At 43.5% G+C, this 72,089-nt stretch overlaps 1 long non-coding RNA gene across 2 annotated transcripts; it reads right to left on the reverse strand.

The window, feature by feature from the left end:
* Positions 1-11,648: 11,648 nt before the first annotated feature.
* LOC148773586 (uncharacterized) lies at positions 11,649-30,283 on the reverse strand. 2 transcript variants are annotated; one of them, XR_016036668.1, is made up of 4 exons: positions 30,195-30,283; positions 29,054-29,327; positions 16,059-16,202; positions 11,649-11,890 (listed from the first exon to the last, which is right to left on the reverse strand). It is a non-coding gene; the product is annotated as an uncharacterized LOC148773586 (long non-coding RNA). The 2 variants fall into 2 exon arrangements; XR_016036667.1 differs by having other exon boundaries at positions 30,191-30,229.
* Positions 30,284-72,089: the final 41,806 nt, after the last annotated feature.

Here is a 72,089-nt window from a genome sequence, read left to right on the forward strand (position 1 = left end):
TGATTGTGTAAAATGTTAGCATTAGGGGAAACTGAAGGACGGGTGTATGGGAAGTCTCTGTAACATACTTACAACTCCTTTTAAAATCTAAAATTATTTCCAAATTTAAAAACAGTTTTGGGAAATCTAAAGAGAATTCAAGGATAATAATAAGTAATTATTATAATAATAGGTAAGCACTTTGCGTGGATCACAACAAAATGGAGAAAATTCTTTTTTTAAATTTTTATTTATTCATTTATTTTGGCTGTGTTGGGTCTTTGTAGCTGTGCAGGGTTTTTTTGTTGTGGAGAGTATGGGCTACTCTCTAGTTGCAATGCACAGGCTTCCCACGGGGTAGCTTCCCTTGTTGTGGAGTATGGACTTTAGAGGACGTGGATTTCAATAGTTGCAGCCCCCAAGCTCTAGAGCACAGACTCAATAGTTGTTGCACATGGGCTTTGTTGCTCCGTGGCGTGTGGGATCTTCCCTGATCAGGGATCGAATCTGTGTCTCCCGCATTGGCAGGTAGATTCTTTACCACTGAACCACCAGGGAAGCCCCCAAACTGTAGAATATTCTTTAAGAAATGGGATTACCAGACCATCTTACCTGCCTCCTGAGAAACCTACTGTATGCAGGTCAAGAAGCAATGGTTAGAACCAGACATGGATTAACAAGCCGGTCTAAAATTGCGAAAGGAGTACGTCAAGGCTATATATTGTTATCCTGCTTATTTAACTTATATATATAATATATCACGTGAAATGCTGGGCTGGATGAAGCACAAGTTGGAATGAAGACTGCTGGGAGAAATATCAACAACCTCAGATATGCAGATGATATACTCTAATGGCAGCAAGTGAAGAGGAACTAAAGAGCCTGTTGATGAGGGTGAAAGAGGAGAGTGAAAAATCTGGCTTAAAACTCAACATTCAAAGAACTAAGATCATGGCATCTGATCCCATCACTTCATGACAAATAGATGGGGAAAACGTGGAAACGGTGACAGATTTTATTTTCTTGGGCTCCAAAATCACTGCAGATGGTGACTGCAGCCATGAAATTAAAAGACACTTGGCCCTTGGAAGAAAAGCTATGACCAACCTAGGCAGCGTATTAAAAAGTAGAGATATCACTTTGCTAACAAAAGTCCATACAGTAAAAGCTTTGGTTTTTCCAATAGTCATGTATGGATGTGAGAGTCGAACCATAGAGAAGGCTGAGTGCTGAAGAATTGATAATTTCAAATGGTGGAGAAGACTCTTTTTTTTTTTTGTATTTCATTATTTATTTATTTTAATTGGAGGTTAATTACTTTACATTATTGTATTGGTTGTGCCATACATTGACACGAATCTGCCCCAGGTGTACATGTGTTCCCCATCTTGAACCCCCCTCCCACCTCCCTCCCCATCCCATCCCTCTGGTTCATCCCAGTGCACCAGCCCCAAGCATCCTGTATCGTGCATCAAACTTGGACTGGTGATTCGTTTCACATATGATAATATACATGTTTCAATGCCATTCTCCCAAATCATCCCACCCTCGCCCTCTCCCACAGAGTCCAAAAGACTGTTATATACATCTGTGTTTCTTTTGCTGTCTCGGATACAGGGTTATTGTTATCATCTTTCTAAATTCCATATATATGCGTTAGTATGCTGTATTGGTGTTTTTCTTTCTGGCTTATTTCATTCTGTATAATAGGCTCCAGTTTCATCCACCTCATTAGAACTGATTCAAGTGTATTATTTTTAATTGCTGGCTGTATATTGTCACCTTGCTTATTTAACTTATATGCAGAGTACATCATGAGGAACGCTGGGCTGGAAGAAGCACAAGCTGGAATCAAGATTGCCGGGAGAAATATCAATAACCTCAGATATGCTGATGACACCACCCTTATGGCAGAAAGTGAAGAGGAACTCAAAGGCCTCTTGATGAAAGTGAAAGAGGAGAGTGAAAAGGTTGGCTTGAAGCTCAACATTCAGAAAACAAAGATCATGGCATCTGGTCCCATCACTTCATGGGAAATAGATGGAAAAACAGTGGAAACAGTGTCAGACTTTGTTTTTTTGGGCTCCAAAATCACTGCAGATGCTGATTGCAGCCATGAAATTAAAGGACGCTTGCTCCTTGGAAGGAAAGTTATGACCAACCTTGATAGTATATTAAAAAGCAGAGACATTACTTTGCCAACCAAGGTCCGTCTAGTCAAGGCAATGGTTTTTCCCGTGGTCATGTATGGATGTGAGAGTTGGACTGTGAAGGAAGCTGATCGCCGAAGAATCGATGCTTTTGAACTGTGGTGTTGGAGAAGACTCTTGAGAGTCCCTTATACTGCAAGGACATCCAACCAGTCCATTCTAGAGGAGATCAATCCTGGATGTTCATTGGAGGGACTGATGCTAAAGCTGAAACTCCAATACTTTGGCCACCTCATGCGACGAGTTGACTCACTGGAAAAGACTCTGATGCTGGGAAAGGTTGGGGGCGGGAGGAGAAGGGGACGACGGAGAATGAGATGGCTGGATGGCATCACCGCCTCTGTGGACATGAGTTTGAGTGTACTCCAGGATTTGGTGATGGACAGGGAGGCCTGGCGTGCTGTGATTCATGGGGTCGCGGAGAGTCGGACAAGACTGAGCGACTGAACTGAACTGAACTGAATACTCCATTGTGTATATGTACCAAAGCTTTCTTATCCATTCGTCTGCAGATGGACATCTAGGTTGCTTCCATGACCTGGCTATTATAAACAGTGCTGCGATGAACATTGGAATACATGTGTCTCTTTCAGTTCTGGTTTCCTCAGTGTGTATGCCCAGGAGTGCGATTGCTGGGTCATATGGCAGTTCTATTTCCAGTTTTTTAAGGAATCTCCACACTGTTCTCCATAGTGGCTGTACTAGCTTGCATTCCCACCAACAGTGTAAGAGGGTTCCCTTTTCTAGAGAAGACTCTTGAGAGTCCCTTGAACAAAAGGGAGATCAAACCAGTCAATCCTAAAGGAAATCAACCTTGAAGATTTATTGGAAGGACTGATGCTGAAGCTGAAACTCCAATACTTTCACCACCTGATGCAGAGAACTGACTCATTGGAAAAGATCCTGATGTTGGGAAAGATTGAAAGCAGGAGGAGAAGGGGACGACAGAGGATGAGATGGTTGGATGGCATCACCGACTCAAGGGACATGAGTTTGAGCAAATTTCAGGAGATAGCAAAGGACAGGGAAGCCTGGCATTGCAAAGAGTCAGACACAAATTAGTGACTGAACAACAAGGACTTTTCATAGATTAACTCCCTAATTTACGCAATGATTTCCTACAAGGAAGTGATCTCTATGGTACCCATTGTATTGTAACTGATAAAACTGATGCATAAAGAAGTGAACTAGTCTTACAAGACCCGTTCTAAGTAGTGAGGCTAGGCTCAAAATCCAGCTCCAGTTTCTGTGGTCCTAGCCATGTTACCTTGCTGGTCAAGACCTCTGTGGTTCTTAAAAAGTTGTTGCTTTTTCCTTAGTGCCCCAAAATCTAGAGTAGAGGCTATCGATTACAATCACTGAGAATCTGCTTTGTTCCAAGCGCATATTCAGTTCCGTTCAGTTCAGTCGCTCAGTCGTGACCGACTCTTTGCGACCCCATGAATCACAGCACGCCAGGCCTCCCTGTCCATTACCAACTCCCGGAGTTCACTCAAACTCATGTTCATCGAGTCGGTGACGCCATCCAGCCATCTCATTCTCTGTCGTCCCCTTCTCCTCCCACCCCCAATCCTTCCCAGCATCAGAGTCTTTTCCAGTGAGTCAACTCTTCGCATGAGGTGGCCAAAGTATTGGAGTTTCAGCTTTAGCATCAGTCCTTCCAATGAACACCCAGGACTGATCTCCTTTAGGATGGACTGGTTGGACCTTCTTGCAGTCCAAGGGACTCTCAAGAGTCTTCTCCAACACCACAGTTCAAAAGCATCAATTCTTCAGCGATCAGCTTTCTTCACAGTCCAACTCTCACATCCATACATGACCACTGGAAAAACCATAGCCTTGACTAGATGGGCCTTTGTTGGCAAAGTAATGTCTCTGCTTTTTAATATACTATCTAGGTTGGTCATAACTTTCCTTCCAAGGAGTAAAGCGCATATTAAACCTCTGCAAATATTGATCACCTCACTAGTCTCATCCTTGCTCTACAACTGGAGCAAGTGAGACCCAGAGAGGGTCTGGTGTGTTTGATAGTCTGGTCTTTACTTTTCTAGGCCAACCCCCAGGAGCCGGGTTCACAAAGTCTGAAAACTCAATTTTCCAGAATTCTGGGCCAGCAAGTTGCTGGTTGGATTCCACCCAGGAGAAGCACCACTGCAGGTTTAGAAGGTAGAAGAGAAGCAGAAACCAGTGTCCTCCAGCCCCTTTCTAACTACAGCCAAGCAGAGGCACCAGCTATGGGCTGTCAATGGAAGGTTTCCCCTGTGACTTCTAGGTGGCTTCTAAAGAATCATCGCCTTCAGCTGTCAGCTGAACTCAACTTCCCCAGAAACCTTGTATTTCCAGACGTTCTAATATTCTCTTTTCTAGCCTCTTTTCCCTGAATGGAACCTTTTCTAAATACCTAAGGTGAACTTTGTTTTCCTTGACCAAATACTGACCAAGACTTTCAGGAACTTTCCCACGATCACATGGTTAGCTGGTAAGTGGCCGGGCTAGATTTATCAGCCCACGCTTGTAACAAATGTATACTGAATGGACCTAAAGTTTGCATTTCTACACTTGGACTGGAGCCTTTTCCTGGCCCCCAAGACCATTTGGTTGGAGTCTGACCGCCTTCCTAGGTTTCTGAGTCCGTCTACCTCAGTCCCCTGTGGATTCCTGTTTCAAACCAAATGGACATTTCCTCATGGAGGATGCTAAGTTCCATTTGCCTATAAGCATCATCATAGCTGAAACCCATCAACCACCTTTGACAACATTTATCACCTCACCCTGGATTCAGCTTAATTTTGCTACCCACCCCCTCACAGGACACTGTGATTATCCTGCCCACTTCAAGGGACAGTATTATAATCAGATCACTCCACAGTCCCACCCCCCACTCCCTTTGGTCACTGCTGAGGTTCCAACACACAGCATTGTCAAAGCCAAGTTGATAACGCATAATCCTCATGTCAAGGAACTTTGCAAACTGTGAGTGCTAATAAAAATTCATTCTTTTCTTTTATTGCATCAACCACTATCCAATTCTGTCACTAGAGACCTGGCTCACAAAGTGTAGTTTAAAAGGAAATGTTTACTATTAATTAGGGTTCAGAAAGCGTCAACCACAAGCTCAAAGTATTTATAGGCGTGGGTCTCTTGTGATGCTAATTAAGCAATACTAATGTTTCAGATTTCTGTTGATTCTGCCAAATTTGACAAAGGCAGCCCTTTCTGGCTAACGTTACTAATACTCACTTAATGCAAACGTTTACCGGTTTTTCTTTCCATCAAGAATAGTGTTAGAAGGAATTTGATAGTTACAAAGCTATGTGGAAAATAATGTGAAGGCAGGGAAGGGGAAGTAGACAAAAATCACCCCCTGCTATTCTTGAGGATTCTGTCCCTGACCAGAGTTTTGCAGTGTCTAGAGAAAAACACACGAGATGGGGCCATGGCAGGATGCACTATCCAAAGCAGCGGCTTCTGCTAAACCTCAGCCAGAAGTGACTGGTGTGCCAGATGCTCCAATTTTCTTCAGAAAAGTTGGAATGGGAAATCCAGTTTTTAAATTATATAATCTCACTCTTTTAAAAATGAAAGTGACAGTATTAGTCACTCAGTCATGTCCATCTCTTGGCAACCCCTTGGACAAGGCCTGCCAGTCTTCTCTGTCCGTGGGATTCTCCAGGCAAGAACACTGGACTGGGTTGCCATTCCCTTCTCCAGCGGAGCTTCCCCACCCAGGGATTGAACCCAGGTCTCCTGCAGGTGGAGTCTTTACCATCTGAGCCACCAGAGAATTGAATTCCATTACACAAATAAAATTAAGACTACAACCTCTGATTTTATGAGTATCTTGAGGCTTCAGTTCAGTTCAGTTCAGTCGCTCAGTCGTGTCTGACTCTCTGCGACCCCATGAACCACAGCACGCCAGGCCTCCATGTCCATCACCAACTCCCGGAGTTCACTCAAACTCATGTCCACAGAGTTGGTGGTGCCATCCAGCCATCTCGTTCTCTGTCGTCCCCTTCTCCTCCTGCCCCCAACCTTTCCCAGCATAAGTCTTTTCCAGTGAGTCAACTCATCGCATGAGGTGGCCAAAGTATTGCAGTTTCAGCTTCAGCATCAGTCCTTCCAATGAACATATTTCCAAAGATATTATAAAAGGACCATTAAGGGACATATTCAACATAGTCAAAGCTATGGTTTTTCCAGTAGTCATGTATGGATGTGAGAGTTGGACTATAAAGAAAGCTGGGTGCCGAAGAATTGCTTTTGAACTGTGGTGTTGGAGAAGACCCTTGAGAGTCCCTTGGACTGCAAGAAGATACATCCTGAAGGAAATCAGTCCTGAATATTCATTGAAAGGACTGATGCTGAAGCTGAAACTCCAATACTTTGGCTACCTGATGTGAAGAACTGACTCATTTGAAAAGACCCAATGCTGGGAAAGATTGAAAGCAGGAGGAGAAGGGGATGACAGAGGATGAGATGGTTGGATGGCATCACTAACTCAATGGACATGAGTTGAAGTAAGCTCTGGGAGTTGGCAATGGACAGGGAAACCTGGCGTACTGCAGTCCATGGGGTCGCAAAGAGTTGGACACAACTGAGCAACTGAACTGAACTGAGCTGAAGGGACAGAAAACTGAACGAAAAGAATGATCATTGCTTACGTTATCTATTCACTAAACATCGCGTTAGTATTAAGACATGCATTATCCCATTTGTAGGAAGAAGCTATTAAGAATTGGAGTGGAAAAGAAAAGAGGGAAGAGAGGAAGAAAGTAAGGGGCTTTGACACAGAATATGGATTGTCTTGTTCTTCATCGCAAGGGTCAGCCTATCAGAGAATCGAAGGCTTTATTTACCGAGGAAGCAAGATTTCTCAGGCAGGAAAACAGCAGTCTTCACATGAAAACTTGGCTATTTTGTTAATTTATTTCCTTCACATGTCTACATTTATTTTTAGAATAACTGGTATACTTGGAATCCAAGTATATCATCCCATAGGGAATTAAAACCTTCAGCTTCCTGTCTTCAGTTCTCCGGTGACACTTACAGAGAGTCGGTCGTCTCGTCTCGTCTGTGTGTATGTGACCTGGAGGTTTTGCTCTCTTGGTCTCTCTGCCATCGTTGCTATCCTGCAGGGCTGAGACAGCATGCTGGATGAAGCGGGTGCTTGGAAGGAACAGTCCAGGGCAGTGGTGGGGTCATGTCCACGGAGAGTCAGACACATGCCAGCTTCTCAAGCCTTCCCATCACAGCCCAACTGTCGAACCCTGCGCCCAAGATCTGCTTCACTGCCCGCCAGCCCACTCTCAGCCCTTGTCTGATTTCATGCTTAATAAGGAGGCCTGCACTGATATCCTAGGCTGCTGGAACAAGCACCACAAACCATGTGGCTTGAGCCAGGGAGTGATCCTCTCACAGTTCTAGAAGCAAGAAGTCCAAAGGCAAGGTGTCAGCTTGATTTCTGAACTTGAATATCTACTAAGGGCTGTGAGGGAGGTCTTCCATCTCTCTCGTGGTTTCCAGTGATGTGCTGGCAATCACTGGTGTTTCTTGATGTATAGAATCATCACTCAATTTCTGCAGCTTCATCTATACAGGGACTCCTCCCTCTGTACATGTCTCTGTGTCCAAATGTTCCGTCTTTATTAAGACATCTTTTGGCTCAGACGGTAAAGAATCTGCCTGCAATGCAGGAGACCCGGGTTGGATCCCCGGGTTGGGAAGATCCCCTGGAGAAGGGAATGGTACCCCACTCCAGTGTTCTTGTCTGGAGAATTCCATGGACAGAGAGCCTGGCCGGCTAAAGTCTTTCGTGGTTGCAAAGAGTCAGACACAACTGAGTCACTATTACTTTCCCTTTCACACACCGGATTTTGGCTCACCTTAATGACTTCATCTAAATCTAACTAAACATATCACAACAACCCTATTTCCAAACAATACCATTTTCTGAAGTATTGAGGCCTCAACATACAAATTTTAGGGGAAGCATTCAACCCTTGGTAGAGAAGGAGTCTCTTTCAGAGACAAAATAGAAATCACCAACCCAAGAAGAGTAAGGGCTTCCCTGGTGGCTCAGTGGTAAAGAATATGCCTGCCAAGTAGGAGATGCAGGTTCGATTCCTGGGTCAGAAGGATCCCCTGAAGTAGGACATGGCAACCCACCCCAGATTTTGCCCCGGAAATCCCATAGACAGAGAAACTTGGCAGGTTACAGCCCATGGGGTTGCAAAAAAATCAGCAAGTGACCAAACAACAACAACACGACAGCAGGAAGAGTGAATAAGGATGAGGTCCAATCCTGTTCCATGTGGCTGCACAAGAAAAATACCAATGCCTAGGATTTGGAAACCATCCAGAAGCCCGCCAGAGCCCCAGACAACCCCAGAGCACAGTCAGAAGCTCTGAGGCTGAGCACTGCCTGACCATGCGATGCCAAAACCGTCTCTGTTAATGAAATGTCCTGGCCTCTCCGACTTGCCCTTGGACATGGACAGCTCTTGCATTCAGCATAAATGCAGGGAGGGAGTGTGCGCTCTTCTTTTGGGAATTGATGTGGCAATTTCTCCACTCCCCACACTAGTCAGCTGGAAGGAGGCAGAGCCAGCAACCTGCTTTCTGTTTATTTTGTCAACTCTGTTACAGGCCCATCTCTGACTTTGGGCTGTGAGTCTTAAGGGAAGGGATACGATCTTCCACATCCGGTTGCAAAAGACAGGCCTCTAGTCAGTACGTATTTATTTTCGCCATTTTGGAGTGAACTCTGTCCCTCATGAGACACCCCCTGATTAGTCGGAAATTGTCTGAGTCCCCACCTGCATGCTGTGAAATCCTTCCGGAGCGTTCCTCTTGGCTGCTTTCAAGCAGAGCTGGGGGAGGTGCTTGAACAGTAAGAAAAATAAACTTGGATGGGCTCCAAGCCCCCTGGCAAGGCTCCCCATCCTCCCCTGCTTTCTGAGCATCACAATAGGCTTCCAAGATCCTCCCCAGCCTGCTGTCACAACACAAACACGGCTCACTACTCCCTCAAAAGTACAGCATCTTCATGTTTCATGAAGCCCAGAGGTTCTGTGGCTGCCAGGAGGACCAGAAGGGATGTTCCCACATTTTACTTTTGTCTTTGGGCCAGAAAGTGCATATATTACTATTTCTACTGCTGTGTGCCTTTATTTTACTACACATCTACAGCTATACCCCAGACAGGGAGGGTTGGACCTGTTCCTCTAATTTATGGGTTATCATTGACATTGAAGGCAGGAGGAGAAGGGGACGACAGAGGATGAGATGGTTGGATGGCATCACCGACGCGATGGACATGAGTTTGAGTGAACTCTGAGAGTTGGTGATGGACAGGGTGGCCTGGCGTGCTGCAGTCCATGGGGTTGCAAAGAGCCAGACACGACTGAGTGACTGAACTGGACCGATTGACATCTGTGGGCTTCCCAGATGGCGCTAGTGGTAAAGAACCCGCCTGTCAATGCAAGAGATGTAAGAGACTCGGGTTAGATCCCTGGGTTGGGGAAGATCCTCTAGAGGAGGTCACGGCAACCCACTCCAGTATTCTTGCCTGGAGAATCCCATGGACAGAGGAGCCTGGAGAGCTATAGTCCATGGGGTCACACAGAGTCAGACACGACTGAAGTGACTTAGCATGCACACATGTTGGCATTTGTAAACCAGACTCTCTTAATTTTGTATTTGGGACCACTCAATAGAGAACAGGACCAAAGTTTATCTTTAGAGTCTACCTAAAAAGTGTTCATTACGCAAATGGATAATGGTCAAGATTTCCAAGGAGAACTCTGAGACTGTATTCATTTCCCAGGGCTGCCATGAACAAAGGAACACAAACTTACTAGCGGAAAGCAATAGAAATTCCTCCTCTCACACTTCTGGAGGCTGGAAGTCTGAAATCAAGGTGCTGGTCCTGCTCCCTCTTCGACCGGCAGTGGAGACCCCTCCCTTGTCTCTTCCCTGCCCTGATGGTCGCCCTCCGGCCTCAGCATCCCTTGGCTTGCAGCTCCCTCACCCCAACCTCTGCCTCTGTGGCCACGAGGCTTTCACAACCCTCCCACCCCCCATCTCTGTGTCCAAATGTCCCTCTTTATATAAGACCATCAGTCAGCCATATTGGGTTGGGGTCAACCTTAATTATCTCATCTTGAGTGGATTTCATCTGCAAGGACCTCATTTCCAAATAAGTCCATGTTTAAAGTATCCGTGGATTAAGACATAATTCTATCTTCCGTGGGGGTGATACCATTTAACCTGTAATGTCACTTAACGTTAATTGAAATTCTGTTCCTGCGTGTGTGCGTGCTAAGTCGCCTCAGTCGTGGCTGACTCTTTGTGACCCAGTGGACTGTAGCCCACCAGGCTCCTCTGTCCATGGAATTCTCCAGGCAAGAATACTGGAGTGGGTTGCCATTTCCTTCTCCAGGAGATCTTCCTGACCCAGAGATTGAACCTGAATCTCTTACGTCTCCTGCATTGGCAGGCGGGTTCTTTACCACTGTGCCACCTGGGACTGCACTGAGCCCATTAGTGACAGACGTATTATGTCCGTTATCTTGCCTGATCCTCACATGCAGACTGTGGATGGCATTTTTAACCCCATTTTGCAGAATAAAAAACTGAAGCTAACAGAGGGTCAGTATTTGGTCTAGTTATGTCATCAGCAGATGAAGTGTAATTAGGACATGGTCACATATGCACCTCATTCCAATATCCTTGCTGTTACTGTTAAAAATGTTGAGACTTCCCTGGTGATCCAGTGGCTAAGACTGCACAGTCCCAATACAGGAGGCCCAGGTTCAATCCCTGGTCAGAGAACTAAATCCTACATGCCACAACTAAAAAAGAAAAAAAAAAGTCCATCATATGGTGTAACAAAAGCTGAAGATCCCTCAAACTTCAAGGAAGATGGAAGATCCCTCTTGCCTCATCTAAGGCATGATGCAACCAAATGAATACATTTTTTCATTTTAAATGTTTGAAGCTGAATGATGGCAATGCGGGGTGTTTTTATAGTTCTTTCTCTAATAATGCATATGCTTGAAAATGTCCATGCAAAAAGCCCATAATAAAACTCTTTCTGAAACAAAGAATGAAATCCTTGCTAGGAACCACTGCATGGTATGCCTGGGGTCACATGAGCAGGGCCTTGCGTGTCTGCAGCCAGGATCGTCCCTTCTGAATTCGCATTGCTCTGGTTTGGACCATTCATGATGTTTATATGTGTGTTATACTGACCAACAATATCCACCTCCAACACGAGTGCACACACACATACACACAGTCAAATTTAGAAAGGATAGAGAAATTTTAAATTTATTGTACAATAAATATAATGAATATTAAAATATTTATTTAGCATGGTGATTTGCATATATTACCTGGGAATAAATACCAATTAAATAAACAAGCAAGAAATCAATGAAATTACTTGGAATTCTTGTCTTATCTTTTTATTGTTTTTCAGTAGCTCAGTCATGTCCAACTCTTTGCGACCCCATGGACTGCAGCGCACCAGGCTTCCCTGTCCTTCACCATCTCCCGGTGCTTGCTCAAACTCACATCCTTTGAGTCGCTGATGCCATCCAACCATCTCATCCTCTGTCATCCCCTTCTCCTCCTTCCTTCAATCTTTCCCAGCATCAGGATCTTTTCCAGTGAGCTGGCTCTTCACATCTTTTTAAGCCCTTGAAAATAGAAAAACTGTTTCGTTTACAAATGTATGATTTAGACCTTTCGTTTTATTACTGTATTATTTTATTACATATATAGCTCATTTTATATTATCTTATATATCTTTAACTAACTCAATGTGAATTAATATATGCTTACCCATTCCTGACACATAAGTATGTATTTATTGCCCTCATGAGTGTAATCTAAGCCTCACAAGGGGTGATTTTTGTCTGCTTTTACTCACAAAAGAGTCCCAAGCATCTGTAATGGTACCACGCACACGTAGGTGTTTAACAACTATCTGTTAAGTGAATTGATGATTGAACCAATACATGTAAGTCGTATTGACTACCTTATAAAAGAGAGAGGAAAATGATTCAGTAATTTTGTATCAGTCTCTTAAAAATGTCCACATAATTTCAGTGATCATATATTCCGAGTTGTGTTGAAACAGTATTTCGGCTTCAGTGATCTGCTTTGTTTGTCTGTTTGTTTTTTAACAATTATCCAAATACCACTAACAGGGTCCTCCTAACTCCCTAGAGCACAGCTCAGAACAAAATGCAAGAAAGAAGACCACTGACTCACCACAACAAGCGTTGCAACAGCTCTATCCCTACGAGCTATTCTGATAAGTTTGGCTCTCTGTTTCTCTGTCTCTCAACAGAATAAAGAAATATAGAAAATTAAGAGAGCCATGGTGATATTAGGACAAATGGACATCCATATGCAGAAAAAAATCTCAAACTACAACCTCACAACTTACACAAAACTCAAATCATCATCTTAAAGGTAAATGGGCTTCCCAGGTGGCTCAGACGGTAAAGAATCTGCCTGTCATTGCGGACCTGGGTTTGATCCCTGGGTTGGGAAGATCCTGCAGAAGGGAATGGCAATCCATTCCAGTATTCTAGTCTTGCCTGGAGAATCCCTCAGATAGAGGAGTCTGGTGGACTACAGTCCATGGGGTCACAAGGTGTCGGGCATGACTGAGTAACACTTCAACAGAGGTAAAATACAAAACAGTAAACATCTGAGGACGTCCCTGGCAGTACAGTGGATAAGAATCTGTCTGCCAGTGCAGGGGACACGGGTTCGATCTCTGCTTTGGAAAGATGCTGCAGAGCAGCTAAGCCCATGAGCCACCACACTGAGGCCTGAGTGCTGCAATTACACTCCTGAAGCCCACACACCTGGAGGCTGTGCTCCGCAACAGGAGAAGCCACCTCAGGAAGAAGCCCACACACCGAAACTAGAGAGGAGCCCCTGCTTGCCAAAACTAGAAGACTCAGGGCAGCCAAAGATAAATAGCTAGAAATAAATTAGCTGCTTTTTTTAAAAAAAATAAACATTTTAGTAGAAAACAAAAAAGATTTTTTAATGACATTGGGTTAGTCAAACATTTCTCAGATACAACATCAAAAGTATAATCTAAAAGGAAGAAAGCTATAAATCGGAATAGCACAAAATTAAAAACTTTTGCTCTTTGAAGGACATTGTAAACAGAATGAAAAAACAAGCCCCAGACTGAGAGAAAATATTTGCCTATCACATATCCACAAAGGACTTGTATCCAGAATATATAAGGAAACTTAAAACTCAGCAGTAACTAAAGATGCAACACTGTTTTTGAAACGGAAGAATGATTTAAAGGGACACTTCACCAAAGATGGCATAAGGGTGGCAAATAAACACTTGAAAAGATATTCAGCATCATTAGTCATATGGGAAATGCAAGGTAAAACCACAATGGGATGCCATGCCACACTCATCAAAAAGGCTAAAACTTAAAAATATCAACAATATCAAGTGATGGTGAGGATGCAGAGGAACTAGATCTCTCCTGCAGTATGGGTGGAAATGTAAAATGGGACTGACCCTCTGGAAAACAAGCCATTCTTTAAAAAGTTAAAGCATACAGACATTTTTCATATGACCAAGCAATCCCAGGAGAACTGCAAATTTACTACACATACCTATTTCCAGGGCAGGAGGAGAGATGCCGATGCAGAAAACGGACATGCGGACGGACACAGGGGAGGAAAGGGAGAGTGGAACAAATTGGGAGACGAGGATTAGCATATATACGCGACCATGTGTGGAATGCGTAGCTAATGGGAGCCTGCTGCAAAGCCCAGGAAGCTTATCCAGGTGCCCTGTGATGATCTACATCGGTGAGAGGGAGGGGACATCTGTGTACATGTAGCTGATTCACTTCATTGTACAGCAGAAACGAACACAACATTGTAAAGCAATTATGCTCCAGTAAACACATTTCCACAGATGTTTCTAGCAGCTCTATTCATTGGAGAAGGAAATGGCAACCCCCTCCAGTGTTCTTGCCCGGAGAATCCCAGGGACAGGGGAGCCTGGTGGGCGGCTGTCTATGGGGTCACGCAGAGTCGGACACGACTGAAGAGATCATAATCACTGCAAACAGGGAAAAAACTCAGATGTCCTTCAACGGAGGAATGAGGAAACAAGCGGATGTCCGTCCTATCGCGGAATCCAATTCAGCAATAGGAAAGAACAGCTTCCGGGTGCACGTGACAACTTTCCAAGATATCAAGCTTGGGAAAGGAGAAGACCCTAAAAGGTACCTGATTGTTTGACACCACTTATACACCAGTTTCAAAAAGATAAAACTATGGGGAGAGAGAACACATCTGGGAGTGTCAGACTTCAGGGGTAGGAAGATACCAATCAGGGGTACAGGAAGCCTTGAGTCAAAGAAAGCTCTGGTTCAGCGACAATAGACTCTCAGGCAACCCAATGAGCCAAGATGGATCACCTAGACACAGGAGTACAGCACAGACTAGGCTGCAAGTAAAGAGGGGTCCCCAACCAGAGCACATGTGGATAAGGTGGGGCATGCCAGGAGCCAGCCAATTCCAGAGCAATTCTTTTCTTCTTTGCTTAACCTTCTGGTTTCCTCTCATCAGTCTGAGAATGGGATTTTAAGTGGCAGTCTCCTGTTAGACTAGCTTGGAAGTAGACAGTGATTTTTTTTTTAGTAGATTTCTATGCCAAATGATTAATGCTAATATTTTTAACTCATAATAGGATACACTTCATTTCTTGACAAAACCACTTACAAGGAAGAGCTCACTTACTGACAAAGTCGGATAATCGATGTGCTACTATCTCTGCCTTATGATTTCTCTAATGGTGAAATAATGAAGTATTATTTCATTTAATACAATCACTGAAGCTTCTCGGTGATCTTGGAAGGAAGAGACATAAGCTAGGAACCTTTGAAAGGTATAATCAATTTCTTATACAAGACTTTATATAAATAAAAAGTAGAATTAATTTAAAAGACAAGTGGTTTATTGTAGATCTTTATTATGTCCTAGGATTAGTGGTACCAGGGAAATTAGTCAACCAAGACCATTTTGTGATTATAGAGACCACAAGAATCTAGATCTGCATTAAACAACCTCTTAAATAAGATTAGGGTTAAAGTGCATTACGAATTTTTATGTTTCATAAGACAGCAAAATTCAGTTAAGTGGAAGAAAAAAAATAAAAGTAAACAACATTTAAAGGAACAAGAATACCAGGTCAAAATGGACTTTTCATGGACTCATATTAGGTCTCTACCCAACTCCACCATCTGGCATTTTGCACTTGTCTGTCAGCAACATAATTTCTAAACAAACTGACTGATTTTTAACCAAATTCAATACCATAACAAAGAGTAAGAAGATATGACTTAAATCCCTTTTGCAGCCTAGTTCTTTTCTTGCAACAGCTGATAGAAGTCTGTAAAACAATCCTACCAAGAAACTGTATCAACTTGTTTTGCAAATAATTGCTTAATATTAACAAAAACACGTGTGGAAAAAAAATACATGTATGACCATGGCTTATTTGTGAATCAGGTTTCCTTCTATATCCCTGAACTAGGCATCTCCTTTGGGATAAACACATGCCATAGCTCACAGCTTTTCCTACATGAAATCTGTTGAAAACAGAGATACAACAACTTGAACACTTGCCACAAAATTAAAGGGCTGTAGATTTGAGCTGTGGCACAGGAGTCCCCCAAAGTTAGTGATTTCTCCATAACCCGATGATTCATTATAACCACTGTACTGATTGGGAAAACCAATGGAAACTGAAGCTAAAAACTCGAGTTGCACAAATTGAAAAGTTCCAGAAGGTAAGTCAACTAACCTGTTTCAATGACAATGAAGCACTTGATAATAAATATTTTCGAGTCTTCGTGGTCAAGTTCTCAGATACAGTTTTCATCCAGGAGGTCACTAAGGATGGGGTCTTCTGTTGTTCAGTGGAATTCCTGAGTAGGAGCTCTACCCTCTATGGGAGACAGAAAGTAATTATGCTCTTCCACCAGTTCAGTGACTACTCTGGTTTCAATAGAAACTTGGAGAAGGCAATGGCAACCCACTCCAGTACTCTCGCCTGCAAAATCCCATGGACGGAGGAATCTGGTGGGCTGCAGTCCACAGGGTCGCGAAGAGTAGGACACAACTGAGCAATTTCACTTTCACTTTTCACTTTCATGCATTGGAGAAGGAAGTGGCAATCCACTCCAGTGTTCTTGCCTGGAGAATCCCAGGAGCCTGGTGAGCTGCTTTCTATGGGGTCGCACAGAGTCGGACACGACTGAAGCGACTTAGCAGCAGCAGCAGTAGTTCAGGGTCATAGCAAAGGAAAGATATTCATCCAACATGCCTTTGAAATAGACGTAAATTCCAGGAACGTGTAGACTACAAATTGTGGGGCTTGGAACCGCAGAGAAAATATAAGAATTAAGGAGGAAAGGTGTCAATTGTTGAAGACTGTAACTGTGGGGCAGTCATATTAATTAAGGAGTCCCACTAAATTTTCCGGGACTTTCCTGGTAGCTCAGCTGGTAAAGAATCCACATGCAGTGCAGAAGACCCAGGTTTGATCCCTGGGTGGGGAAGATTCCACTGGAGAAGGGAACAGCTACCCACTCCAGTATTTTGGCCTGGAGAATTCCATGGACTAAATTTTCTGAGTTATTTTCGAAATGTGTAAATGTGACATGGTATACCAGTTGGATCTTTTAAACTGAATCCCAGAATTAGAATAGGAAGCTTGATGAACACAATGCATCTGAATTTAATAAAACACCCAAAACTAAAGGGTTTTCCTAAAGTGTAGTTTGAAGAATTGGATTGAACTAGGTCAGATGGAGGCCAGCCACAGAAGCAGAAAGTTGGCCGGCAGTCCACACACACAATGGGGAACATCATCTACCAACTGTGGGGATGGGGACTGAGGAAAAGGGGGCAAAGCCCTACTGATGCCAAAAATCTCATGCGGGTTTCACAAGGCTCTGAGAGTATACATGTGAAATAATTAACCTAAGAATATAGAGTGGAAAAAGAAAACTGTTAGTTCCTTAGAGATGGCAGCAAATTCACACATTGGTTTTGGACAAGGCTGTGGAAAAAACACAGATTTTACATCTCAGCTTAATCCACCCTCAACTGCATAACCCCATTCTGTGTTCTTTGAACACCTCTGATCTCCAATTTTAACATGTACACTTTGAACCACACCAACTTTTCATATTATTACATCATATGTATTGAAAGCTTTCACATACCGGGCATTTAGAACTTGTTTAATTATCATGGCCCTATAAGGTAGAGATTGTTGAACTTTTTTTTTAATAGATGAGAAGCAGAGGCTTCAAGAAATGAATTGTCCATGGTCACAAAACAGGTACTCCCCAGATCCCAGCTGTCAGTCTGCAGAGCCCAAGGTCCTAAACCCCAAACTACCCCTTATTTAATTGTCTCTTTTATTATTCCAAGCATTTAATAAGTCTTTTTGAAAGTCTCCATAGGAATAAACACTTTATCTACTTTGTCCTGATTCTCTTTCATGTTGGGCAAGCCATAGATTTTTCAAAAGAACCCAGAACTGACAGGGAGCCCTCAGGCAAAATGAGAAATACATTCTCTTAATGGAAGGTGGGAAGCTGCAGGCTTGTAACCATGGTTCTTGCGGGGGAGAAAGCAGGCTTGGAGAAGCACCTAATGCCTTCCTAAGAACTGCTGGACTCATTTCTGAAGGGCAAATACCTTCCAGGGATGTTGGAAATCCTGTGAGACTGAAGAGCCAAACAAGCAAAAGAAAGGGTTAGGGCTTAAAAGAGCCTTTGGAGTAAACCTCCTCTCGCAATAAAATCAACATGACATAAATTGGGTCTTTGGATCAAACTTCAAAATGGAGCATTCAGCAATGTCTCTGATCTTTGTAACATGTTTTAGTTTTCAGCTGTCACTCTGTGCTCAGCTGCTGAGGTCTCCAAATGTGACTGGTTCTTTGCCAGAAAATAATTGTACAGGTCCATTCTTAGCTTCTTTCCGAGTAAGATCTGTGTTCACAGGAAGGCATGTTGTTTCTAAATAAAGGCTCCATCTTATTAAATTCTTCAGCCTATATTTTTTTCTGAGTGAAAAGATTTTCAAGAGTCTTATTTTTCCTAGGACGGGGGTGGGGGGGAACCTCCTCACTCCTGTCCTGGCTATTCGTGGCTCTGTGCCCAAGTATTTTTGGTTTAGGACATGAAGGGGAGTTGAGAGCACCCAGATCAGGCTGTTCTGTAACTGCATTGAGCAACTGATTAGCTTCCATTTCCTTCTGGGACCTCCCCTCCATTTCACTTTCCAAGAATAGGTTGGCCTATATTTCCAGAGCTAAAGAATATGATATTTCACCCAATTTTAAACAAGGATCCCATAAAAGTCAACATGGCAATAGGCTCTCCAAATGGTTTCCTGACCTCTGTGGCCTTGAAAGCAGTCAAGAGCTCCAGGAGGCAGTTCAGTGCTGAGTAGAGAAGAATAAAGTGACAAGATTCAAGGGACAATGGAAACTGCCTCCACATCCTCAAGGGATTTCCTTTATACGTCAGTCTCCTATGCCTGGGGTTTTATATCTTTGCAGAAAACAATTTCGTAAGTGCAACCTTTTTCAGTTGTTAGTAACTTAATGTGAATTAATTGAGGACGTTGGAGACATTTAGGCATCAGAAAGATAAGATTACCCACAAGCCACTGCCCCAGCAATGGCGGGGAGCAGACTGTTGGTCGCATACAGTCTGCATCGAAATGGTGTTTGGGGGAGGGATAGAACGAGACACCTACAACAGGAGAAGCACAAGTCAGGACAAAGTAAGGGGGACTTCCCTGGCGGTCCAGTGGTTAGGGCTCCTGGCTTCCACTACTCGGGACATGGGTTCAATTCCTGGTCAGGGAATTGGATCCTCCATGCCACGTGGCATGGCCAAGGAAAAAAGTAGGCAATTTGCCTATTGCACAATTTTAGGTCACCCCTGAATAAGACCATTGATGTCATCCATTTAATTCCCAGGAAACCTGCATAAGCCTGTGATTCCGATGATGATCATGACTGAGCAGTTTGAAAGCAACCAAAGACCTTAGTCTTTGTTTGCTGGCTCATCTGCAATACTTGAGTGACTCCAAAATACAGATTCCAAACACAGGTCAGAGGCCCCAAAGTCAAAGCCCGAAGTAGCCTTCCAGCTGCCTGGGCAGCACTAACCTGGAGTTCGTCTTCTGAGCAAGGAAGCTGAACAGGGAGCAGGTACACCAGCACTTGGCCAGGTTAGAAGCACGTATACTCCCTACCTCGTGGAAAACCTTACTGAATTCATGAGGGACAAGCAGAGGAATTACCAGGAATATCTTCCCTTCCTTACAAATCCATCATTAATCTCCAATTCTATTTGCAGGGAGGGGTGGAGTTCCTGGGTCAAGGGTAAAGAATGCAATTACAGAAGGGTTCCAGGTTCTGAAGCATCCAGGAGGAAAAAAAAAAATCTCAAATGTCATTTGTTGATGATGTATTTTCTATTTCAATCTTTCTCACATCTCCTGCTGCTAGCTCACTCCCTGCCGCTTTAGTGTGGTTATCAAAAGCAGAGTTTGCAGGATTTAAGCTCAGCCAAAGCAAACAGACCCAAAATTGGGGGAAATGATTTATCTCAATCCAAGGGTAGTAATCCAATTTATTTGACTCGAATGCTTTAAGTTTCATCAGCTAAACTAGCAGTGTTAAGGTTTGGCCAAATGACGTCTAGCAAAAGCATTCCCTGTGGTGTTGACCGCTTATGAGCAGAATGATTCTCCTCTTAGAAACGCACGTGTTCTAGCTTTTCATGTTTGCGGCTGGCTGATGCAGTTGGTAATAGGTTGAAACCACCTGGGAGAGCTGTCTTTGACTGTGAGGTCCGGTATCCCCAGCCTGACCAGTCATGGCATAAAGTTAGTTATTTGATGACAAGAGAGTGAGGAACAGTGGGTGCATTAATGTGTGTCTGTCTTCACAAGTGGAGAATTCCTGGGCCAGCGTGCAATCTACTTTTCACGAAACTAGTGTAATATTTGAATGGAAGAAAAGGTTGCTTGGTCAATGTCCCAGATATTAAGCAAGACTGAATCTCTCCTACTTCTTATCCACAATACAGAAGGAATGGAGAATGCATCCAGATCTTATGGGATCATTGATCTTTTTTGCATTTAATTAAAAATATTTTCAAGACTTTGAAAAGTAGCAACATAAATTGACTAGCATCAAATGGGATAAAAGAATTCTAACTTAGGAAGCTCTTGACCTGAGTTCCAATAATGCTCTATCTCTAATTATAAATAATTTCTGTGATTAAAACTAGGTCTCCAGTGTTATGAAATAGATTCCTCAAGTCTTTATAATGACAATTTTAGAGTTAATTGAATTAACTTATGGTGACCATTTTAAATTGCTAGATTCCTATTATTATCATGTTTAAAGCCTGTATATGTGTATGGGCTCAGTTGTGTCTGACCCTTTGCAACCCCATGGACTGTAGCCCATCAGACACCTCTCTCCATGAGATTTTCCAGACAAGAATACTGGAATGGGTTGCTATTTCCTTCTCCAGAGGATCTTCCTGATCCAGAGATCAAACTTTTGCTTCTTGTGTCTCCTGCATTGGCAAGTGGTTTCTTGACCAGTGCACCACCAGAGAAGCCCATCATGTTTAGAAAGTCATTCCCAGTTTCGTTCAAATCAATTTCCATGGTAGTCAAAAATACAGAACATAGCACGCCCTAGCCCAACAATGGTGGGGAGTCAATTATCGGTCTCTCAGAAGATGCATGTGAGTGGTACTTAGAATGGGAGTCAGTGGGAAGTGCCCACTAAGAAAGAGCACAAATAAGGAGAAAGTAGACAGTTTGCTTGTTGCATAATCTTAGGTCATCCCTGAACAAGATCATTGACATCATTCACTTAACACTAAAGATCCTGTATAAGGATATGATTTCAATGAAAACCACAGAGTTTGGGGGCCATTATATCACGTCATGGCCAAAAGTGCTAGAACTTTGGTGAATCAATTTGGCTTGATTATTTCCTTCCTTGTTCTTTTATGCCTTTGGTCTGTGGGCCAAATCAGTCTGATTCCTGTTTTCATCAATAAAGTTTTATTGGAACACAGCCACACTATCTCTTTATGAATTGTCTATGGCTGCTTTCCTGCAACCATAAGAGAGTTGAAGGGTTGTGATTGGGACTATATGGCCTGCAAAGCCAAAAATACTTACCATCTGGTCCTTTGCAGAAAAAGTTTGCCAGCCCTGCTCGACACATTTAAATCTATATTCACTGTCTTTTCATTGCAATATATACGGGCTTTTCTTATTTTTCCCTGGACTTTTGATTTCACATCTAACCAACTTCTTCAACCTCATTAATGTCTCCACTTTTCCTAGTATTTTTATACCTGTTCATTCTAGGGTCATGCTTTGTTTATGCAATCTTTTATTTCCCTCTAGATTCTTTTGCAAGCTTAATATCAGCTAACAGTCTTCTCTTTAAAACCCTTTTGGAAAATTGGTCCCAGAGGAGGATTTCAGTGACAGTGCCTGATAGTAATGTCCCCTTAGTCTTTTGTTTTGCGTTCTTTCGGCATTTATAGAGATAAACTACAAACTAAAAATTGCTCAGGTCTGAGACTAGGTCCATTGTTTGTTAATTACATATACAGAACTGCCTAGAGTCACCAATGTTTACAGTGGTATGCAAATTACTTTTATTTTCTATTCTTCTCTTACTGATCCCCAAAGCTGGCTTACCCAGAAGCATTTCCATTTCTAAACAAACACAGTCCTAATATATACTTGAATTTGTGGCCTCAAAAACTTGCTAGGTATATTTCTCTTGATGGTTGTACATAAGACCATAGAGCCTTGTTTCCGTTTGACAAACAAGGAAATTCAAGCTTGGGAGCTAGCTTGTAGTCCTCATGAGAAAACCTGATAACATTTATTACCATATGTAATTGCATAATAAAGCATGACTCATAGTAGCTTTAAATATGGTAAAAGGAAAACAACCAAAATTTGTTTAAAACAGTGTCGAAGAGTACAAATGTAGTGTGCAATGTAATTTGCCATTATTTTGTTTACCACTGTTAGCCTGGTCTGACTGTCTTGATGTCAAAGATAAATACATAAGAAACTATTTGCTTTACCCCCAAATACTGAATTTTGTCCTTATAAAATTAGCTCTGATGCTGGAGACACTTGAAATTTCACAAATATTAGTAAAAATATATATACACACACAAATACCATTGACTCACCATCTAGTTGGAGTCTCGTTTCCCTTTTCAAAGGTACCTACTTTCTCATCTAGTAAGAAAAAGGCAGCTTAGAATGCAAGAGGTGATAATTCTCTTTGGGAACATAACTGATCGATATGAGGACAGACTAACTTTGACCACTGTGCCAGAAAGAGCTTAAACAAATGGCATGACCAGCCTGACACTTAAGTTTAATGATCAAAAATAAGAAATGTCTGGTATTTTTAGTTTTCTCTCACAGAGGTTCTTAAAAGGACAAGTAATAGTAAATAGTAAACAAATTAATTTTTTTATTTTTTGAATGTTTATTTATTTATTTTTGGTTGTGTTAGGTCTTCATTGCTGCATGCTGGCTTTCTCTAGTTACGACAAGCTAGGGGCTATTCTGTAGTTGCGGTGTGCGGGCTTCTCTTGTTGCTGAGCAAGGTCTCTAGGGGCTCGAACTTCAGTAATTGCAGCAAGCAGGCTCAGTGGTTGTGGTGCACAGGCTTAGTTGACCCACAGCAGATGGAATCTTCCTAGACCAGAGATCGAACCCATGTCCCCTGCATTGGCAGGTGGATTTTTAACCACTGGACCACCAGGGAAGTCCCATAGGTGTATTTTTAAAATATGGAAAAGAGTATGTGGTGACAAAAAGGACAGGGACAGCTGGTGCTGAGATCATGTCACAGATTCTATTATTTGTGACGTAATTTTACTGTATCTTATCCACCAAGGGATCGCTATATAGGTTTAGGTATAAGAAATTTAAGATAGCATTCAATCCCAATGCAGATTCTCACTTTATGGGAGGTAACTCAACTCTGTTTGAACACTTCCAGAGACAGCATGAGAAGTCTGTTATAAAGTTTTTTTATTTTCTCCTTGGTCCTAGTTCTATCATTTGTAACTAAACAGAAAAATAAAATAAGCCCTTTCAGTATGTGTGAGTCAAGATTTCTGGTAAACCATTAACTTTGTATTTAGGATAATCATGAAGCGTTGTGTCAGTTCATTCTCTGAGCTAGGGATTTTGGTAGCTGTTGAGGATATGAAGCAGGATGTAGCATAATACTAGACTTCCAAGAGTTCACAGCTAATTGTAGAGAAGGCAAATAACTAATTGCAATCAATGTAATTATGTGAGAGGTACTGTGGGGGCCACAGGGAGTAGAGAAGATTTCTTGGAAGAAGAATCAGATAAGCTGCATCTTGAAAGACAGTTAGGAATTTGCGGGTAAAGATTTAGGGGAAGGTATTTTTGAACCTAATAAACATCAGGGGAAAGAATGTGGAGATCTAAAAAGAATAGACTGTAGGGTGAAGGAGGGGGCGGGGTGAACTGGGAGAGTAGGACTGACATATACACACTACCAGGTGTAAAATAGCCGGTGGGGACCTACTGTATAGCACAGGTCACTCGGCTCTGTCACGACCTAGATGGCTGGAATGGGGGAGCAGGCAGAGTGAAGGAGGAAACAAAACAGGCTCCATCTTGAAAGCAGGACTCCATCTTGAAAGCAGGACTCCATCTTGGGCTGGACTGTGGAATTTGAGCTCTATGCCCAGTATCTATGGAAACGACATACCAACTGGGAAACCAGGCCCCTGGAAGGAAGGAAAAGTCCCAGGGCTTGTACCTAGACTCTCCCATCGCCTAAAATACCCTAATTATCTGTGTAACCGAATAGAATCATGCATCCTATTTTGCTTACTGGGGTATGACCACAGCCTATTGATAACTGTCCACTGTTAACTACCTAGGCTTAAGGCATATGAATCACGGCTTAACTTTGTATCTTTCTTTTCCTTTGTTCAGACTAGTTTCTGGGAATTTGGGGAGGTGGGTTTGGGCACGTACACTTAGAGTATATAAGGTTTTGGCAAAAAACTGGTCAGGGTCCTTAGCTAAGAGAAGACTCTTGCTTGGGCCCGTCAGTGTAATAAACTGCACTCCATTATCTGCATTGTCCTTCTGAGTGAGTTTGTCTCCCAGAATGCATGGCTACAATAGTGGAAGGCAGTTTCAAGAGGGAGGGAATGTATATATACTTAGAGCTGTTCACTGTGTTGATAGCAGAAACTAATACGACATTGTATGGCAATCATACTCCAATTAAAAAAATTAAATAAAAGAGGGCAACACAGCCAAGGAAAGGGCAGCAGTTTGGAGTTGCTTGACCTAAGGTGTGTGATTAGGAAGACTGGAGGAGGAAGAGTAATCTCAGATCAACTGGGATCAAACAGAAAAACAAAAATATTTATTTTTATTAATTTTTACTGGAATATAGTTGCTTTACAGTGTTGTGGTAGTTCCTGCTGGAAAGTGAATCAGCGATACTTTTACATATATTCCCCCTATTTTGGATTTCCTTCCCATTTAGGTCACCACAGAACTTTGAGTCGAGTTCCCTGTGCTATATAGTAGGTTTCCATATGACGAGACCAACTGTGTCGATTTTATATCTAGTATCAGTATGGTGCATATGTCAGTCCCAGCCTCCCATTTCACCCCGCTCTCTGTGCCCTCCCCTCAGCACCCATACATTTGCTGTCTACATCCATGTCCCTATTTCTGCTTTGCGAGTAAGATCACCTACGCCATTCCTCTGGATTCCACACACATGCATTAATACACAGCACCTCTTAAAAAAACAAAAATCTTTGTTGTCCATTTCCAAATAAGTTTTAACTTTAGACAATAGGCCTGCCTAAGAAGGGCTGTACCTTGAACAACCTTACAACTTGGAAAAACATTTTTCAGGTATGTATTGAATATAACTAGAAGGTAGAAAACCTGGAGACAGAATCCAATGCAAAGATAGAATAGTACATATAGAGAGAGACTAGTTTGGTGATGGGCATGAAATATAGTGAAAATTGAAAGGAAGGGATGGATTCAAGAGATATTTGGAGGTTAAGATGAATGGATGTTGGGGAAGCATTGGGTAATGAGCAGTGAGACAAAGAGTGAAGTTAAAGATCATTAAGGATTCTAGCTGAGATTCCTAAATGATACTGCAATAAAAGAGGGTAATAGAAGAAAGGAATGAGGGAAATATGAATTGGTCTGAGATGTGTTGAGGATGTGGTTCCTTAAGAATGTCCAGACACAGCTGCCTAGATATGCACTGGTCTAAATCAGCAGAGAAGAGGGTAAAAGTATTTATTTCAGAGTTGGCTTTATTTGGGCTTCCCTTGTAGCTCAGCTGGTAAAGAATCCGCTTGCAATGCAGCAGACCTGGGTTCGATCCTTGGGTTGGAAAGATCCTCTGGAGAAGGGAAAGGCTACCCACTCCAGTATTCTGGCCTAGAGCATTCCATGGACTGCATAGTTCATGGGGTCACAAAGAGTCAGACATGACTGAGCAACTTACACTTCACTTGGAATTATTTGGTGATGGTTGAAACCTTCATAGAGAGTGAAATTCTCAAGAAATATGTGCAGAGAAAGAATTGAACCAGGATGAGGAAATAGAGACAGAGGTTCAAATGCTCTTAGACAATTTCCAGGAAGCTCGTGTTTTAAATCATAAATGCAAACACTAAGAAGACTGCCATGAAACAGTAAAGCAATAAGAATTGAGTGAAAGGGAAAAGATCACATGGAATCTGAGAGCCAAAGGGCAAACTCTGTGGGTCCAGAAGCCATTCATTATCACATGACTTTTACAGGGCCAACCTCATAGGCATGAAACTTGTGCCATGGTAAGGAGCCATCCAGTTAGAAGGCCCCACATTGCATTTATTGCATGGGAACCTGGAAAGCTAGGTCCACGAATCAAGGTCAGTCGGACTTGACACTCAACGGACATGAATTTGAGCAAACGCCAGGAGAAAATGAAGGGCAGGGGAGCCTAGCACGCTGCAGTCCCTGGGGTCGCAAACAGTCGAACATGACTTAGCTACTGAACAACACCACTCCACTTAGTGTTCTGCTTCTGCTGTCTGAGATGCTTAACGATTTTTGAACAGTACAGCCACATCTTTATTTGGCATGGGATCGCACCATGTGCTCTTGAGCATGCCATTCAACTGTCCTCCTTTCCTGGGTTCACAGTCATGATTTTTCTTACCTTTGTCCTCATTTAACACAGCCTGCCACCAAACGCTGCAGGCATGCTGCAGGAGGAAAAGATTCTCCTCTCCACGTGAAGCATCAAAGATCCACTGTGGGTGAGTTTCAGTATCCATAAGCCACTGAAAGCCATGAACTGGTGTATATCTCTCTCTCACGTGGGAAATGATAAGACCATGGAGATCGGGACAAGGGAGGGACTGTGGCCTCCATCCTATGATCTTTGTGGCTTCCTCTCCACCCTCCCCTCCGCTCACGCACCTGACGTCACCAGAACTTTGGGCTCTCATCTAGCAAAGTTGAAATTTGGGTTTAGCCCATCCCCTCCACAAGCATCGGGCTTCCCTTGTGGTTCAGCCTGCAATACAGGAGACCTGGGTTTGGTCCCTGGGTTGGGAAGATCCCCTGGAGAAGGGAAAGGCTACCCACTCCAGTATTCTGGCCTGGAGAATTCCGTGGACTGTATAGTCCATGGGGTCGCAAAGAGACACAACTGAGTGACTTTCACTGCACAAGAATCAGATTGAGCAGTTGGTCTCCACTCACAGAGTTTTCCTGTTACTTTTCTCTCCCAACACTCTCATTTTCTCGGAGGGTTAAAGTAAGGGAGATCACATGTTACTTGTGGAATATAAATTAGTCAAACTCGTACAGGCAGAGAGTAGAATGCTGGTTCCCTGGAGCTGGGGGGGAGCGGGAAAGAGAGGACGTTTGTCGAGGGATACAAACTTCAACTCTGCCAGATTCCTCAGCTCCAGAGATCTAATGTGATGATCGGTAACAATACTGTGCTCTGGATTTGAAATTTGTTAAGAAGGTGGATCCTAAGTGCGCCTGTCCCATCAAACAAACAAACCAAAAAGTAACTGTGTGAAGTAATGAATACATTAATTAGTTCATTGTAGTGATTATTTCGGGCTTCCCCAATGGCTCAGCAGGTAAAGAATCCACCTGCAATGCAAGAGACACAGGAAACACAGGTTTGATTCCTGGTCAGGAAGATCCCCTGGAGAACATGGCAACCCACTTCAGTACTCTTGCCTGAAAAATCCCAAGGACAGAGGAGCATGGCAGGCTACAGTCCATGGGGTCACAAAGAGTTGGACACTGCTGAGCGACTGAGCACGCCAACATATATCAAATCACCTAGACCTGCACCTTAACTATCTTACCATGTTTGTAAAGCATGCAAACAGGTCAAGACTCTTTTTGAAGGCAGTTTGGTAAATGCCTATTAAAAATGTTTAAAAGCGCACACACAGAATAAGAGAGGTCACTAACAAAAACATTTGCAGAATGAGATCAGCTAAGAGAATCCTTCAGCCTTTGTGGGGGAAAACAAACCCAACACTGCAGAGATGAAGGAACATGGATGGTGAAATGGACTTGAAACATGTCACTGAATGCTTATGAGGAGATGAATCTCTGGAAAAGCACCAACAGCTTTACAGGCAGAAAGCAGTATTTTCGCCATGCAAATTTATTACTTCAAAGCTTTATGATTATAACCCTGGCTCCTTATTAAGCCATGAGAGGATTTCTAAAAATGCAAATATTTTCAGTTTTTTAGTGAAATTTCTGTATGGCAATTTAAGATTTAGTTTGGCCTCAGCATCCGTGGGTTTCTAACACAGTATTTTTTAAGGTTTGGAAGTGAAACCTCCATTTTTTTAACTTAAAAAAATTTTTTATTTCATTGAAGTATAGTTGATTTTCCACATCATGTTGATTTCTGCTGGACTGGAAAGTGATTAAGTTTTCCATATATACACATTTTATATATCCACTTACATATATATATATATACGTATTCTTTTTCCTATTCGTTTCCACTAGGGTTTATCACAGAGTATTGACTATAGTTCCCTTGTGTTGGAGAGTAGGATGTTATTCATACATTCTACATATAATACATTGCAACTGCTAATCCCAAACTCCCAATCCAAAGCTCCCCATCACCTCTATTTTCAAAAAACATGGACTTAGACTATAACAAAAGATCTCAAGTCAATGCTGAGGAGAAAAACTACAACTGTTCCATGCTTGTGGCTGCCTTTCCAGGAAAGGTAAGAGAACCGAAATGTATTGGACTTGACAAAGTGTTAGGTAAAGAGAGCCCTGAGTATTAAATTCAGGCTCTAGTGATTAAGAGGGAAGTACAGGATAATAATCCCAGCAGGGTGTCCCTCAAGGTACTTTAGACTCCAACTGTGTTTATTATCCAGTATCAGTATGGAAATATATGCCTGACTACATTTATGGTGCCGTTTAGAACTTTAAAATAGGCTCTTACACTGAGAAAGAGGTTACTAAATTACTCACCCTGTAAGGTTTGCCTTGATTAGCATAATTCCACCCATTCCATGGCTTATCAAGAATACGTTTCCATGGTGGGCACGTGTTTGGAAGAGACATCCGGGGTGTATTTTCACGGTATCATGTCACTTCTGAGATACCCACCTTTCACTAACCTGAACAGCAACCTTTGGGATCGAACGCCTTTGCATAATTGGCAAAGGAAACTTTTCGAAGTTCACACCTTCCCTGTTGACGAGCAAGAGAAGGTTGATGGCAAGTGACAATCTCTTTCTTCTTCCTCTGGCTTTCCAGTGGACGTGCTTCCCTTTTTATCACCTTTGATTTCAAAGCTCTGTTCTTCCCAGGGAGCGTGTGGATGCCAATGGCTGGTGTCCCAGAGCCGGAGTCTTCTCCGTGTGGAATTCAGGAATCTGTCCTAAGAGGTGAGAAGGCTAGTGAGAGAACGCAGGTGTCCGTAACTAGGAGTGGGGTTTCCCAAGGAGGAAGGAGGCTCCGGGAGTCCCACCGCTTGGAGGAATGACGCCTCTGTCGGGGAGCCTTTGGGAACCTCTGCCTTCCTGTCTCTGCTCCTCGGCGTCTCAGGAGCGCACCGAGTTGCTGAGCCCACACTAGGTGGCAGCATGGTACCCCGGTCATGCGGGATCGCCACGGCCCCGGCAGGCAGAGCCCCCAGGCTCAATCACAGGGCACACCGACACACACACACAGCACACTGACACGCACGCGCGACTGAAGGGTCCCAGCCTCTCAAGGGTCGTCCGTGACCGCACCTGACCTGGCAACGAGGGTCTCAGTGTTGGAAACGTCACCCCAGGACTGCAGCAGTCCTTTCTGCTGCCCCGCGGCTTTCCTCAAACGTGGTAAAAGGACTTTTACTCCGTGCAGGCCTGTTCCTGCTCTTGTTGTTGCCGGAGTATAACTGCTTTACCACGTGTGTCAGCTTCTGCTGCATGACCACGCGAATCAGCTATACACATACACACATCCCCTCTCTCATAAGCCTCTCTCCATCCCGTCCAGGTCAAAACAGAGCCCTGAGCTGAGCTCCCTGTGCTGTACAGCAGGTTCCCGTTTTTTTGTTAACTCTACACATGGCAGTGTATAGATGTCACTCCTAATCTCCTAATTCGTTCCACGCTTTCCCAACCCCCCACGTCCGCGTGTCCATTCTCTGCATCTGCGTCTCTATCCGTGCCCTGGAAAGAGGCTCATCTGCACCGCTTTTCTAGATTCCACACACATGCATTAATATACGAGATTTTTTTTTCTCTTTCTGACCTACTTCACTCTCTCTGACGGGCTCCACGTCCATTTCCGTCTCTGCTAATGACCTGTTTCGTGTGCACCCCTCTTCTTGATCTTACCCTCCCATCCCCGTGGTTTTGCAACATGGACGACTTCTGCAGTTGCTTTCCGCTCACTCTGTGAGCACCCACAATTCAATTCCTGCAACCTCGCACATTTGGGTGTGTTCGAATCTGAACACTTCCCTTGCAGAACTGACTATTTCATTTAAAAGTGCCTTCCGGTCACAGCTGGGTTCAATATTTCCGTCTCAAGAAGAAAAGTCAGATTTGAATGGGACCTCTGCTCAGAGCAGGAGTTTCCCCTACAAGCTCCAAGGCTTGGGGAGAGGAATCTGATCACAGCATTTCAGAGCTGAGGGTCCATCAGAGCCAGTCAACCTCATTTGACAGATAAGGAAACTGAAACCCAGAAATCTGGATCTGCCCAAGGCCACACAGTGTGTTAGAAGCCTCTCCACGGCTGGAGAACTGGTTTCCTGACACCCTGTCCGGGGTGTTTGCATCACTCCCTGGGTGACTTACAGAGAGTCATAAATACACTGCAGATGGAACCTCAGAGCCCCTCCCCATGGCTGCGCCCCCTGCCCCGACACCTCTGGACCCCACGCTAGCCCAGCCTGGGTACCCCATCCCTCTGTCCTCTTCATCAGCAAGAGGTTGGGGGGAACAGAGAGAAAGCCAAGAATCAATGTTCACCGGGAACTTGGTTGACAGATACAGAAGTATACTGAAATACTGCGTTTCTTCTTTGGCATTTCCTTTTGAACAGAAGAAGGAAATACCAGAAATCTCATAAGTCAGCCCCTTTGGGCAATTTTTTTTTATGCTCAGTATTCATATATTTCACATTTTTCTCCAGACCTTTGAGTACTAATTGAAACCGTCCAGCCTCCAGATCCCCTAGGGGTTCACCTATCACTAAATAGTGTTGATTTGCAAAACACACAGATCCTTTTCATGGAACAGGCTCTTCTTTCACAGTTTTCTTCAGACGCTGCGCCTTTTCCCAATTAAACGATGGCCCAGCTTCTCTCTGGTTAGGATTACAAACAAACACCACCACTCTTTGCCTCTGCTCCAGCCACCCCTCCCTCCACTTTGACACATGGTTCTTTTGATCTCAACCCCAGACCATAGCAACAGGCTCCTAATTATTCACCAGCCATAAATCATGGCAGTAATGTGGTCCTTGCTAAGGAAAAGGAGTACTGTAGGGCCATCAGAGTCTGGAAAACTGGGTGTGTTTCGTGTTTCCAAAAGCGAAGCAGCAGGGGGAAGGAAAGCAGGAAGAGAAAAGATGTTTTAAATGTTTGTCAAAATAGTTGCTTTGATCTTAAACCCTCTCCCAGAGGAAGTCAAGAGTCTGAAAACGCAGGCTATATTTTTTCATATTTGGAAGGGTAATGAAATCCACAAACCTCCACAAGACACAGGTGTAAGTCAGGCCTCCTAGGCTGAAGACCAAGTAGGTTTCCAAGTCATCAGGGCAAACAGAATAAACATTTCTCCTGTCCACTTCTTAATTTTGCTAATTTAATTTTAGATACTCACTTACGGGAAATCTTTTTAATTCCTCTGTGACCTTATTAAGTGGTATCTAATCTAGTTAAATTTGGCATTTTCGCCAGGAAAGTCTCTGCCAATCACAAGTTATTTTCTTTTTTAATTCAACCTGGGCCAGTCTGTGCTTCCTGAGTCCCGAAAAAAATCCTAGCAATATCAGTAAAACTGATCAGCATCAGTCTATGTGTGGCCAGACTGTCTGACTATAATATCATCTTGTAAGTGAGGTTTGTGGGCTTAATTGAACTAAAAACCATTCCTTTTTAATTTCAGGATGACAAATGTGACACAAAGGCTGAGAATAAGCCAAAGACAAACTTCCATCAATAAATTCCTCCTCAGAAACAAAGAGAAAATACAACAGATTTTTTTTTTCATTCCCTTGTGGCTCAGCTGGTAAAGAAGCCACCTGCAATGCAGAAGACCTGGGTTCGATCCCTGGGTTGGGAAGATCCCCTGGAGAAAGGAAAGGCTACTCACTCCAGTATTCTGGCCTGGAGAATTCCAGTCCATGGGTTTGCCAAGAGTTGAACAGGACTGAGCAACTTTCACTTTTTTTCATTTAATTTTGTTATGTTAGTCACTCTACTTGACTTAACGTGTGGATAAGATGGGGCTGGACCAAAACTGTGAGGTCTGCCTTTGTTCAACAAATAGTTACTTTGGGCCAGATCCTGAGTTCAAGAGCAGGCAAGATTAATGCAGTTATTTATCAAGGTGCATTAAAACAGGGGCTCTAGACTAAAGCATAATGTAGAGCTGTGCTCATGCACTCTGATCCGATTCTTTGTGACCCCATGAACTGTAGTCTCCCAGGCCTCTTCTGTCCATGGAATTTTCCAGGCAAGAATAACTGGAGCAGGTTACCATTTTCTACTCCAGGAAATCTTCCCAACCCAGGAATCAAACCTGTGTCTCTTGCATCTCCTGCCTTGGCAGGCAGATTCTTTACCACTAGCACCACCTGGAAAGTCCCCAGTCTAGAGCAGAGGTTGACAAACTTTTTCTGCAAATGGCCAACTAGTAGGTATTTCAGGCTTTGCAGGCTGTACAGTGTCTCTCTTCTAGATTCTGTCTTGTAGCATGGAAGCAGTCATTCATGATACATAAAGAAAAGAGCATAGCTGTGATCCAATTCAACTTTATTTAAAAACACAGGAGGGGGCCCAAATTCTAACTCTTAGTCTAGACAGAGACAACTTTAAGTTTAGAGAAAATTACAAATCAGAGTGATAACTGCAAGGAAGAGCAAGTACAGAGGGCTGTAGGAGCTCAGAGGAGGGCAACCTGCCCCCTGGAGAATTCATGGAACTCTGGGCAAGTAGCAACTAAGTGAAGACCTGTTGGGTTGGTAAGAGTGAACACAGAGAAGGGACTTGAGGAAGACGTTTCAAGCCAAGAAAACGGCACACGTCACAACTGAGAGAACAGGAACTGAAAAGATCTTCCGGACCATGGATGGGAGAGAGCCAGGGTGGAAAAGACGAAGGGAGGCTGTAGTCACAAAGCAGAGAGAGGCCTAACCGGAGGAAATGAAAAGCCTGTGAAAGATTTGAGCCAAAGGCCAGAGAGTTCAGGCACGTGCTTCAAAGAGGCCACATTGGCACTGATGGAGCATATGTTTTCAGGACCCTTGTAGGAACCTCACTGCTTCCATATCCAGACAGAAGCAGAAAATGTTTACTGCTTTACCTCCCCTCCAAAGGTGCCCCCAAGGACAGCTGGATGCAGTAAGTGGAATTCCTCCCTTAGCATCTGTATCTTAATAGGGATCAAAGTCTTGGCTAAATGGATGAAGTTCTAAAGGTAGAATTTCAGGCAACAGCCCATGCAGGGAAAAGGATTTGGTTGTTGGAGGAGAAGAGAGAGACGAGAGCAATGTCAGACCCTTGAAATCATACCACATAGTCTTTTTTTTTTTTTTCCACCAAACCATACGGTTCTACTTAGGGGACTCTCTTATGCCAAGTTTTCTAGCTCATTCGTTCAGTTGGATCCTCAGAAATAAAAGAGACTTTACTTTAACCAAGTGGTCAATGTTAACATCATCAATAATAAGACATTGATTTATATAAACCCCTTGAAATGAGCACTGAGGATACATCATTATTTCTGTAATATTCTTACCCAAAATGCATACCCTCATTCTCATCATGAGAAAATACCAGATAAATGCAATTTGAGGAGCATTCTATTGGGTTGGTCAAAAAGTTTACTCCGGTTTTTCTATAAGATCTTACGGAAAAACCCAAATAAACTCTTTGGCCCACCCAATAATACAATACAAAACAACACTTCCCCAGTGACAAAGACCGAGGGACTGCTGGGACAGATGGAGATGAAGGAGGAAGCACACACTACGTGGGGCTCCGGATTGGAGCCTCAGACAGGTAAAGGTCATTTGATGAAATCCCAACAAAATCTATAGTTCAGTTAATAGAACCGGACCAAAACCATTGTGCTGACTTTAATAATTATGCCATAGTTATGTTAACATGAGGGGAAGTTTGGTGAGAGGTATACAGGGAACTCTGTATTATATTTGCAACTTTTCTCTAAACTAGGATGAAAATTAAGTTTTTTTAAAAAAGAAGCAGATTTCTTATTAAAACAATCCTGCTATTGTCTCCCATTCTAGACAAAAATGACTGATAGCATGTTTCCTTGTCAAGTTGTTAATTTCTCTGTTAATAGCCATGAAGATTGCCAATCATCAGCTTTTAGAGTCTTCAGATCTCAGAGTACCAAAATTCATCGTACGAATAAAATAATCTTACCACTGAATCACTCATGCGTGTGGAATCACTCCTTCCATTTGGTGCTGACCACAGCCTGAGGAAGCTTCCCCATCTAATGCCACCTCTTGCTTTCTTTCCCTTGCGGTGTTGGCCAGTGGTTACCCAGTGCTGTGATTTTTCTTCAAGAAGTAACAAAACAGTTCCCTTCTACCTCTCAAGGTTTGTAGAGGGGTATTAGAGAGAGTTCTGCACACTGCGTGGCAGAGTTTTGTCAAATTTAGAATCCTGGAAGGGAATTCAGGAAGTCAGGATTCTTGACCCAGCTCTTCCATTCTTGGGCCCTGGAGTCTTGCGTAAATCACGGGTAAATCACTGACCTCAGATTCCTTACCCATAAAAGCAGGCCTTTTCAGGCAAAATCTAAGATCTAGATCAGTAATTCTTACACTCACTTAGGCTTTGGTATCACCCAAGAAGCATTAAAAAAAAAAAAAAATTGGTGCCTGGCCCCACCCTCATATTTCTGATTTAACTCCTTTTGCATGCAGGCTGGGCATCCAGATTTTTTTAAGCTCCCCAGGTTTGTATTGACAAGTAGCCAGGGTTGAAGACTACTGATCTAGATGATCTCTAAATTCTAGGGCTTATCAGTTTATTCAAACAAGATGAGTCAACAAACCCAGCTCCTGGAAAGTATTATCTTACATCTAAAGGAATCCCGACTGTGAGTAGATAAGAGTACAGTAAGAAACACTTTCCATTCTTTCTTTAAGACTCTGCTGTCTGTGCTTGTCTGACGTGTTAGCAGCTTGACTAATGACTTACACAAAGAGCAGGAATACTTGGCCTGTGGGATATGCCCTGAAGAAGATGAACAGCTGTGTGCAGACATTTCAGAGCAAGTATGTGATTCTCCCATTCTCACCACTTCTGTCATTGTGTCCTCTGGCTCCTCCCTTTCCTCCTTCAGCCCATATTCCATAATCTATACCCCTGTAGAGAGTTCCATTTAAAAATAAGGTGAAAACGGCTGACATTCGTGAAGTATGTCTATTTGGGTAGGCTGACAAAGGAAGAAGGAGAAGATTCCATGTTTAAAAGGCAGCACAAACTTAGAGCAAGCAGAGAAAATCCACTGCCTATAGAAAGGCTGCCCTGGCAGGCAGATAATATGCAAGTGAAGTCTCCTGGGAACCAGAGAGTCCATGACCTTCCCTAGTGGCCCCCCTCCATGGGGTCACTTTTCCTCTGCTCCAGACACTTGTGGCTAGTGTGTGGGCTCAGCCACGCCAGAACTTCTGATTTTCCAGGGAATCAAAAATCTGTAACTGATCTGTAAACGTTGAAAACCAACTTTCTAAATAAACACAAACACTATATAGGCCAAATCAAGCACTTCTACGGGCCTGATCTGCCAGTTGGCCTGCTCTTCTTTAAAAAATACGATAGGTAGAGTGGCAGGCCAAACTTAAGAGTGAAAGAACTGTTTTGTTTTATTTTGTTTTGGGAGGTGGCAACACAAGAGCCTTTCAGTTGCCCTAAGACTTTCCAGACCCTCTCAGTCCAGGTTTGTTGAGAGCCCACTGACATGGGGACTTGGTGAAAGAGAGCCAGCAAAGAAGCTGAGCCTGGCGAGGGCAATACGACAGGAGACATGCTGGGCCCAAGCTCAGACACATCTCGGTAACTATTGATGGTCAAGGCAGCCCATTTGGCAAGCAGGAGGGTAGGAGTCAGCGGTATGGAGGCAGGGGTACAGCAAGCTGGAGGAGATGTTCTTGGATGCCTTTCAGCAGATGTAACAAGATGGGAAAATTCTAGCAACTCAGGTAAGGAAGGAAGATAAGAAAGAAAGGGTGTCTGGTCCCAGCCAGAAGGGCTATAGTTGAGAGGAGGGGTCAAATCAATGACAAATATTATACCAGTTCAGTTCAGTTCAGTTGCTCAGTCGTGTCTGACTCTTTGCAACCCCAAGGATCGCAGCACCCCAAGCCTCCCTGTCCATCACTAACTCCCAGAGTTTACTCAAACTCATGCCCATTGAGTCAGTGCTGCCATCCAACCATCTCATCCTCTGTCATTGCCTACTCCTCCTCCCTTCAATCTTTCCCAGCATCAGGGTCTTTTCAAATGAGTCAGCTCTTCGCATCAGGTCTTGCCCCAGCCAGAAGGGCCATAGTTGAAAGGAGGGCTCAAATCCATAATAAATATTATATAGGCCAAAGCAAACACTTCTATAGGCCAAATTCCACCTGAAGGGAGATGGTAGGGAATTCCATGAACTGCAGCAACAGCAGCACAGACGCAGGAAGAAGCGGGGTTCACACTCGAAGGTGAATGCACAGCAAGAAAAGCAGTGGGGCTGCCCTGGCTCACTGGAAATCAAACCTCTTTGGAAAGGTCTTTAATTCCAAACCCTACCAGTTGGGAGCCTGAGTCTTTAATTTTTGCCCTAGTCAGGACTAACTGCAGAATGAAAATAGCTCTTGGAGGTACCGGTGCAGCTCATTTGACCAGTAGAGAACAGGTCAAAGTGTGAAGAGGGCAGAAAAACGAGCAGGTCCCGGGACCCTGAAATCACCCCAACCGGCAGGGATCGCCTCTGCTGTGTTTGAAATACTTAGAGAGACGCAGAGAGAGATACTCGGTACCATCTGAACCAGCTCTGTCTTCCGTCACTCTGAACCTTCAGTCTTGCGCTTTACTTACTCCCCTGTGGCTCGGGTCTCAGAATACCAGAGATAAATGCTGAATAGACCACTCCAGGAGCACTTCCAAAACCACCCAGTTACCTTTGTGGTGGGTTTGTGGATTTTGAGATTTCTGCTTTATCTTTAAAAACCGAAGTATAGTTGATTTACTGGGTTTCTAGTGTACAGAAAAAGTTATTCTGTTATGTATACATATTCAGCTATATATAACACATATACATACGTTCTTTTTCAGACTCTTTTCCATTATAGGTTCTAGCAAGTTATTGAATATAATTCCCTGGGCTATACAGTGGATTCTTATTGTTTATTTTAGAGACAGTGGTGTGTATGTGTTAATCCCAAACTCCTAATTTATCCCTTCCCCATCTTGCCCCTTTGGTGACCATAAGTTTGTTTTCTAAGTCTGTGTGTCTATTTCTGTTTTGTAAATAAGTTCATAGGATATGCATACAATTATGACATTAATATTTGTCTTTCTTTATCTGACTTACTTAGTAGGTGATGATAATCTCTGTTTTCATCCATGTTGCTATAAATGACATTATTTTATCCTATTTACAGCTGAGTAATATTCCATTGTGTGTGTGTATCACAACTTCTTTGTCTCATTCATCTGAGAATGGCCATTTATGACATAATGTCACAATTTATGACAACTGTGCATACAATTATGACATTAACATTTGCCTTTCTCGTTATTTCACTTAGGGCTCAGTGATGATAATCTCTATTTTTAATCCATGTTGCTGCAAATGACATTATTTCATTCTTTACTCTTTTTATGATTACTATTCCTGTGTGTGTGTGTGTGTGTGTGTGTGTCTGTGTCTGTGTCTGTGCATCACAACTTTTTATCTCATTCATCTGTCAATAGACGTTTAGGTTGCTTCCATGTCTTGGCTATTGTAAACAGTGGTAGGTTTTTATTCTTTCCAAAAGTGAGAGGAAGCAAATGTGGACCATTGTTCTCTGAAAGAGTAGATTGTTTTAGTGTGGTCATCCACCAATTCCCATTCACCAAGTGAACACTGTCTTCATTGTATTCTTACTTTGGTCATCCATACACAATGCCATCACAGTAAGAGCATAATGCAAAGAACCTACCTATGAGTAAGTTCTGGTTTCACTGATTATTAACTGGAATTTGGGCAAGTAACTGTACTTTCTGAGCCTCAGTCTCCTCGTGTTTAAAGGAATTTAACAACATCCGCTCTACTTACCAACCTCAAGGGTTGGTGAGAGAATCAATAACTTGGTTAAAGACCCTCACATGCCAGCAATTGTCAGTGCAGAAGGGAAGCCTCTCTTGAAAAAAATATATTCACATTTCTGGGCATATTGAAAAAGGATTGAAACTACAGTTTTATTTAGAAAACAACACTCAGTGAAACCTTCGATGTTAATTCTCACCTGGTGGCAATTCCTCACGCGCAGACAGGGTTGTGACAAATATTTAGATTTTTTTTTCCAAAAGGGATAGGATTTGGGAAAGTTGCATAACACTTGTCTCTGTAAATACAAGATTTTAGTTCTTTAATTTCCATTACACTTAACATTCTTATCTGCCTTGTGTTAACAAGAGGTGCAGATTCTAAACAGGAGGCAAAGACTTCTCGTGTTGCTTTAATCTGCTGTTTTTGTTTGGTAGGTTGGCTGATTGGTTGTTTAAAACAACTTTTACACTTAAAAACTTGAACCTGACTCTCTGCAGTGCCCCAATCCTTTGAGACACTTCAAAGGAAACTTGATAGAAACAAGGCATTTGAGCAGGTAACCCTAAGGAATGGTAATCACACAAGAGGTTTGTTATTTTATTTGGAAGACAGAGTTTTACAAATTCCATCCTCGATGGTAGAAACAGTTTCGTTGGCTTGACTGCAGCTGTGATAAACAGAGCGCTCCTTGCTGTTTTGCATGTGGATGTTTATGTATGGCCAGGGAAGTGCTGAAGCATTCGCTGTGAACTTACACACCTACAGATTTCATGAAATCTGAGTGAAAGCAATCAGGGCAAAGGTTCAAATTCTGGGTCACACTTCAGAAATCTTAATCCAAGCTCCACATCATTATAGCAAAGACACTTCTCTGTAAAAAGTTAATGTTTTTACCTGCCTTTATCTTTTCTTAAGCATTTGTTTCTCCCTGTATTTAAGGAAAAACTCCAATATTCTTGCCTGGAAAATCCCATGGACAGAGGATCCTGGCAAGCTACAGTCCAAGGGGTTGCAAAGAGTCGGACAAGACTGAGCAACTAAACACAGCACATTTAGTGCCATCCTGAAGCGGTGACGGAACAGAAGAACAGGAAAGTCCCAAGGTGGAGTTTCCTCTACTCCTCCAGGGAATTGGAGGTGGTTTCAAGCAGATCCTCTGGACAATTAAAATGCAAATAGTCAGGACAATAGCAGATGGATACCTTCTGAGCATCATGAAACTCATTCCAAAGACCTCAGATTGAGTTTGGTAACGACTGGAAGAACTTGGAACATGTCTGTATCAACCTGGGAGAACACTTTCAGATGCTGAGAACTTTCCATATTTCAAGGACAGGTTTGTGAACTCTTCTCCAACCCCCAGCACCCTTGCCTTGGGGACGTGTGATTCTAGGCACATAAGCCATAAGCTGTTTCTCTTCACTGGACATAGACTGGGATCTTCCATGAGATCACTGGTGAAGGGATGTATCACTCCATGGTTTCTTCGCAGATTCAGGTGGTAACACTATCAGTTGTCCCTTAGCACTGAGCATCAGGACCTGGCACTTAAGGGGAGGGGAACCTCAGGTAGTCCAGGGCATGTTCGAAGTTTCTATTCTCTCTTTGACAGGGTAAAGAGTTCTCTTTCTTTTTGAACCACCAGAGGGTCAACAGAGTTTATCAAAGTTCATCTCAGTGGAACTGAACACCCGGAGAATCTAAGTAGGGACCAAACCAGAACTGGAGCTTGGAGTTGTGACCCAGATGTCCAGCTGGAGAAGGAGCTTGAGAAAGGCCTCCAGAAAAGTCCTTCGGTATTTGTGTTTTTTAACAAACTCCTCCTAGGCTTCACCCCCTACCTCTACTGTTGTTTGTTCAACCTTTCATTTATTGACTTTAAATTAAAAATAAACTTAAAAAAATGTAACACAATAGAGATTCAGGAGCTAAGTGATCACGCAGCCCTTGCCCTAAAAAATGAAACAATTAAAATCCAATCAGTCCTGATAACGTTTTGTACTATGATGCTAGACTTCCCTTTGCTTTGACCCCTCTCCTTCCGGCATCCTGTTCTGGGACAGAAATGACACCACAAAGGTTTCCTGTGCCTGTCCTCTCCACTCCTGACCCCTCACTACATCCTTTCTCCATCTATTTGGAGAGCAATGATTCGGTTCCTCTGGAATTCCTCCCAGTCCCATTGCCTGATGACACTTGTTGCTAATTTGGGATGCCAGAAACACCGGGCACAGTCTGGACTGAGCTCTTGTCGGCTGTTTGTTAGTCTCCTAGTGACCTGCTTATAAGCAAAATGGGAAATGCCATATTTCCAGCTATTATCAGCCCTAATTTTGGTTGAGGTCCCTTCTCACCGCAGTCTGCCTGACTCTTCTGAATATCTGAAACAAATGAAATCCTTAAACTCTTTCAGATACTTTCTGAATACCTTTTTATCTTGTAAAGACTTTTTTTTTTTTTTAATTAGAGGCAAATTACCTTACATTATTATATTGGTTGGTTTGGCATACATTGACACGAATCCGCCCCAGGTGTACATGTGTTCCCTTTCTTGAGCCCCCCTCCCACCTCCCTCTTCCCCATATCCTCCGTCCAGGTCATCCCCGTGCACCAGTCCCAAGCATCCTGTATCATGCATCGAACCTGGACTGGTCACTTACGATAATATACATGCTACAATGCCATTCTCCCCAATCATCCCACCTTCACCCTCTCCCACAGAGTCCCAAAGACTGTTCTATATGACTATGTCTATTTTGCAGTCTCCTATACAGGGTTAAGGTTACCATCTTTCTAAATTCCATATATATGTGTTAGTTTACTGTATTGATGTTTTTCTTTCTGGCTTACTTCACTCTGTATAATAGGCTCCAATTTCACCCACCTCATTAGAACTGATTCAAATGCATTCTTTTTGATGGCTAAAAAATACTCCATACTGTATATGTACCAAAGTTTTCTTATCCATTCATCTGCAGATGGACATCAGGTTGCTTCCATGTCCTGGCTATTATAAACAGTGCTGCAATGAACACTGGAGTACATGTGTCTCTTTCAATTCTGGTTTCCTCGGTGTGTATGCCCAGAAGTGCGATTGCTGGATCATATGGCAGTTCTATTTCCAATTTTTTGAGGAATCTCCATACTGTTCTCCATAGTGGCTGTACTAGTTTGCATTCCCACCAACAGTGTAAGAGGGTTCCCTTCTCTCCACACCCTCTCCAGCATTTATTGCATGTAGACTTTTGGATAGCAGCCATTCTGACTGGTGTGAAATGGTATCTCATTGTGGTTTTGATTTGCATTTCTCTGATGATGAGGGATGTTGAGCATTTTTTCATGTGTTTGTTAGCCATCTCTATGTCTTCTTTGGAGAAATGTCTGTTTAATTCTTTGGCCCATTTTTTGATTGGGTCATTTATTTTTCTGGAATTGAGCTGCAGGAGCTGCTTGTATATTTTGGAGATTAATCCTTTATCAGTTGCTTCATTTGCTATTATTTTCTCCCATTCTGAAGGCTGTCTTTTCACCTTGCTTATAGTTTCCTTTGCTATGCAGAAGCTTTTGATTTTAATTAGGTCCCATTTGTTTATTTTTGCTTTTATTTCCAATATTCTGGGTGGTGGGTCTTGGAGGATCCTGCTGTGATTTATGTCGGAGAATGTTTTGCCTACGTTCTCCTCTAGGAGTTTTATAGAATCTGGTCTTACATTTAGCTCTCTAATCCATTTTGAGTTTATTTTTGTGTATGGTGTTAGGAAGTGTTCTAGTTTCATTCTTTTACAAGTGGCTGACCAGTTTTCCCAGCACCACTTGTTAAAGAGACTGTCTTTTGGAAAAGACTTTCTTGAGGCATAGAAATCAGTGCCCTTTGGGGCAACCACAGAAAGCCCTCTGGATGGAGCTTGAGGTCAAAGCCAACCAAAGGGGGGCTTCTGAAGAGGTATCCCCTGATGCTTACTCTTCAGCGCCTTCCCCTCCCTCTATGAAGATTTGGTCTCTGCACAATTAAGGTTTCATCCTTTTGCCTAAAACCAACCTGGATGCTCAGTCACTCGGTAGGACTCTTCCGACCCCCATGGACTGTAGCCCACCAGGCTCCTCTGTTCATGGGATTTCCCAGAGAAGAATACCAGAGTGGGTTGCCATTTCCTCCTGCAGGGGATCTTCCCAGCCCAAGGATCGAACTCTGGCCTCCAGCCTTGGCAGGCCGTATCCTTTACCACTGAGCCACCTGGGAAGCCAGTCAGAGCCAAGAGCCACGCTTAATTCTGGGCCCTACAAGGCACTTAGCATGTCTCTATCAGTCAGAACATATTCAATAACAGTCATGACCATAATACCACAGAGTAGCAGAAAAAGATGGGTCCCCTGGCCTCATGGCACTCTCCTCCCAGCGAGTTAACAGACCAGGGTTGGGAGGCGGGGCCAGGTGGAGAAATGAGTTCCGCCTGTGCATGGAATGTGGCTTGCTGTGTGCACAGCCGCCGGGCCTCATGAGGCCTCAGCCCCAGACACGGCGCTGCCTGCCTGCCAGTCAGCCACCTCTGGGCACCCACAACTGTCCCCTCCAGCTGCAGACATACAACTGGAATTGACTTCCTAACTGCACACACTGACTACATAGTTTTGTTTTCTTCTTTCATAACGTGAAAGCCCTTTTTTCCTATCTGTTGAGAGACCTTATTAATTCACTTTCTCTGAACTCACACCTAAACAGGGTCATTGACTCCTCAGAAACCAGGACTTAAGTACTGTTCCGGCATGCATGCCCAGAGCTGAGAAAGGCTAGAGAAATGTTTAGCCAAGTGTCTGGCATAGAGATCACACTTAAAATGTAGTTTTCTGAAAGAGGGAATTGGGGGGTGGGGATGTTTTCTGACATTCCAAAACCCAGAGACATTCAAGTGTTAAGCCTCCAAGCTTTTCAAAGTGATCTAAATCTAAGAGAAAACACATACTTCTTTGCTCTGTACCCTTGTAACAAAGATCTGGAGAGGTTTCAGATAGAAAAACACATTACCCAAGTGGCACCTAACAATTTACTTTGGCCACATGATGCGAAGAGCTGACTCACTGGAAAAGACCCTGATGCTGGGAAAGATTGAGGGCAGGAGGAGAAGGGGATGACAGAGGATGAGAAGGTCGGATGGCATCACTGACTCGATGGACATGGGTTTGGGTAGACTCCAGGAGTTGGTGATGGACAGGGAGGCCTGGCATGCTGCAGTTCATGGGGTTGCAAAGAGTCGGACAGGACTGAGCGACTGAACTGAACTGAACTGAACCTAACAGTTACTGAGGACTTCGTGTGTCACTTTGTAAACCTTCTGCGTGCATGGCGCTCATTGGATTCTCAAAACAACCCTAGGGAGGACATAAGTTATACTGTCATCTCTCTTTTAAAGATGGATGAACAGACAGAATTTAGAGGTTAAGGGACAGGCATCACTGACTCAATGGACATGAGTTTGAGCAAATTCCAGGAGACAGTGAAGGACAAGGAAGCCTGGCGTGGTGCAGTCCATGGGGGCTCAAAGAGTCAGACGTGACTGAGTGACTCAGTGACAACAAGGGACAGTAGGAAGTTGGGGGGGTGCTGTATTAGCTCTCACGTTCACTTAGGAGATTTTTTAAGATCTTGTTTCACCAGTTCCAAGTTCTCTTGGGCTTTGAGCTGGCAGAGCGTGAAGGAGCCCAGTGTCCCCGCATGCTGCTGCCTTAACTTGACTCTGACTTGACAGTGATGATACACTGCGTCCTCGTCCCAAATCTTCACCAGCCAGGATCTCCTGGTCTTCGGAACTGTCATCTCCCTGATCCCTGCAGTCTCTTGGAAGAACAGCCATACCTCTTCTATTTATTGCCTCCTCATCCTCTGGTGGTGGTTGTGGGGAGGCGGAGAGGGAGAAGGGGAGGGACCACAGTTCAGTCTCTTTCAGCTGGATGTCATCAAGGCTTTTCTGAGTCGCTGCTATGGAGACAAAGCCCAGGTACTGTTTCCATTTGCCACACTTGCTATTAAAAGACAGGCACGGCTTGTGAGCCCAAGATGTTCAGTGAATCAACCTGGAACTTACCCCTTTTTAAAAATTCTAATAGAGGGTAATTCATGCAAGCTTGTTGGCAAGCCATCTGCCTCAGGGACCAGGCACAGGTTAGATAATTAAACTCAACCTGTTCCTGCATGGCTGTCTGACTTACCATTTACCTCGTCTCCGACTCCTCGCCTCCGAAAACCCACTCTCCAAACTGGTTAACTCACTGTCTCCCCCAAACACCTGTCTCGCCTTCTTATTTTTCCTCGTGCCGTTCCATCCACCTGGAATGCCCTTACTTTCCCTCTCCTCTCCGGATCTTCTTCGCAACACGTTCCCTGATCGCCTCCCTCACAACAATCCTTCTCCCTTCCCTGAATTGAATTCCGATCATGATAAATTCTATATAATTCAGCTGGTAATTAATCATACGCTGACTTATGATATTCCTTCCATTGTTACCTTGAACTGTTATTTCAATCTTTAATTTTAACGTAACTGTTTCCATATGTTTGCCTTGTTGCCATAATTGGAATATAAGATCATAGAAAGCAGGAGAAATAACATACAATTGTATCCCCTTTAGTCCCTTGCTTGGGGCTGATTTACACAATTTTCTTTTTCTTTGTGATTTATGCATTGGACAATGGGACAATCAAAATGATAAAACTTTATCAAATTATTTTGGCAGTAACAGGTCATAGTTAGTAGGTGACAAACATACGTGGGTGATGGGAGAATGTGGTCCTGTGTTCCTCGAGGTGCGTTTTAACCCAAAGCACTGAGGGATGATTGGGAAAAGGGGAGCCATGCTTGAGGCATAGCAGAACAAGAAGGCATTTGCAAAGGAGTCTACTGGCCGTATCTCTTCCACGCAGCTTCCCCTCTGCTCTTTCTCTTCCAAGTGAAGACATACTGCTCTAGAAAAATACCTCCATAACTTCTTGCTTTGTCTTTCTCTTCTTTCTGGCCACCTGGCAACACATACGCTCATATTCTTTCTCTTTACTGCTCATCTCAAGCCATCATGGAAACACAGTCTAATGCTTCTGCTATGACTGAGATATCCTTTTCTGTTTCTCAGGGCCAGGTACGTTGAATCCTCACTGTAGAGAGATATTTAAAAATTACAGCGTCACCTGAGATGAAGTTAGTGTGTGTCAGAGGCAGCCTCCAAGACAGCCTTCACTGGTCTCTGCCTCCCAGTATCCATACACATGTGGGTCCCCCCCTGAATATAAACTGGACCTGGTGACATGTTTCTAATAAGAAGAATTTACAAAAAGGATGGTTTGTCATGTTCAAGATTAGGTGGCAAAAAACCCTCTGATTTCTGTCCTGCTTGCTCTCGGCTCTCTCTTTTTGCCTTCCCTCTGAAGGAATCCAGCTGATAGGCTGTGAACAGCCCTACAGAGAAGCCCACATGTCAGGGGATGTCTCGAGGATCCAAGACCCAACATGTGAATGAGTTTGGATGCAGATCCTCCCCCAGCTAAACCCTGAGATGACACCACAGCCCTGCCGACACCTTAATGGCAGCCTTGGGAAAGACCCTGAGCCTGAGCCCTGAGCTCAGCTGCTGAGATTAAGTCACGTGTGTGTGGGTGATCAGTCGCTTCAGTTGTGTCCAACTCTGTGTGACCCCATGGACTGTAGCCCACCAGGCTCCTCTGTCCATGGGATTCTCCAAGACAAGAATACTGGAGTAGGTTTCCATGCCCTCCTCCAGGGGATCTTCCCGATCCAGGGATCGAACCAGTGGCTTTCCCTTCGTCTTCAGTATCACAGGAGGATTCTTTACCGCTGAGCCACCCAGGAAGGTGAAATTAAGTCATACACACTGTGAAATTATAAACATTTGCTGTCTTAAGCCCCCAAGTTTTTAGAGTAATTTGTTAGGCTGCAATAAACAACTAATATGATATTTAACTTTGGTAAACCATTAGGGAAATGGCCAAGATTGTCTGAATGCCTCTGATTATATTTATAGCATTTTCCTTCTGAGAGCTTGAAAAATATAGATGGTTCATTTCAGATACAATAATTGAGTTGACACTGAGATGGTTGCTCCATCTCCTATGTGTTGCCTGCCTTTCATCCTAGTGAAACCAGCTGATGGTTAACAACATAGTCCATGAACTGGGTAGAGATTTGACAGCTAGATAAATATCTAGTGAAAGAGGCAGCATGAAGTGAGTCACTTAGCCGGCTCCAAACTTCAGGATGATTGGGGAAGTCTGGTATCCTCAGTCTCTGAAGTTCAACAAATTTGAATAACTTAGAAAAGAACTAAGCTGTTATTTCACTATTTGTAATAATGCCTTCCCTAGTCAGAATAAATTTCACTTGTTTAGGGAGGAACTGGGGCAGCAAACCACAACCCACAGGCCAAATCTCTACCACTGCTCGTTTTTGTAAATAAGGTCTTATTGGAACACAGCCACACACATTTGTTTAGATATTGGCCATGGCTGCTTCTGCACTGCAATAGCAGAGCTGAGTAGTTGCGACAGTCAGTGAAATCCACAAAGTCTAAAATATTTATCATCTGGCCCTTTGCAGAAGAAGTGTGCTGATCTCTCCTCAAAGGCAATGATTTGCAGAATATATTAGAAGGAACTCTATTTCTATGGGATGTTAATTAATGTTGTATGGAAAAACAATGGGTTCTGTGGTCAAGTGTTTAGGAAATACTGAATTAAACAAAGTTAAGCACATTGCTTTGCTACAGAACTTCTCTGAGGCCTTCATAAATCTCTAAGATGAGGACATGGAATACTGCATTTTTTTAAACTTTTTTGACCAGAAAGCTCCTTATTTCAGATTGCCTAGAGCAAGAGACTAGTGTCCAACTCATTGAGAAATGCTACTCTAGAGCTACAAAAGCAGCGGTTGTCAAAGTATTAACTTTGCAAATAAAATGGAGTAGACATAAACATCAACAACCTTTGATTTCTAATAGCATCCACAGCAATTAGAAAATATGCAGAGAAGTGGCCTCACTACTGATCATGAGCCCAATATGTAAATGAAAAGTCAAATAAACATAAACATGAAATCGTGTGTTAATGGTTTCCTCTGTCTTTGTACAGATAGTCACACTCAAAATAATTTAAAGGTTGAAAAGAGAGCAATATGACACGCTGCTTAAGTAGGTCTCAAATTTTGTACCATGGAGTCCCCATACTTCATGAAGATGCCTTAAGGACTATTACAGCTGGGAATTAAGGAGGATCTAGTTCTCAACAGCCAGTTTGAAACATGGACTCTTACTCAAAAGAAGTTTGATAATCATTAGCCTATTCCAACCTTTTTTCTTGAAATGAGTGCAATGAAGAATGAAGATTTCCAGAGGACCAGAGAAAGATCGTGGCCACAGACCCTGGATCCACAGCCAAGGTTCAGACCTATGTTATAACTGTCCTTTCCCTCACACCATGATGTTCTGATTAAGGACCATGGACATATTTTTGGGTTACTGGCCAGGGTTAGAGGCCCAGACCGTACGTCTGGGAAATTGCTAGCTCCACTCACAACCTCAGTTTGAACCAGCGTGGGATGAAGAGAACAGCAGGAAGAGTTTGGGGAGTTCAAGTGAAGACAATAAATTACAGAATACGACACTGATATAATAGGATGTAGAGGGGGGTGTTTCCTGTTGTCCCAGAATGGTGGCTGAGGTCCGAAGCCAAGTTTGAAACCTGTTGATGATAAGTACTTCCCCAGAGGGCTCCTTCTCTGAACTGTCCGCAGTAGATAAAGAAATGAGCTGAGCTGAGGTGGGATAGGGAGAAACTAGTCTTTGGTGAAGTCCGTGTTCATATGAAAGTCTCCTCTCTCATGTCGCCATGGTCATAGATCTGCTTCCCTCCCCCAAATTCAAGTAAGATGGTCTCCAAGAGAGTTGTGAGCCAACACTGCAGGTGACTCTGAGAAAGGCAGACTGGTGGGATACAGCTGGGCTGCAGACCTTAAGTTCTCTGGTACAGTCACAGGAATGGAGCCTTGAGAGCTACTGAGAGAATGTGCTAGGAACAAAGAAGCATGGCATGCTGTCCTTTGTATGACCTAGTGCCTGAAAAGGAAAGAGGAGAAAAGAGAGTTTAGCTGACACATGTCACCTGGAGTCTTGAGTGGGGAGCATATTTGAGTACAGAGAATAGGGCTCACTTAGAGGTTTCTGAAGGCAGTTCATCTAGGTCAGGAGCTACATTCAGCGGGACTGATGTATGCACATCTACTGAAAGTAGATGTGGCAGCCCTATCCCATCCCAAGTCTCTGTGGCCCTGGGAGACCCAGAGGAGGACTCCAGTAGCACAGAACTCTCACCGCTCCACGTGAAGCAACGTGGAAGCTAGAAGAACACAGAATCATCAAGATCGCCACTGGACCAAGTGATGAGAAGCCCGACAAGGACCAGGGTTGGAGACGTTATCATTACTCAAGTCCAAGATACAGCTGCCTTCTTGGTAGACAGGGGAACTCTCAGAGATAGAGGGGCCAGGGTGAGCCTGAATGCATACATACACCTACCACATACACATTCACACGTACACATGGAAGCTGACAGGTGAACTGAGAACGCCCACATCGGAAAGGACCAGACTGAAAGAGAGCCAGGCCAGCGTCCCCTCTGTGCCATGTGCTGCAGTGCACCTGCTCCTTCCACGCTGACCGTGCCACAGTGGCCAGCAGAGGCTCCAGGAGGCTGCTCGTCACTAAAGGAAGGCGTTCAAAGAGAGGAGGAGGAGGCAACTCCACAAGAATGGACTGCCAACCTCCAAGCCATCATGTGGAAGACACAACGGTGGGGCCTGAGACGGAGTAGGAGGATACGAGATTCGAGACTGCAGTATCAAAATAACTGAGACTTGAGTCTTAAATAACAAAATGGGCTGTTCTTATAACCAAAGGGACAGGGAAGTTAGAGGAGCTGGCCAAGTCATTGTTCAGGGAGTCACTTCCCAGCAGGAAAAGTGGGTCAACACAGCCTAGTTGAAGGAGCTGTTACTGGATACATATAAAATGGTTTCGTTTGTATATCCAGAACATGTTGAGATGCCCCAATAAATTTGCTCCATAAGATAAACACTTTGGATGGAATTTTAATGTTTTCTCATTGCTAATGCTTTTCTTCTAAGGGATTCTGAAGGCTGCATGCCAATATTTTCCCCATTCTGCAAATTAGCACGCAGAGAGAGCGGTGTTGGTTATCAAAGGGACTCTGAGTCTATCTGCAGCCTTCTGCCTTCTACTCATATCACAAGGCAGCTGACTGCCTCTCAGACCCAAATGTGATCCACTTCTAATTGGGAACAGAACTTTTCAATGCTTGAGCCCAAAACAAATTAAAAAGTAGAAGGATGAGGAGGAGGGGAAGGAGATGGAAAAAGTTTTGCTTTTTCCCTAATTTGAGAATCTGTGATTTCTCACTGGTTTTTATCAGTACCAAGATTTTTGTTTTGTTTTGTTTTGTGGGTTTTTTTTTCATGTCTCTTTTCTTTTTTTTTTAAATTTTCACAGTTCTCTATTCAAGACTAAATTTGTCTGTTTTAAAAAATCCATCTGGCTTTTGTGTTATGGAAGCCCACACAAGCCTGCACCAACCGTTCTAGAAGCGACAAAGAGTTATCAAATGGACCGAGTTTCAAATGAAGGGACAGCAAGCTAATTAAGGGATGAGTTTCTTAATAAGGAAAAAGGCACAGTGGAGAGTTGAATGATGCCAAAACACATGAAAGTTTCTAGACTAAAACTGTTTGTGAGGGGAAAAAAACAGCAGAAATGAGTTGGCCAATTTTTCAGGCCTTCCACTCAAAATAAATACATCTATTCCCATTTGTATCAACAGACGAATGTAAATATCACTCAGAAAATCTCAAAGTAACATTAACATTAGAATGAAATATAAATAATTCTGAATATAAAGACCAAGTTCAAGACATACCAAAATATAATAAAACTAGAAATAGCATTATGTTACATTTATTGTTAAGAGAATGTCACTGGTTTTCTTCAGAAACTTAATTTTTCTGCCTCAACCATACTTAGACCTCCCTTTTACAGACTTTGCTGGACAGTTTAATCTTAACCAATGAATTAATAATGTCCAAGAAAATAAAACTTTTGCAAGGAGATCATTTTGTTCAAATGATTCTGGTACAAATGAAGTTCATTGTTTGAGGGGCTTTATTTTTAATGTTTCACATCAATGTTAATGGACAAGAAAGGAAAAATAACTCACAAAAGATCAATATTTTCCCATTTATTGAAAGCATGTAGATTTCAAATGTATATATTATATTCCTGCCATACTTCCATGATCTTCGGGTAGGGAGGAGGTTGAAGAGGTTTGAAAACTTTTTTTCAATTTTGCCTCAAATGTGTTTAGGAAGCTGCTTTATCATGTTATACCTCAGTTCACTCAGAACATGAAAACTATTGATATCCACAGCAAGCCCTGCATGCCTCTAGGAAATGAATTAAGCATCCATTTGTAAGATGTTTCTTTAAATTTCATTAAAAAATGGCAAGTGATAATTGTGAGATGCCCCAAAGTGAAATCAGGGTGTCGTTATGTTGGAGCATTTCCTTTGGCTGAACTAAAGATAAACAAGCAGCCCCTTCAGAAACTCTCACTTTTCTGAAAGTAGATTTCCTCGAGGGAAAATCAAATTGTTGCAAACTGTAGAAATGGAGAGAAAACAGAGAGATGGATGGAGAATTTTGAAGAGGGCAAGAGACCAGACAAGCTCAAAAAGCTCAGTTGCTATCTTGTTAAAATATAACCCACAGAATGTTACACCATAGCATCCTTCTCAGCCATCTGCTTCTGCCATTACCTTTGATTCCCACAAACAGATTTCAAAAGTTGAATCTGGCCCTCAGTGAGTTTAGGAACATTTAGCAGGATTTTCTGGATGGGATCAGAAAAGCCACTAATTAACTCACCATTCCTGCCTTCAGAAACAATCTATGTCTTAGCCTTTCAGTTAAGGCATAGCATGGTCTTGTAATTCCTGTTTTTTTCACATCCTTCACAGGACCTAGAATAGAATTTGAATATATCTATTAAGGATTCCCATCTTTTTCTCTGCATCTCCATTTCCACCCCTCCCCACCAGACCTGCCGACCATCACGTCATCTTTCCACATTTGGTTTATAGCAATAGCCACCTACTGGTTTCCTGTCCTCCACTCTGGGTTCCCTCCAATCTGTTCTCCATAGCCAGAGTGAACTTTATCAAAAGTAAATTAGAGCAGGCATTCCTGTTTTTGAAACCTTCCAATGGCCTTATGTCATATTCTGGGGAAAAATCCCAACTCAATGTATTAGCCCCTAAGGCATTATATGTCAGTTAGCTATTGCTGCATAACAAATTAACCCAAACTTAGTGGCATAAAATACCAATCTCTCTTGTGTCAATGGGATTTTGCTGATATCAGCCAGATGTGCTTTGGCTCAATGGGTATCTGTGAGTTGACTGGGATTCTACTTCATGTACCTTTCATTCTTATGAGTTTATGTTGTTGTTGTTTTTAATTCACAGCCAAACACAATCTGGGAGTGTATCTAATTGATTAGGCAGAGCATGTATTTCTGCTTCATTGACTATGCCAAAGCCTTTGACTGTGGATCACAATAACCTGTGGAACATTCTGAAAGAGATGGGAATCCCAGACCACCTGACCTGCCTCTTGAGAAACTTGTATGCAGGTCAGGAAGCAACAGTTAGAACTGAACATGGAACAACAGACTGGTTCCAAATAGGAAAAGGAGTACGTCAAGGTTGTATATTGTCACCCTGCTTATTTAACTTATATGCAGAGTACATCATGAGGAACACCGGGCTGGAAGAAGCACAAGCTGGAATCAAGATTGCCGGGAGAAATATCAATAACCTCAGATATGCAGATGATACCACCCTTATGGCAGAAAGTGAAGAGAAACTAAAAAGCCTCTTGAGGAAAGTGAAAGAGGAGAGTGAAAAAGTTGGCTTGAAGCTCAACATTCAGAAAACAAAGATCATGGCATCTGGTCCCATCACTTCTTGGGAAATAGATGGAAAAACAGTGGAAACAGTGTCAGACTTTATATTTTGGGGCTCCAAAATCACTGCAGATGCTGATTGCAGACATGAAATTAAAAGACGCTTACTCCTTGGAAGGAAAGTTATAACCAACCTAGATAGCACATTAAAAAGCAGAGACGTTACTTTGCCAACCAACGTCTGTCTAGTCAAGGCTATGGTTTTTCCCATGGTCATGTATAGATGTGAGAGTTGGACTGTGAAGAAAGCTGATCACCGAAGAATTGATGCTTTTAAACTGTGGTGCCGGAGAAGACTCTTGAGAGTCCCTTGGACTGCAAGGAGATCCAACCAGTCCATTCTAAAGGAGATCAATCTTGGGTGTTCATTGGAAGGACTGATGCTAAAGCTGAAACTCCAATACTTTGGCCACCTCATGAGAAGAGTTGACTCACTGGAAAAGACTCTGATGCTGGGAGGGATTGGGGGCAGGAGGAGAAGGGGACAACAGAGAATGAGATGGCTGGATGGCATCACTTACTCGATGGACATGAGTTTGAGTGAACTCCGGGAGTTGGTGATGGACAGGGAGGCCTGGCATGCTGTGATTCATGGGGTCGCAAAGAGTCGGACACGACTGATCGAGTGAACTGAATTGAACTGAACTGTACTATGCCTAGAGCCCACAACACTTTCAGAGGTCCACAGAGTCATTTTAATTTTATTCTAAAATTAGAAGAAAAAATTAAATATGTTAATAATGAATATATAATAATTAATCCACTAGGATTTTTATACCAACACAGTTATAAAATATCATTCTGAATAATTTTTTATAGATAATATAGCCCTTCAAAGTAAAAGTACCTGGGGTCACAAAAGCCATAGTACAAGCTTCTACCTATCCTAGGTAATCAAACTAGAACTCAAGCTTTGAGAACCGATTATTGGTCCTGTTTTTTTCATTTCAGTAAGCCATGGAGATTCATGGAATTTCTGTTTTGTCCCTAAAAGAACAGGGAGCTAACTGGTAAGAGCTTCATTTCCCCTCTCTGGAGAGGGGAAACCTCAAACACTGGAGGATTGCTCCTCGCATTCATTAGCTTACTGTACCCTAGACACTTGGACGCTTTCCTCTATCTAGCAGGCACACAGCTTATAATTAATATTGTCCCACAGTTGGTCTGTTACTGTGAGGTCCTTGTCATTAACTCATAGCCATGCGTTGTTAACACAAGGTAGCTATGTAGAGAGTTAATTTAGTCCTTTGCCAAGAGTGGTGGAAGACTCTTTCCTGCAAGAGTTTATGCTATTTTCCAGGCAGAGTATTTTCTCACTTTGTTTATGTACAAGTCCTCTTTAAATTTTATTTACACGGGGGACCCAGTCACATTGTCAATTCTCTTAGGTTTATAGAAATCTAATGCTAGCCAGATATCATGAGACTCAGCGGGCACACAAAAATGGAAGTTACTGTTTGAAGGTGTGAGGCAAAACTATCCTTCACCTTTCAAGATAATTAGATTCAGTTTAAAAGAACTTTCTTTATCTGGCATAATCTTGTCCTTCCCACAAGAATAAACGTACTTTTTAACCATATAAAATTTTTTACTTATTCCATCCTTTTTTCAAGAAACTGTGCAAGTTTTTAGATCACTGCATAGAGTATATTCCAAAGTTCATTTGTCTTGTGAAACTCTGAATTGGCTTTGCAATTTAAAAATTGTTTTGACATAAGTCTTTATTTTTTAATAGGTAGTTCATTTCCTGTTTCTGTGTGCCTCTTAATGACTGTGTGAGAGCTTGGATTACTTTTCCTCTCTGGCCCCCAAACCACAAATGGGAAAAACTGCAATCTTGCAAGGACCACGTAAGCTACCTAAATATTTTCACAGGTCTCTGGTTTTTTGTTTTTTTTTTAGCTGAACTGGGAGAGAAATTTTCATGGCATTTTTACCCTTCTGGAATGTAGATTCATTTAATATCTTCTCTGTTTATACATATTCCTTGGTATTCACTATTCCTAATACCCACCAGGCTCCATAAAAATATGGCTTTTCAAGCTCTCCTCTTTGAGGGACTCCATAGGTCTTGTTGCCCATGAATAGAAAAAAAAAAAAATTCCCTCTTACTCAGTTCTCTGTTTGAATTATTATGCTTAAAATGTCCTAAGCTTGAGCAGGTCACCTATTCCTCATTTCATTACACTTCTGAAGGTGATACTGAGACACATCTTCAAACAATGTGAAAAGTGTGAACATGTTAGTCACTCTGTCATGGCCAACTCTTTGCGACTCCATGGGCTGTAGCCCGCCAGGCTCCTCTGTTCGTGGGATTCTCCAGGCCAGAACACTGGAGTGGGTTGCCACCCTCTTCTCCAGGGGATCTTCCCGACCCAGGCATTGAACCCAGGTCTCCCGCATTGCAGCAAGATTCTTTACAGTTTGAGCCACCAGGAAAGCCTCCAAACAATATGAAGAGACACTTGGGAATGCCCTTTGGAGCAACCTGGTTAGGAAGCACAGGGGGCCCAGCTAGGCTAACTCCCCCAAGAGTCACATGGGGGACAGGCTTATATGGAGCAAGGTGGCCACTCCCTCTCAGCTGTCTCCCTGTCTCACTTCTAGGTGGAGACCCCTGATTTCCCTTGGGGGGTCTAAGGCAGTGGTTCTCAAAGGCTGGCCCCTGGACCAGCAGCATCAATACCACCTGAGAACTAGAAGCGCACAATATCGGGCCCACCCCAGGACGCCAGACCTGGAACCTCTAGGGTTGGTACCCAGTGACCTGTGTCTTAACAGCCCTTCCCAGTGACGGCGATGCTCATGCTTGAGAACAACTGGAGTAAGACCTGGTTTTATTTTTTAAACTAAAGGTTACGCAGAATCAACTTACTTAGCGCCCCCCCAGCCTTTTTGAAATCAGTGCTTTCTGGTCCATATTCGGTAGCTCGCCTTTCGATACTCAGCACAACCTCTGCCCTTCTGGGTCACTGGCAGCGTTGGCAGAAGCGTGCACACTCTGTTTTTCACAGCTTCTCCGAACTCCTGTCAGCACTTCCATCCTTTACGTTTCTATCTGTGTCCCATTCACTCCAATTGTTGTTTCCTTGATCTTTTAATCCCTTCTCACTCTAGGACATCAGGTGGTAAAGAATGAAATGTTTATTCTTCCCAAGAGGACTTGAATTCTAACATAATATCTTAAAGCCCCAATAACCATCACTATCGTCTGCATTGGTCAGGATATCTGAGTTATATGGTACTGACAAACAGGCCCCTAATCTAAGGGGTTTACAGTCATGAGGGGTTATTACCAGTCACACCGGATGTCCAGCGAGAATCCGTGGGGAAAGGATGATCTGCTGAGCGAGGTAAACTGCACGAGGGGACCCCATTGGCAGGGACTAGAAACGAACTGCAAATGTGGCTGAAGGAAAGAGCGTGGCAAAGCAGACTGGCTCCTCGGGCTCTGCCCAGAAGTGACAGTGACACGGTTTCCCTTCCCGTGTCATTGGCCAAGCCCGACCTCAATGGAACCCTGAAGTTTAGTCATCCTCCCAGAAGAAGAAAGGGCTGTGGCTGAACCATGACGCCACCTTAGTCCATCCACACCGAAGGACAGACCACGGATGGAGAGTTTCAGACTCCAAGGTGGGCAGCTGAGACGACCTCCGGGTGTGTACGCCTGTGACTGTGCCCCTGGAGGGCAGGTCTAAGACGGAGTGACTTCCCGGAAGGAGGCTGCTTCATGAGGGTCTTCAAGTGCTAGTCACGGGGACCACTGTCTAGAGGAAACGGGAAACTGCCTTGGATGGAGGGCCATCTGAGGGCTGGCAGCTGTGCCAGACCCCCTCCATTCATCACACCACATCCTCACCTTGGGCTGGAGAGAAAGGAGCTAACCTTCTGCAGACCAAAAAAAAAAAAAGAGGCAAGATTCAGACCAATCTGAAACTTGCCCATCTGGACACGGGACATGGTAGACCTGGGATGCTGACTTCATGGGCACCCACAAAGCTTGATCTGCTACCAGAAAGATAAAGGCTGAAGGAAAGATGTCTCTCGCTCAGGTGGCAAAGGAGGGCAGTTTTCCCTTCACTGAGTCCGGTGCTTCTGGGATAGAATCAGCCTCTAGTAGTGGGACAGGCATCCCTCTCAGGCCAGTGTGATTCGTGCTCTCAAACTGAAACAGTTTCCCCACTGAGGACACAAGTGTTCAGTATTTTAATTATAGGAGCAGTTCTTCAAATAAATGCAGGGGAAACTGTTAATTTTATTAATGACTATCAAGAAATCCACTGAAGGGACTTCCCTGGTGGTCGGGTGGTTAAGACTCTAAGCTTTTCCCGTAGAGGGGCATGAATTCCCTCCCTGGCTGGGGATCTAAGATCCCGTGTGGTATGCAGTGAAGCCAAAAAGTTTTAAAAATTTTTTAAAAATCGGATTTCTCTGGTGACCAAGGGGTTAAAACTCCATGCTTCCACAGCAGAGGCCACAGGTTCCACAGGGAAGTTCCACATGCTGTGCCAGGCAGCCAAAGAAAAGAAAAGCAATCTACGGAAATCTTGAGTGTCCCTAGGTAAATGAAATAAACTAGTTTAATGAAACTGTCAACTCCACCTTTTTAGTGAAGAATACTTCATATCTTCTTGCAGGAAGCCCTCTGGTTTACATCATGAATGGTATTTGGAAAGAAAATCTCAACCCTCTGGCTATGTTTCAACTTTTAAACCACTGAATCATAAGCACCCATAGTGCATGTTAGAAGGTATCACTGGCGGAGAAACCAGGAAGGAAAAACGTCCAGGGAGCAGAAGAGAAAGCAGCCGGCAAAGCAGATAACTTCGTCAACACGGGCTCCAAAAGTGCTTACCTTACTCAGAGAGGGCACTAAAGCCCTTGATGCAAACACATCATGAAATTATGTCGATGCAATGCTGTACTCAGCAGCTCCATCAGCAGGGCGCCAGCTGACTTCAAACGCCTCCCAAGAACACCAAGAACTAATAACCATGGGTGCTGTCAAGGGTCAGCCCCAAACACTCCAGGACGTAAACACTCAAAGCCCAAGAAGGATGTGATCTTTCAAAGTTTTGCACCAGTCCAAGCCCTTCTAAGTGACAACGAAATATTTGTTGTCCTCTTATCCTCAAACTGTCACGATTATAAAACAGGCAGTCTCGAAGAAATTCACTGGCTTTTGTGATCAAATCCATTAGAGGTACTTTGGCAAAAGATAAGATCTTCCTAGCTGATGACAAATGCCACAATAATATAGCATGGGGGTATCAACAAACAGCCATTTGTTTTCCTTCCAGTCCCCAGGAGGGACTTGGGTTAAAATAACAGCAACTTGGAAGCACTCATGTATATGGAACTAGCATAAATTAATCTCTAGGCCAACTGCCTATAATATAATCACTTGCTGTATAAATTCTATTGAAATGATAAATCTAGCCTGACTTTAATTACTAGGGTATCTTTCTGTATTTTCAGTAACATACATACATAAATCCTAAAATCCAACAAATAATAAAGCAAAAACAGCTGAATGCACATAGAGTTTTAGGGAATACTTGGAACTGGCTGATGATCCTATCATTAGCCTGTTAAAATCCACCAGCTCATCCTATAATTTTCCCTTTACTGTGTTTTAAACTCTCCATTCCAACAATGATGCTGAACACATTCATATATCACATGTATTATATCTCTCCATGTTTTCCAGATGGTATTTGATAAAATAGAAACAAAAGAAAGGCAGAGAAAAAAAAAATAGATGTTTTCTACTTTGGGTCTTGAAATAGTTTCTCCCTTGGTAGAGAAAAATATGAACTAACCCATCCAGGGCTAACGGAAAAGCTCAGGAAATATCATTCATCTAGAGGTGACATCTTCTGGACTCAGTGGTTCGGGCCACTCTTTGGTCTTCAGCCAGGCTCTGCAAAGCAAGGGTAAAGGTTTCCTTAGCTCAGGTGTAAGTTGTTGCCGGTTTAGGCTGGAAGGACGTCAGCAGCAGTTTAAGTGAGTGGTTTAGGTGTAAAAAGACTCATCTCAGTATTTTCACAGCTACTGTGATCCTGATGTTTCAAAGTCAGCATCGATAGACTCCAAGACCTTCAGTATATAAAATTACCAATTTCAAATGCATCAAAAATATTTTAACAGTCACTTGAGAAGTAAAAATACCAAGTTAGAACATGACTTTTCCATAACTACCTGTAAAGATTCCATTTTTGTGTAGCAGATAACTCTGAGATGATCATTCTTTTTCTTTCAAGAACTCTAGATATAAATACTTATGTGTTTTAGGGTTTTTTTTTTTTTCTTTTTTAAAGAAATTTTCAAAGAAATTAAAAAAAAAACAAATTTCAAAGAGATAAATTACATGGATGGTAAGGAAGATCAAATTATTTTGAAGAAGCAATAAATTGTGTGCATAATCAGTTTCTCTCATTATCAAATGATTATTAGCATTTTGTCTAATTCAGACCCTGAGGATAAGTTCATAAGTTTATAAACAGCCGTGAGGGGCTGTCTATAAGCCATCGTGGACACAAATATGTGCGCATCTACTCTGCGTTTACTCTCAGGGCTTGTCCTGATGGTCAGGGAGGAGTGTATCATGGGCCCTCCGGAACACTGACTCTGGGTGTAATCTGGCCATGCCCTCCAGTAAGGACATCTGGCTTATTGATTTCAGTCCTTTTGCCAGAAAATGCCTCCTCGTGTCACTTTTCTTCCCAGACAAATACCCAAGGAGGGGTGAGGGCCCCTGTTCTGGTGAAACCACCTGCTGATGTGCATAGGTGAAGGGAGAAGTGACTGTGACTTTCCCAGCTTTGCCTGAATTCTTTTATCCAAAGCTTCCCCGTGAGCCCCATGGTTCAGCCCTCCCCTAGAAACACCAAGGAACGTGAAGCCTGGATTTAGATTTCTCTGCATCACATAAAAGCGACGCAACGTACATGAGTTGCAGAGACAAGTGGAGCCTGGATTCTGTCACCTGAAAAATGGGATAACAATTCCTATGTGACAGGGTTCTTCCAAACATTCCATGGGGTAAGGTTTGTGAAAACACAAGGTAAGAAGGATCTGGCATATAAAAGATGTGCAACAAATTCGGCTTTCTTTCTTTTAGTCAATGACAGATAGTTTTCCCACTCTGCCCAGCTTTCTCCTTGACTCTCTTAATCTCTTCCAGGCTCTTCTGAAAAATGTTCACAAGCAACACCTAGCATCACGTGGCGTCAGAGCTGGGAGAGTCCTGAGACATCATGCAGTCTGGCTGGGCTTTTCGCTATGTATTTGCCCCCTCCACACACTTCATTTTTGCAGCGTCAAAACCAGTCATCTAAATGCTGATCTGACATGTGCCTCTAGCATTTCATAATCTGAATAACCTCAGACATTAGCTGGGTGAAGGAGCGAGGCCCATCAACACAACCTTCCCTGGTGGTTTCTGAGAAGGCAGCTAGTATTTACAGAATACCTGCCACATGCCGGGCACTCAAGTTTTGTCACCCTGTTAGCCGTCACAACACCTTTATAAGAAAGGTTGCCTATAGCCCCTTGGTTTGCTGCATTTTGTATCTGAACACAGTGGTCACATGCTCAGTTAATGACAGGGCCAGGTTCAAACCCACATTTATGTGACCCAAGCCTGTGTTCTTTTGGGATACCTTATGGAGAGAAATTGGAAGGACTGATGCTAAAGCTGAAACTGCAATACTTTGGCCACCTCATGTGACGAGTTGACTCACTGGAAAAGACTCTGATGCTGGGAAGGATTGGGGGCGGGAGGAGACGGGGATGACAGAGAATGAGATGGTTGGATGGCATCACCGACTCTGTGGACATGAGTCTGAGTGAACACCGGGAGTTGGTGATGAACAGGGAGGCCTGGCGTGCTGTGATTCATGGGGTCGTGGAGAGTCGGACACGACTGAACGACTGAACTGAACTGAACTGATGGAGAGAAATGGCTTCCCTGGTAGCTCAGCTGGTAAAAAATCCGCCTGCAATGCAGGAGACCCCAGTTTGATTCCTGGGTTGGGGAGGTCCCCTGGACAAGGAATAGGCTACCCACTCCAGTATTCTTGGACTTCCCTGGTGGTTCAGATGGTTCAGACAGTAAAGAATCTACTTGCAGTGCAGGAGACCTGGGTAGGATCCCTAGGTAGGGGAAGATCCCATGGAGGAGGGCGTGGTAACCCACTCCAGTATTCTTGCCTGGAGAATCCCCATGGACAGAGGAGCCTGGTGGGCTACAGTCCACAGGTTTGCAGAGAATCGGCCACGACCTAGCGATTAAACACAGCACAACACATGGCAGAGCAGTGACAAAAGCCACAACCACAAGGGGTATAAAGATGAGCCTAGAAATAGAGAATTGATGCTTTTGAACTGTGGCATGGAGACGACTCCTGAGAGTCCCCTGGACTGCAGGGAGATCCAACCAGTCCATCCTAAGGAGATCAGTCCTGGGTGTTCATGGGAAGGACTGATGCTGAAGCTGAAGCTCCAATACTTTGGCCACCTGATGCAAAGAACTGACTCATTGGAAATAAACCCTGATGCTAGGAAAGATTGAGGGCAGGAGGAGAAGGGGACAACAGAGGATGACATGGCTGGATGGCATCACCAAACGTGGACGAGTTTGAGTGAACTCCGGGAGTTGGTGATGGACAGGGAGGCCTGGCGTGCTGCAGTCCACGAGGTCGCAGAGAGTCAGACACGACTGAGCGACTGAACTGAAAACTGAGAAACAGAGAGGGAGGTAAAGATGCTAAATGAATAAAGGCAGCAACTGCCGGCACAAGCACGTGGGCCGCTGCCTTGGGGTCTGTTGACCCATTACTGTAGGGAGTTCTAGAAAGCATTGGAGAGCACGGGATCCTTATCAGGAAGCACACCATCCATTGGGTGGGGAAAAGGTTTTGAACTTTGCTAACCCTGAACAGAATACAAAGGTAACAAAAAGAATAAACACAAACCCATGAGACTTGAGACAGAACATTTGCAGAATTGAATCCAGATGGTTTGGATGAAGGGCATATGCCTGGGGCTGAGCTCCTCTTAATGGAGTCAGATCAATACTCTTATTTCTACGTTGTAGAGAGAAGAAAAGGAAATGCTTTTAAAAAGCCCTTTGAAAATGAAAAGGTTTATAAAATGTACTGATTCATTAATAGATTGAAGAGATCCCTAGTTTGGAAATCAGAGACCTGAGGCTCAGGGTCAGCCTTGCCTCTAACTAACTGGGTGATCTTAGTCATGAACTCCGGCTTCCCACGTGGTTACACTGGTAAAGAATCTGCCTGCCAATGCAGGAGGCGCAAGAGGCACAGGTTCAGTCCCTGGGTCAGGAAGATCCCCTGGAGAAGGAAATGGCAACCCACTCCAGTATTCCTGCCTGGAAAATTCCATGAACAGAGCAGCCTGGTGGGCTACAGTCCATGGAATCACAAAGTGTCAGACACGACTGAACACACACGCAGGAGTGTCCTGCACTCAATTCTATAGTCCTCAATTTCACTAACAGAAAAATTAAGGGTCCCTTAGCATTCTGTAGGCTTGCCTGGTGGCTCAGACGGTAAAGCATCTGCCTGCAATGTGGGAGACCCGGGTTTGATCCCTGGGTCAGGAAGATCCTCTGGAGAAGGAAATGGCAACCCACTCCAGTACCCTTGCCTGGAAAATCCCATGGACGGAGGAGCCTTGTAGGCTACAGTCCATGGGGTCGCAAAGAGTCGGACACAACTGAGCAACTTCACTTTCCTTTTTCCTTTCACATTTTGTAAAACATTGTCCCAGTTACTCATGTTACTGCTCCGATCATTCCCTGCCCCCCCACTAAGATGTACACGCCTCAGGAATTCAGTGCCCCTGGATTCCAGGGTGATGGGAAGCCAGAGTTAAGGTTTGTTCCCTCAGCATTGTTCCAGGGAAGTTCTAAATTTGCACACTGTACAGAATCAGGAGCAGCGCGCACACACAAAGACAGATGGCATCAGACGAAACTTGCTAACCTTTAAAAAGATTCCAGTCTGGCTACCCCAGCAGTCTAGTGGCAGGGGTCTGTGCCCAGAGGAGTTGAGACAGGTGAAGACTCCCCGGCTGCCCCGCCCAAACCTGTCGATTCAGCAGCTTCGCCCCTGCAAAGAGCAGCCACGTGGCTTTCTAGTAACCGCCCCGCCCCCAGAGGTCTCCCAGCAACAAGCTCCTGGAGGAAGCCCTTGCTTTCTGTTGTTCCAGGACTGTCAGGGACCAAGGAGGCTTTGCGAAAATTGGGGAGTTAAAAGAACCCCAGGTCAGAATTTGAAACAGACTTATTTTCTTTGTCTAGAAGAGTCTTGGTCTGTTGCTGGGTTTGAACGGTTTCTATAGAGTCAAGTGATTGATAAACAGGTCGGAAACCCTGTACCTAAAGGAGCATCTTTCTCTGCAGAGTGCATCCCTCCAGAGTCTGTCCACTCCCACTGAGCAAAACCTTTTCAGAATTTGCCTTCACGGGAGAACCCACTTAAAAAAAAAAAATGGATTCTCCAGCCAGATAGCCTGGATTTGTGTTATGGGTGGCAATGTGTCCTTACTCACCACTCCTAATCCCCAGAAACTGCGGATGAGATATCATCTTATTTGGAAATAGTCTTTGTAGATGTTACCGGGTTAAGATGAAGTCTTTGCGCTATGCCTGACTCTGTGACCCCATGGACTGGAACCCACCAGCCTCCTCTGTCTATGGGATTCTCCAGGCAAGAACACTGGAGTAGGTTGCCATGCCCTCCTCCAGGGGATATTCCCGACCCTGGGATCAAACCCACATTTTTCATGTCTCCACGTTTTTCATGTTGGCAGGTGGGTTCTTTACCAATAGCGCCGCCTAGGAAGCATGAAGTCATGAGGGTGGGCTTGATCTAATCTGAGTGCCGTCGTGATCAGAAGAGGTAAGTTTGGACACAGACACATCGGGGATGCTGTTTCAAGACCTAGAGACTTGTAGGTACTGAGGGAAGAAGGCCATCTGAAGATGGAGGTGGTAACTAGAGTTGTGTAGCTATAATCCAGGGAACTCCCAGGGCGACCAGAAGCTGGGAAACACAAGAAAGAGTACTTTCCTAAAGTCTTCAGATGGAAGACAGCCCACTGACACCTTGATTTCAGACTCCTTGATTTTAAACTCTAGGACTGTAAGACAGTAACGGTTGCTGTTCTAAGCCTCCCAGTTCATTGTACTTCCTTCTGGCAGTCTTGGGAAACTCATACCATTTCTTTCTCAGTTTCACCAAGTACTAGTCATGTGACCTTGGGACAAGTTCCCTAAGCAGTCTGGCACTCAGTAGCCTCATCTGTAAAATGGGAATAATGCCAGACAGGTTAGTACTTGCTTCACAGAATCGGCATGGAAATGAAGTAATAACATCAATTAATTCACTTAATTCAGCAATTGTGATGCTTGTCATGCAGCAATGGCTTATATAAGTGTAGACAGTGATGACAGTGATAATAATGATGATGTCCTTATATTATGCCCTTTTAAAACATCATGATGGTAAATCTTTATACTTTAAACCCCAAGAGGCATTTCAAGCTGCAGTTGTGAATAAGGTGGGCCACCAGACTGAATTATATTGTTTTAAAACAGAAACGTGATCTAACTTTTAAATAGTGCATGTGGGTGTTTAAGCAGTGCAGGCTCTGGAAAAGCCCTAGGTGGTAATAAATGTCAGTCACAATGGCCGGTCACCAAGTGTTTGGTTTGAAAAAACAGGCAGATACGCTGGGGAAATTTGCTGTCATGAGTGGCACACCCACGCACGACCCCAGTTCTGTATCCACAGGGCAGAAGTGCATCTTCCAGCACAGTTGTAAAAAAGAGCAAAGGCTGAACGCTGGGGACACCTTTGCACACTACCCACATTTTGCACAAATGTTCCTTGTCCCCTGTAGCTGGTGTCGCTGAGGTGCCTAGGAAAATGCTGAGGCCCCGCAGTTTTAGATATGGGTATGAGCAAGACGGGAAGATATTTTATTTTAGGCACACAACATTCCCTGCTGGTGAGAAAGCATTATTTTAATTTTGGCAAGTTCTTTTCTGATTGTTTCTGTAAATGAAAACCCAGGTATGTTTATATCTATTACGTGTTTTGTCCAAGTGCTTTGGAAGGGGAAAAGATGGTATCTTCCTGAAGAAGAAATCTTATACTGCAAGAAACATCCTTTTAAGGCTGCTTAGTGGTGGAAATGTCTTCCATGTAGAGGGTCTGTCAAAGTATTAGTTGATCAGGTCGTGTCAGACTCTTTGCGACGCCATGGACTGTAGCCTGCCAGGCTCCTCTGTCAATGGAATCCTCCAGGCAGAAATACTGGAACGGGTTGCCATTCCCTTCTCCAGGGGATCTCCCCAACCCCGCCATCAAACTCAGGTCTCTTACATTGCAGGAAGATTCTAGAGGGTCTAAAAAAACCATCTTTTCTAAAATCATCTTCCTTGTTAGAGGAGCTTCCTGATCATCCTGTTTAGAGTTCATGGGCTGACCCTTCATAGAAGGTAAAACTGTAGTTGACTTTTGACTAAGGATAGGGAATCAAAAGCCTGAAATGCTCCCCAAGCTCAACCATCAAATTATGATCCAATAATGAATCCTTACTTATGAGCACTTATCCCATGCCTGGCCCTATGCCGTGAGTGGTATGGTTCACAGTTTTTGTGCTTTCGAGAGAAAAGTAAATATGCGCTGAATACAAATTATGTCGTGGTCCACCATTAATCCTTTCAACACACGTTGTCTTGTGTCCTTCTTGCTACATGAAACATGGATGATTATTCCCATTTTATAGGTAGAAATGTAATGCAATGGGATGCAGAAAAAAGAACTAACTTGCATCACTGAATAGCAAGATTCAGGATTTGCCTACCAGACTTCACTCTCCAAAGTCTTAGAGCTTTCCACAACTCTGTACTGTCCCGTCTTTTTGATTACCCAAGACTTACACTTTGAGAAAATACATAATAGGATGTAATGAAGGGTCAGAATGCCAAATTCCACCTTTTAAATGCCAAAGAATTTGATACAGAGAGTGATCTGTTGGCTGGAGGAAGTGAGAAAGGAACGTGACTTTGACAGAACTCTGTTTCTCTGTTGAATATCAAGCAACAGATCTTTCACTTGCCTCCCATGTCAGCAGAAGAAAAACAATATGCATTCATTTCAAATGCTTGGGATTCTAAGACAAATCATGGAGCAATTCAGAGAATGGGGCATCCTCCATAAATGTTTACTGTCTGCATGCTAAAAACTGTCTGGGCCAGAGGGTTTCCATCTGGTTATATCCTGAGATAGAAGACAACGTTAGAAATAGTAACAGCCGAGACACAGGACATGTGAAGAGTCACAGACGCTGGACTTCCAGGGGTAACCAGAAATGTTGCTATGGAGTTCTTTTATTCATGGATGTGTCTGTTTAACCACTTATTCATTCATTTAAATATTTGTTAAGTATTAAATATTCTCAAAATTCTATATAATATATATAAAACTTCTATTGTATAGCTATATAACTTTTATTATAATCTTTTGTCATTATTTTCTCTCTTTAAGCGTATTTTGAAATCTGCTGTTATTCTTGGAAGACTTGTTGTCTGATTGTTAAAAATGTTGGTTCAGAATACACAAACAGCAAGACTTCTATTGGTGCATGGCTCCTATATGAGCCACCAAATATGGAATCCAGGCTCGCAGTAATATATTCTCAGAAAGCTTTATATTGAAGGGAAAACTCAGTCCTCTCTCTTCTGAATCTCCATCAATTCTCCCTAAGGCCCTTGACTCTAAGAAAAAGGTTCATTTAATTTCTCTAGAAGAGTACCATTCAAATCTATAAAAATTTCATAGTCGGTAGATTTAATAAAGAAGCACTCCACACTTAAGAAAAAAACTGAATTAGAAGACTTTGAAAAGTTGCTTCTTGAGGCTTGCTTGCTATTAGCTTGGTCACAAAGACCTCATGAAAACTGTAACTCTCTGGAACGAAGCCACTAAAACGAGAAACGTGACAGTTATGCCTTGGCACTGCATTAGGGCATCAGAGCAGGGGAAGGGCGGCTGCTGCAGAAGGAATAATCCCTGCTTACCTTCCAATCTTACATAATCGTTAGTAGATTCCTATAAGTCACAAGGCAGGAATCACTCCTATTTTTAGATGAGCTTATTAAAATAGTTTGTTTAGGCTTCACTTCAACGCACTAAATACAAGCAGCCAAGTACTTCCTAGATCGGCTGTAACTTCATGGACTCCAGAAATATGTCCTTTGCTCATTCATTCATCCATCAAATACATATAGAGCTCCTCTGACGTGCTATGGACTCTTTCTACATGAGAGATACATCAGGACATAAAATGCTCTCTGATCATATATTCTGACGTGCTCATTTGCTCAGTTATGTCTGACTCTTTGTGACCCCATGGACTGTAGCCACCAGGCTCCTCTGTCCATGGAGTTTCCCAGGCGAGAATACTGGAGTGGGTTGCCATTTCCTACTCCAGGGGATCTTCCTGACCCAGGGATCGAACTCGCGTCTCCTGCTTTGGCGGACAGATTCTTTACCACAGAGCCACCTGGGAATCCCAACATACATTCTATTGGTGACCAAAGAGCAGAGGAAAAACAGAGGCAATCCATAAACCAACAAAGAAAAGTGCATGGTCCTTTAGACAGTGGTCGTGTTAGGAAGAAAAAGGGAGGGAGCTTAGGGAGAGTCAGTGGTTGGTAGGGAGAAAATGAAGGAAAATGAAGGGAAAAGGTGACATTTCCAAGGGTCTGAAGGCGGTGAGGTGGTGGGACACGCGGGGACGGCATGGCTGCAGCAGGGGAGAGAGGATGCCAAGAGAAAGCTCTGAGAAGGAACATGCCTGAAAGTGCTCGAGGCACAGACGGAGGGCAGTGCGACCAGAAGGGAGGGGGAGAGGAGGCGAGCATGGGGGGTGGGGCGCGCATCCAGGGGAGGGGGCGCTCTTTCCTCCGGGTAAGATGGAAGCCAGGGGCTGGCCAGGAACAGGCAGGGGGCAGATGTAATAAATAGGAACACAGGATAACAGTGAAACTTTAATTACTGATAAGCAAAAAGGTAAGAGGAACGATGGCTGCCCCCAAATATACACATCTTCATGCCCAGGACTTTCTATGGAATCTGTTACCTTATATGCCAAAAGGGACTCTGCAGACATAATGATGTTAACGGTCTAGCGACAGGACTGTTATCTGGGATCGGCCAGGTGAGCCCAGGCTCATCACAAGGACTCTTGAGAAACATAAGAGGAAGGCAGATGAGTTGGAAAAGCAGATGTGATGAGCCAAGTTGAGGTTTGAGTGATGTGATTATTGCCCTCAAAGAAGAAGGAAGGTGTCACAAGATAAGGAGTTCAAGCTGCATCAATAAACTAGAAAAAGCAGTGACTTCCCTGGTTGTCCAGTGATCAAGAATCCACCTGCCAGTACAGAGGACTCAGGTTTCAGCCCTGGCCTGGAAAGATCCCACACACCATTGGGCAACTGAGCCCATGGCCCCAACTACTGAGCCCATAATCTAGAGTCCACGCTATCCCCACTGAGAAGCCTGCGCATCACAGCTAGAGAAAAGCTCGCGCTCAGCAATGAGTATCCAGTGCAGTCAAAAATAAATCAATAAAATTTTTTTAAAAATGAGGAGATAAGGAAACATTCTCCTAGAACCTCCAGAAAAAACTCAATCTTGTAAAAACCTTGATTTTTAGCTGCTGATCTCCAGAACTGTAAGATAATAAATGTGTGGGGGTTTTAAGTCATTAAATTTGCAGAAGCAACAGGAAAGCAATACAAAGAAATAATTGTTGGTATAAAATGTCCTGTGCAACTTTTGAGACAATTATGCTAAAAAATGGTTCATTATTGGTCTGAAATTCAAATTTAACTGAGCATCCCCTATTTTAACCTGTCATGGGAGTTGAGAAACTTGACCCTCTCTGATTTTCATGGTAAAAGAGTTACTCCAGCTCTGGTATTGAAGACAAGGGCAGGAGGGAAGGTTAAGAAGTAGGGAGACCTACTGGAGGGCTGACACAAACATCCAGATGAAACATGACAGTGGCTTGGGTCAGGATGGCAGTGGTAGAGGTGGTGAGTGGGTCCATCTGCATCTTATCCCTGCGGAGATGTCTTCACCCTGGAATTCCCCTTGTGCCCTGCATTCTTCCAGTAAGACTAAGCAGAATTCAGCCTTGCAACCAGTTCATGTATCTCCAGTGATGGAAGCCCCTCCAAAGAAGGGACGCCTAGACCCAGAAAACAGAAGCAACCCACTGACCTTTCATGGGTACAAATCACGGTTCACCATTTTCCTTCTCTGGCTGTGACCTCAACCTTGTGCAGCATTTAGAAAGAAGACATCATTTAGAGAGAAGACCTAGAACACATTCATCTGCAGATGATATTCATCTTCCCAAAAGGCAAAACTATTTTTTATTACAAAGACCAGGATTTCAGTGCACAGGTGGTTTCTTTGGCAGAGATACTTCCCAAATACTCATGAGTCTGCTCCATGGCAAATCTTGCTGGCTTTCTCAGCTGGCTTGAAGAGCATCTCACCCCACTCTTTTCTATTCTTGGAGATCTTCCTTCTGACTTTTATGAAAGCCTTAGGAATCTGGGTGTTTGAAGACCTAGAATATGAATTCTCTTGTGTTGGCTACAGTTGCTCTTCTGGTCCATTTGGCTGGGAGAGTACACTGTGCATTTTTATTCACCGCTGCTTGTTAGGGAATTCATGCAAGTGGGTTATTGGAGACTGCTATCACCAGAAGCCCCCCTGCCAAGGAAACGTGAAGATGTGTATGAACGAAGTAACTGGGCAGGCTAGGCAAGCACACGCAGGTTTCCAGGCATCAGCTTCACCAAGGTCTTGGTTCTTCCCACCTGGCTCGGACTTGGGTCTTCAACGGGACAAGCAGAAGTTCAATCTAATCTTGATCAGTTTGTCAGCCAGAGAGACTGAATGGGCCAGTGGCTATAAGAGAAATGGAAGTAATTCAACTATTTTCCAGATGCTATTCTAGGAACGTTTGTTGCCCATTTCACAGGAAGTTTTATATCAATTATTTGACAGATCGGAGACACAATCTTCACTCTCATTTTTATAGAAAAAAATGTGCAAACTACAACAGCCCCTGATAGCTGAGGGTCTTCAACCTAAACTCTCTTCTCAGCTTTAACTTTTCTTTCCTTTTGTTCTGGAAGATTTGTCAACTGATTTTCAACTCATGAGTCTGTTCGGGGCATCTGCACATGTGTGGCAAGGTGACAAAGTCTGAAAAGTGTGCCCGCATCAGGCAGACTCTCCAGTGAGACGAGATCATCTTACCGGTCAAGTCAGCAACGGCTTTTGAGCTCATCTGGGACATTTTGTGAGGTAGCCCAAATCAAAGGGTACAGATCAAAAGGACAGGCATGCTTCTTTCCTCTGCATGTTCTAACTGAAGAAGAGAATTATCACTAGGCGGCAACCACTGGAAATGTACGTAGACCAAGACATAAATTCCAGTCTTTGAAAATGAGACCTGGATTGGACAGAGGTCAGCCCCGTGCGGGAAACAGGGAAGAGATGGGAAACAGAGAGAAGATGGCTTTGTGGGGTGAGGGGGCAGGCGGTACCCTTCAGATGTTCTTCTAAAGGCCCCCTATCGGGCACCTTCTGGAGCTCAGGTCACCGAGTTAGCCGAATCTTGTCTGAAAGGTTAGATCTGTAATGAACTCGGGGTCTCTGGGCAGTCTCACATGTGTACTGATCTTTCCTGGGAATGTTCTGGACAGTATCAGTTCACAAATAACGCCCCCACGGGGCCACATGAGAAACCTGGTGCCATCGGGGCCTTCTGACACAACCCTGGTATTAACAATTTCAGTTCAGTTTACTTAAAATCTTAAAAAAGGACCAAATGTTCACAGCACTTAACCACATACTAAAAAAAAAAAAACTTCCCTCTCTCAGGTCTGCGAAATATCACACACTGGCATTCCTTATTTGCCTGATGCCTTCCTTTCTCAAAGTACGGACAAAGCATGTGTCCAAGGCTACAGCACTGGGGAGTTTCACCTCCTTTTAACGTGATCAAGACCAAGCCCGTGGAGAGCTGGAATTAGGGCTTCACAGCCTGTCCGTGCTGGATAGATGCTGGTTCCTCCTCCTCACCGCTTCCCTCCTCCTCCCCAGCTGCCCACCCCACCCCCCAGCATCCCAGGAAGCCATCAGATGTGGACCAGATGGAAAGAAGAATCCTGACCGACCTGCTGGCTTTACCTGAGAACCCCACCCACGTGGGCCTCTCCTGCGGCCCCGCTCCTGCCCGGGCTGTCTCGTGAGTCGTGAGGTCCTGTTTCAGGCCCAGGCCTGGTGGCTGCTGTCACCTCATTTCCTGGCCCCTTGAAACTTTGCACCTGCACAGTGTCCACACAGGAGGTTTAAATTAATAGTAGCCTCGAAGAGGATGGGCCGACCTCCCGGTTTCTTAAATGAATTTTGAAGTTGTGAGGCTTTAAATCGTAACATACTTCCCTAGAAATGGTCTGCTCTCCAGGTCATGTGAAAATGCTCACTGGAAAACAGCAGTTTTGTCTTATTTTCCTTTTTTTTAGGGCAAACAAAAGATGTGGGTTAAAGGTCTCATATTTCAGGTTGAATATTGGAGAGAAGTAGGAGGCTTCTTTCATGGGAGTTCTTAAAGATAGTGATTCTTTTTTATAAAGTTTTTTCTTTGCTTTCTATGTTTTTTAATTTATCTTTTTTAAATCAGAGAATAATTGCTTTACAATGATGTGTTAGTTTCTGCTGTACAACAACGCGGATTAGCTCTATGTATATACATAGTCCCTCCCACTTGAGCCTCCCTCTGACCGCCCCCCATCCCTCTAGGCCATCACAGAGCTGAGCTCCCTGTGCTATACAGCAGCTTCCCATTAGCTGTCTATTTTACACGTGGTAGTGAATATATGTCAATGCTAGTCTCTCAATTCGTCTCACCCTCTCCTTCCTTAGCTTTGTCCACAAGTCTACTCTCTCCTCATTTTTAAGTGACTCTCCTCCAAAGATAGAGTTTTAAGGATATGCCAGGGAAGCAAAATGCCCAAGTATGGAATTAACCTTCACACCAATACTGCTCTGGTACAGCAGGTTTACTATTTTAAAAATCACTGTTAGATATACAAATCTGGAAAAGACAAAAACATGGAAAAAAGTTTTGTATGGAAGACCTCACAATTCAATTTGCTACATCCATATGCAATTGTACTTCTACTTCACTCACTGAGTTTAAGAGCCAGCTGCTAGGGAATCAGAGTTCAATAAGAAGCAGCCCCTGCTTTGGGGGATGACCAGCAGCAATTCCAAATGTCTCTTAGGAGAGGAAAGCTGGAAAAGGCCTCTGAGATCTCATCCTAACTCTGAATTATACAGATGGAGATTCAAGATGGGGAGAATTTAAGCCACTTTGTAAGGGCACACAGATCCAGAAATTCAGCCTCCTAAATCCCACTCAT

Source organism: Moschus berezovskii, chromosome 28, assembly GCF_049115385.1.
Source record: "Moschus berezovskii isolate FMDL1 chromosome 28, NW_MosBer_1.0, whole genome shotgun sequence".
In the NCBI taxonomy this organism is placed as follows: Eukaryota; Metazoa; Chordata; class Mammalia; order Artiodactyla; family Moschidae; genus Moschus; species Moschus berezovskii.